This window comes from Athene noctua, chromosome 4 (assembly GCF_965140245.1).
Source record: "Athene noctua chromosome 4, bAthNoc1.hap1.1, whole genome shotgun sequence".
NCBI lineage: Eukaryota > Metazoa > Chordata > Aves > Strigiformes > Strigidae > Athene > Athene noctua.
The window spans coordinates 85,877,202-85,946,801 of record NC_134040.1 but is presented as its reverse complement, the minus strand read 5'-3'; the positions used below and the strand labels follow the sequence as shown (position 1 = coordinate 85,946,801).

The 69,600-nt window shown below is 52.4% G+C and overlaps 3 protein-coding genes and 1 long non-coding RNA gene across 5 annotated transcripts in view; all 4 read right to left on the bottom strand.

Annotated features, from left to right (window-relative positions):
* LOC141959826 (uncharacterized) overlaps positions 1-2,444 on the bottom strand; it is a 3,353-nt gene extending 909 nt beyond the window's left edge. Inside the window, exons 1-3 of the long non-coding RNA XR_012633506.1 lie at positions 2,304-2,444; positions 1,119-1,235; positions 625-775 (exon numbers count right to left, since the gene is read on the bottom strand). This is a non-coding gene — a long non-coding RNA (uncharacterized LOC141959826). The remainder of the gene's footprint in view (positions 1-624; positions 776-1,118; positions 1,236-2,303) is intronic.
* Positions 2,445-21,810: 19,366 nt separating this feature from the next.
* On the bottom strand, positions 21,811-23,257 carry PLAC8 (placenta associated 8). 2 transcript variants are annotated; one of them, XM_074904122.1, is made up of 4 exons: positions 22,912-23,257; positions 22,555-22,679; positions 22,152-22,255; positions 21,811-21,886 (listed from the first exon to the last, which is right to left on the bottom strand). In XM_074904122.1, coding segments are annotated over exons 1-4 (345 nt in total). In that variant the 5' UTR covers positions 23,027-23,257; the 3' UTR covers positions 21,811-21,885. The 2 variants fall into 2 exon arrangements, with proteins under 2 accessions (XP_074760223.1, XP_074760222.1); XM_074904121.1 differs by lacking the exon at positions 21,811-21,886 and having other exon boundaries at positions 22,148-22,255.
* A 15,587-nt stretch (positions 23,258-38,844) lies between these two features.
* On the bottom strand, positions 38,845-51,965 carry COQ2 (coenzyme Q2, polyprenyltransferase). The gene is given in 10 exon segments (XM_074905941.1): positions 38,845-44,052; positions 47,279-47,320; positions 47,322-47,468; positions 47,921-47,977; positions 47,980-48,059; positions 48,887-48,972; positions 49,206-49,327; positions 51,357-51,523; positions 51,766-51,893; positions 51,895-51,965. Coding segments are annotated over 10 exon segments (1,071 nt in total). The 3' UTR covers positions 38,845-43,881.
* Positions 51,966-54,072: 2,107 nt separating this feature from the next.
* HPSE (heparanase) lies at positions 54,073-69,140 on the bottom strand. The gene is made up of 12 exons (XM_074904120.1): positions 68,947-69,140; positions 67,153-67,298; positions 65,995-66,120; positions 65,503-65,676; positions 64,917-65,088; positions 63,799-63,846; positions 61,713-61,806; positions 60,823-60,929; positions 59,757-59,871; positions 57,414-57,532; positions 57,112-57,258; positions 54,073-55,645 (listed from the first exon to the last, which is right to left on the bottom strand). The coding sequence occupies exons 1-12, from the start codon at positions 69,132-69,134 to the stop codon at positions 55,486-55,488; spliced, it is 1,596 nt and encodes a 531-aa protein (XP_074760221.1). The 5' UTR covers positions 69,135-69,140; the 3' UTR covers positions 54,073-55,485.
* Between the last annotated feature and the right edge of the window lie 460 nt (positions 69,141-69,600).

The following is a 69,600-nucleotide window of genomic DNA, read 5'->3' as shown; positions in this document are numbered from 1 at the left end:
TTAAATGGTGAAAAGAGACAGACCGCAGGGCAGAGGGAGGAATTGATAAACAGGGACAGGGCACCCAGCAGAGCATGATGGAGAACAGGGAAAAAAAAATAGCAGCAAGCTACAGGGAAGAGGGAGGAATTAAAGACCAGTGACTGGAAGACAGACAGCGACACATGGAGAGAGAGAAGACAAAAGAGCGATGGGCAACAAGATGGATAGGGAGGAAATGAAAAACAGCAGAAGGGAGTCAGCCAGAGAGAAAGACACTGAGGAAAAAGGCCAGACAGGCTATGAGGGACGGAGGTAGGAATGAAAAACGGGGGACAGGGAGCAGGAAAGAGAGAGATGGAGATCGCAGGGAATAGCAGCGGGTGCAGGAAGAAGAAAGGGGCATCAATAGGAACAGGGAGCTGGACAGAGAGGGATGGAGAAAGGCAACAAGAGCGGCAGGGTACAGGGCAGAGAAAGGGAAGACCTACAAGACGGGGACAGGGAGATGCTCCAAGCAAGACGGAAGATACGGGTGAGCAAAAAAAGTTGAGCAGCACCAGAAAGAGAGGAGTCTAGGAGAAAGACAGGGAGGGACCAGGCCACACAAGAGGGATGAGAGGGGCCCAAGAGCTCGGGACTTACTGCAGTTCTCCGCGCTGCCGTGAGAATTTGACAGGTCAGACTCCTCCTTCTGTTTGCCTTCTCCCTTCCTCTTCTACAGCTCCAGGTGCCTGGCTGTCCTCCACTTAGGAGAAGATGTAGGTGTCTCACAGCTCTTACGAGATGAGGCCTGCTAGACACAGAACCTCATTCAATCACACACTACGTGCAGGAGTAGGACAGAGGAAAGAGCGAGAAACCGAGAAGTGAGGAGCAGAACGGAAGGATCGAGAGAGAAATGGACTGAGGAGTGATGCAAAAGGTACAGAACAAGCAGTCAGAAGTGCAGACAGAAAAAGAAAAGGGAGCAGCAAGACGAGAGAGAAAGTGAGAGAGGAAGGGGGAGCAAGGCAGAAGAAAAGAAAGAAAAGATCTAGAGAAGAAGAAAAAAAAAATCACAGCATGGGAAAGAGAAGGGCGGGAAGGGACTGGGACATACAAGGGGGGCGACAGGGCCCCGAGGGCCCGGGACTCACCGCGGCTCTCGCTCCCGGCACTGCCGGGAGAACTGGACAGGTCAGATGCTTCTTTCTCCTTCCTTCCTCCTGCCCCTCCTCTTCTTCTGAAACTCCACTCGCCCGGCTGACCTCCCCCTAAAAGAATACGCGGGTGTCTCTCGGCTCTTACAAGACGTGGCTTCCGACACACGCAGCCTCGCTCGCTCGCTCGCTCCGCGGCCGTTCCGCGCCTGGGTCCGGCCCGCTGCGGACTGTGCAGAGGGCTCCTCGCTCACCCGGAGAGGCAGGCGCTCTCCCCCTGCAGGGCGAGGCGGCTGCTGCCCACATGCCCTTGACGTTCTCCTTCCTTCCCTTTCTCCGGCCCCTCCAGCTCCAGCCGCGGCGGCTCCCGCCCCGCTGCCCACGGCCGGGAAGGCTCGGCTCCGCCCGTCCCTTCTGGCCCCCGAGCCGTGAGAAGCGCCAGGCCGGGCAGAGACACCCCACGCCAGCCCGAGCTGGGCGCAGCCGGCGGCATCCCCGGGGCAGGAACGGACACGCGCGGCCCCAGCGCGGCCTCGGGAGGGGGCACGGAGGCGGCAGGGACCCTTATTGCCGCGGACCGGCCCGGCCGCAGCCCCAACACTCACCTCCGCCGCGCACGCGCACTCCCGGGAGACGCCGCGGCCGCGCATGCGCACCCCCGGGCCGGGGGGCACACCGCGTCTCGGGGAGCCGCGGGCAGCCCGCGGGAAACCGCCACAAAACCGCGTCTCGGGCCGCGCCGCGGGGCCGCGCCGGTACCGAGGGCTGTGCCGTGCCGCGCGCGCCCGCCAGCGCCGCGGCTGCGGGGAACCGAGAGCGCAGAAACTGCAGCTCCCGGCGTGCCCCGGGGAGCCAACATGGCCGACCGGAAGCCCCCTGCACGTGACTACGGCTCCCGCCGCGCCGCCCGCGCACCCGGAAGCCCGGCCGAGCGCAGCCCCGCGCGGCTCCGGGCAGCGCCGCCGCCGCCCGGCCCCGACGCGGAGCGGCCTCCGCCCCCGGTCCCGCCGCACCTTTCCCCGCAGCCGCCCGGCCCCGCTCCTGCCTCGGCTCGCACCGGCTCCTCCTCCAGCACCGGCCCCGGACAGGGAGGGGGCGCTGCCTGCAGCCTCCCTGCCCGCCCCTGCGGCTCCTCCGGCCCGGCCCACGCTCCCCCCCCCCGGTAACTATAGCGACCAGCACCGTTAATAAACGCCGGAGGTGCCCGTCGCTCCTCCGAGCTCGCGCTCTACGGGCCGCCGGTCCTGCGGTCGCGGGGCCGCCGCCGCGCACGCGCACTCCGGGGGCCGCCCGGCGCAGCCGCACGCCGCAGATCGCCTCTCCCCGCCGGGGGAGCCTTCCCCGGCCAGCGGGAGCAGCCGCTGGGCGAGACCGCTCCGGTGCGCGGGCCGACGGGACCGACGCTGCCAAATCTTATAACCCCCCGGAGAGGGAGGAGCTCCGGCACGGCCGCAGCGCAGGGCAGCGCAGTCTCGCCTTGTGACCCAGAACTCAGCGGGGTGACCGAAGTGTCGGTCAGAGCAGCCTCAGGGCTCTTCGGACGGGTGGAAGGGGGAGGAAAGCCTGTGACAACGCGACACGGGAGCGCAGAGTTGTTTTAAGGACGAAACAGCGTAACTTCGGTCCCTGGGAGACCAGTACAGTAACTATTAAAAGCACACGTATTGTTAGATATTTTTCCTAAACTCACATTTATCCAATTTAGTTTTTCAAATCCTGGTGATAGCAGAAATAGTTTTTTAAAAAAACCCAGATAAATCCAGGAACATTTCTGCCCGCGTTCAGCCGCTCTTCTGGAGCGTACGCTAGGAGCTGGAGAACCCGAGCAAGCTGTCTGATTATATTTACGGCAGCTCTGGCCCCGACAGCTCCCCCGTCCGTCCCCTTGCCAGGAACTAGCGCCGCGGCGGCTACAGCTCAGCCCAAAGCCAAACCGACACCGACCTCGGCTCTGGAAAGCGCCACCTCATCTCCCCCCGTTTTGCTGATTAGGGATATCAGTTCAACTCAGACACCGGAGTGAAAGGAGCAGGCGTATTTTATTAGAAATAACTAAATAACAGAAGAATATGGAAAACACGCAGTCAGGAAAGACGGAATAGTGCACTCACACAGATAGGAAAATACAGGGTAACGCATCAAATCCTGACTGCCTGAGAGAGAGGGAACAGCGATTAAAAAAGATCCCTCAGCACCTGCACCCGTTGCCACCACCCAGACCCGCAGGCAGCCCCGGTTACAGCGAGGGTTTGCAGAGCCTTTCCCGGCAAGTGGGAAACCCTACGCGGTGCGTCCACCCGTAGGTGAGGCCTCCAAAGTCGCTGTGAGCGGGTCCACCCTTCTATACCCCAAAATCGGCAAGCCAGAAGAGCTGGCACCTTGGTTTGGAGCGGAAATATCTGGTTTCAATCTCACATTAGATTCCCCCGGAGCCTGGCCAGGGCTCAGGGGAGAAGCTAAGGGAGCTCCTCTGCTTACCCAGGCAGACTAGGTGCAAGGGCTCACGTCAGGCCACAGGGCCAGACTACGGTCTCCACGACCCGGTTATTTTATCCCCACACAAAGAAAGATAAATGTACATTCAAGAGAGCTACGTCTTCCACACCTCTTTCACTAACGATGACATACTGAGTGAGCAGCTTCGGCTCAGGGCCTGTTGTTCAGGCTTCAATACTTCCACTTTTTACATCGGAATAGGTGGTTGGTTATCACTTAGTAAAATACCTGTTAGCACAATGGTTAACAGTTACAAAATACACAGGACTCGTCTACAAGTCAACTCTGGCTTGGCCCTATTGTCCAAGCCTTAGCGCTTCACCCCGAGAGTCCCCTTGCAAGCAGCCAGGACCAACACACGCCGCAAACATTCCAGCGGCTGCCAAAGGTTAAAATCCCACGCGCAGCGCCACGTGGCAGGCAGCGGTTAAAGCCGAGTTGGGCAGAAAAGGAGCTAAATGGGGAACACGCAGTTGGAGAAAGCATCTGACTGAGCACCCCCGGCACTGAACAGATGGGGAAAGGGTGGGCACAAACGCCCTTTTGGGGCAGGGAAGAGGAACGTGCTCCTCCAGAGGCTGAGATCCAGCCGCTTCCTTCCCCGTACAGGTGCGGAAAGAGAAGCACTCAGAGCAGGGGAATCCACCTCCAAAACCCTGCTCCCGACTGCTCTTCCCCCGGCATCCCACGCAGCCTCAAAGGGCGCTGCGGGTGGCTGCAGAGCCCTCCCGCTCCCCACGGCTGGTGCAGCCACATCCAAGTACAGAAAGGAGTTTTGAGAAAACTTCAGGAAGTTGGGTCATCGTCAGGTGGAATGGGAGCAGGTTCTAAAACTGGAGAACTACCAAGAGCCGAGTACTTGCTCACGAGGCAAAGAAAACATCCCCAAAGGGGCAGGGACGCTTGAGGCGACCACAGCCCAGGTGACAGGGAGATCCCCTGCCCAGGAGGGCTTTCTCTCGCCTCTTTGGCGGACCGCTGCCGCTACTCCTCCCGCTCGCTCTTGCCTCGCAGGTCCTTCTGCACGCGGTGGATGTCTCTCCCTTCTTCTCCACGACCAACTGCTGCAAGAGCAGGAGAATGCCATCAGGTCTGAGAGCGACGACGGTCCTGGGTGAGAGCTGGCCACAGCACCACCTGAACACCGGCCGCCCTCACACAGCCCTATACCCCCGCCCCCCCGAAAAAACCTCACAGATCGGCTTTTCTTACCCAATCGGTGCTCCGGTGCTGCCACACGTGGAGTCGCAGCGGGCGCTGGAGCTGGGCTCGGAGTCGGGCACTCTGGGCAAACGGAGCTGGGCATGCAGAGCGGCGGCCACCGAGGCTGCGCCCCTGCTTACAGGGGGCTCGAGCCGCTGCCGGGACTGCGAAGTGCCCGGGACTGCAGGGCACGGGCCAGGCCCCGACTTACAGGGCAGCCCCGGTCCCAAAGGCCCACGAGGCCCCTCCTCTCCGCTACAGGGGCGCCCTGACCCGCACCCCGCTAACAGGGCCGCCACCCCACAAAAGGCGCCAGCCAAGCACTATCGAGAGTGCTGGGCGCTGTCTGCCCTGAAGGCAGGTGAATCGGCAGCAGCGGCCCTTTCCCAAGAGGTTCTGGGGGCTGGGGAAGCAGAACTTCCCGAGGGGGGTTCCTCATCGCTGGGGAGAAGCTGTCGCGTCACTGCGGAGCAGCTGGTTGCAAGGGGCTGGCGGCTGAGGCCCACCCGTGCTGCCTGTCCCCCTAAATCTCCCCCTGCCCTGCCGTACCCCTGTCCCCTCTCCCTCTATGCTTTAAGCCCCCAGGCCGCTGGGCACCACCAGGTGAGAAAATGGGGCCTGAGGCGGCTCAGGCCGGGGCAGGGGGCAGGAGGGAGGAGGGAGGGCCGGGGGCCAGAGCACGCTGAGGGAAGGTCCCTCAGGCGGCCGGCTTCCCCGTCGTCCAGGCAGAGGAGCTGGCGCCCGACCGCGCCGTCCTTCCAGGCACCAGCTCCCGGAGAAGGAAGAAGGAAGAGGCATCCGTGGCCTGCGGAAGAAACTACGAGGCGAGGGCAAGCGAGAGGAGGAGCGGCACGCTGAAACCGGGGAAAGAGAAAGGGGCTGCGGGCAAAGGGCCCTCCCTGTCACCACGGCTGCTGTGGGACAAGAGCATCCTGGGCGCTTTTGGGAGGGTCTCGAGGACTCTGGGGCAGGTACTTGGCTCAGGGCCGTTCCCTGCGTTTCTAGAGGCTACCGCGGTTCTCGGTGAAGGGGACACAACTGCCGAGCCTTTGCCCTCGAAGGCCGGGGGCCGCAGACGCCCGCTCGCTACCCGCTCCTCCTGCCGAGGGCGGGGGACGGGCACAACCCTGCTTACAGGGCCGTCGGGTCAGAGGGCTCCACGGCTCGTGGCACTCGCCCCGAGTACGGGGCCGGCACGCTGGCAGGTCGCCAGCAGGACAGGCAGCCACCCAGGCCCAGAGAGCGGGCGGGTCACGCGTCGGCCGTGCTACGACCGCGCGGCTTGGCTCCGTCCTTGGAAAGGAGGGGCCAGCCGGGACTCGCCCTCCGCTCGCGGGCTCAGCGGGGACCGACCCCCTGTTGCTGCACAGAGCCCCTCTTTCCCTCCCGGGAAGTTTAAGCTAAGTACGCTGCAGCGATTTCAACAGGGGCCTAAACAAGAAGCTCCTTCACTCGCTCACTCGCACCGACGCGGACACAGGCAGGCACACGGACACGGACAGGGGGAAAGAAAACTTCCCAGGAGAGAGAGCGAGCTCTGTGCAGCCAATGTCTGGGGAGCCGTCCCCTCCCGGGAGCAAGAGAGCAGAGCCTCGGACCTGTCCCCCCGGACGCACGGAGCCCAGAGGGACTCAACGTGCCACGGGCCTTCGCGGGGGACCAAGGGACAAGTGCCGCGACGCGCCCCGACTCCAGGGGGTCACGCTGGCCAGGCCACCAGCAGGCAGAAAGCCGCCAGGGCCGGGGAAACAGCCCTCCCCTGCCTACAGGGCGGGCTTGGGGGCCAGAGAGCACCATTTGCCCCTCGGTGCGGGGACGGTGCCGCTCTCTCCTTACAGGGTCGCCCCTCTCTCCGGGCAGCCAAACCGTCGGGGCAAGGGGGCAAAAGGCCAGAGACCCGAGCCCTGCTTACAGGGAGGTCACCCGGCGCAGCGCCGGCCAGGACACCAAAGGTGCCGGCAACGGTGCCGTGGGGAGGCCCCTTTGCCCTGAGCTCCCGCCTCTCCCCCCAGCCCTCTCTTCAGCCCGCCGCTCCTCCTCTCCCTCGCTCTGGCCTCGCAGCTCCTTCACGATGCCTTGTCTTGCTTCTCGAGGAGCTGGTGCTCGGAAGGAAGGCGCAGCCAGGCGCCAGCTCCCCCACCCGGAGGACAGAGCAGAGGCCCCGGCCCCGCTGCCAGGCCCCCCCCCGCGCCCAAGTTACAGGCCGGCCGGCCTGGCTGCGGCTCACCACCACGGCGCGCTTCAGGAGCTCCGCTTCCCGCCCCGGCCGCAGAGACGGCGCCGCTCACCCCCATTAGAGGGTTGCCACCTGCCCGGCAGCCTGACCACGGGGTGACGTGGCAAAAGGCCGGCAAAAACCCAAAGACCCGAGCCCTGCTTACAGGGGGGTCACCCGGCACAAAGCCGGCCAGGGCACCGAAGGTCCTGGCGACACGCTGGTGCGACCACAGCCCCGGTGACGGGGAGGTCCCTTTGCCCAGAGCGCCCTTCTCCTGCCTCCTCTTGCTGCCCAGACTTCCTCCGCTCTTGGCCTGCAGCGGTACAGGACGGAGACCTCCACGCCGCTCCGCCGCCTGCTGCAAGGGCAGGAGGATGCCGTCAGGTCCGAGAGCGATGCTGGTCCCCGGCGAGAGCTGGCCACAGCACCACCCGAACCCCGGCCGCCCTCCCACCACCCACCCCGCGAAAAAACCTCGCAGATCGGCTTTCCTCACCCAGTCGGTGCTCCAGTGCTTCGTGCAGGGACCGTGACAGGCTCTCGTCTGCAATGGGCTCCTGGCAGCGTCTGGCGGCTCCTGGCAGCGTCCGTCAGGGCCTGGACCCTCCTCAGCCCCTGAGGTGATGGCGGTCCCTCCTCATGCAGCTCCAGTCCCCCCCCATGCGCCCTGACGCAGGTCTGCTGCCCCTCCTAGGCGACGGCACTGGCCCCCCACCCTGCAGCAGCTTTGATCCCCTGCCAAGGTGGCTCCAATCCCTCGGCCCCGAGTCGATCCATTTCTTGCTGAGGCAGCGCCGACTTGCGCTCCCCTTTCCCTCAGACGGCCGCTCCGCCCCTCACAGCGGCGCTTTGCCCAGAGCGCGCTTCTCTTTCTTCCGCTTGCTGCCCAGACTTCCTTCGCTGCTCCTCCTGCTAACCCTTGCCTTGCACGGCCTTCCGCACGCGGTGGATGTCTCTCCCTTCTCCACCACCAAGTGCTGCAAGAGCAGGAGGGTGCCGTCAGGCCTGAGAGGGACGACGGTCCCCGGCGAGAGCCTGACACGGCACCACCCGAACCCTGGCCGCCCTCCCACACCACTATTCCTCTATACCCCCCCCCAAAAAAAAACCTCACAGATCGGCTTTTCTTACCCAATCGGTGCTCCGGTGCTGCCACACGTGGAGTCGCGGCTGGCGCTGGAGCTGGGCTCGGAATCGGGCACTCTGGGCAAATGGAGCTGGGCATGCAAAACGGCGGCCACAGAGGCTGCGCCCCTGCTTACAGGGGGCTCGAGCCGCTGCCGGGACTGCGAAGTGCCCGGGACTGCAGGGCACGGGCCAGGCCCCGAATTACAGGGCAGCCCCGGTCCCAAAGGCCCACGAGGCCCCTCCTCTCCGCTACAGGGGTGCCCTGACCCGCACCCCGCTAACAGGGCCGCCACCCCACACAAGGCGCCAGCCAAGCACTATCGAGAGTGCTGGGCGCTGTCTGCCCTGAAGGCAGGTGAATCGGCAGCAGCGGCCCTTTCCCAAGAGGTTCTGGGGGCTGGGGAAGCAGAACTTCCCGAGGGGGGTTCCTCATCGCTTGGGAGAAGCTGCCGCGTCACTGCGGAGCAGCTGGTTGCAAGGGGCTGGCGGCTGAGGCCCACCCGTGCTGCCTGTCCCCCTAAATCTCCCCCTGCCCTGCCGTACCCCTGTCCCCTCTCCCTCTATGCTTTAAGCCCCCAGGCCGCCAGGCACCACCAGGTGAGAAAATGGGGTCTGAGGCGGCTCAGGCCGGGGCAGGGGGCAGGAGGGAGGAGGGAGGGCCGGGGGCCAGAGCACGCTGAGGGAAGGTCCCTCAGGCGGCCGGCTTCCCCGTCGTCCAGGCAGAGGAGCTGGCGCCCGACCGCGCCGTCCTTCCAGGCACCAGCTCCCGGAGAAGGAAGAAGGAAGAGGCATCCGTGGCCTGCGGAAGAAACTACGAGGCGAGGGCAAGCGAGAGGAGGAGCGGCACGCTGAAACCGGGGAAAGAGAAAGGGGCTGCGGGCAAAGGGCCCTCCCTGTCACCACGGCTGCTGTGGGACAAGAGCGTCCTGGGCAACTCTGGGAGGGTCTCGAGGACTCTGGGGCAGGTACTTGGCTCAGGGCCGTTCCCTGCGTTTCTAGAGGCTACCGCGGTTCTCGGTGAAGGGGACACAACTGCCGAGCCTTTGCCCTCGAAGGCCGGGGGCCGCAGACGCCCGCTTGCTACCCGCTCCTCCTGCCGAGGGCGGGGGACGGGCACAACCCTGCTTACAGGGCCGTCGGGTCAGAGGGCTCCACGGCTCGTGGCACTCGCCCCGAGTACGGGGCTGGCACGCTGGCAGGTCGCCAGCAGGACAGGCAGCCACCCAGGCCCAGAGAGCGGGAGGGTCACGCGGCTTGGCTTTGTCCTTGGAAAGGAGGGGCCAGCCGGGACTCGCCCTCCGCTCGCGGGCTCAGCGGGGACCGACCCCCTGTTGCTGCACAGAGCCCCTCTTTCCCTCCCGGGAAGTTTAAGCTAAGTACGCTGCAGCGATTTCAACAGGGGCCTAAACAAGAAGCTCCTTCACTCGCTCACTCGCACCGACGCGGACACAGGCAGGCACACGGACACGGACAGGGGGAAAGAAAACTTCCCAGGAGAGAGAGCGAGCTCTGTGCAGCCAATGTCTGGGGAGCCGTCCCCTCCCGCGAGCAAGAGAGCAGAGCCTCGGACCTGCCCCCCCGGACGCACGGAGCCCAGAGGGACTCAACGTGCCACGGGGCTTCGCGGGGGACCAAGGGACAAGTGCCGCGACGCGCCCCGACTCCAGGGGGTCACGCTGGCCAGGCCGCCAGCAGGCGGAAAGCCGCCAGGGCTGGGGAAACAGCCCTCCCCTGCCTACAGGGCGGGCTTGGGGGCCAGAGAGCCCCATTTGCCCCTCGGTGCGGGGACGGTGCCGCTCTCTCCTTACAGGGTCGCCCCTCTCTCCGGGCAGCCAAACCGTCGGGGCAAGGGGGCAAAAGGCCAGAGACCCGAGCCCTGCTTACAGGGAGGTCACCCGGCGCAGCGCCGGCCAGGACACCAAAGGTGCCGGCAACGGTGCCGTGGGGAGGCCCCTTTGCCCTGAGCTCCCGCCTCTCCCCCCAGCCCTCTCTTCAGCCCGCCGCTCCTCCTCTCCCTCGCTCTGGCCTCGCAGCTCCTTCACGATGCCTTGTCTTGCTTCTCGAGGAGCTGGTGCTCGGAAGGAAGGCGCAGCCAGGCGCCAGCTCCCCCACCCGGAGGACAGAGCAGAGGCCCCGGCCCTGCTGCCAGGCCCCCCCCGCGCCCAAGTTACAGGCCGGCCGGCCTGGCTGCGGCTCACCACCACGGCGCGCTTTAGGAGCTCCGCTTCCCGCCCCGGCCGCAGAGACGGCGCCGCTCACCCCCCTTAGAGGGTTGCCACCTGCCCGGCAGCCTGACCACGGGGTGACGTGGCAAAAGGCCGGCAAAAACCCAAAGACCCGAGCCCTGCTTACAGGGGGGTCACCCGGCACAAAGCCGGCCAGGGCACCGAAGGTCCTGGCGACACGCTGGTGCGACCACAGCCCCGGTGACAGGGAGGTCCCTTTGCCCAGAGCGCCCTTCTCCTTCCTCCTCTTGCTGCCCAGACTTCCTCCGCGCCTCGTCCCACTCCCTCTTGGCCTGCAGCGGTACAGGACGGAGACCTCCACGCCGCTCCGCCGCCTGCTGCAAGGGCAGGAGGATGCCGTCAGGTCCGAGAGCGATGCTGGTCCCCGGCGAGAGCTGGCCACAGCACCACCCGAACCCTGGCCGCCCTCCCACCACCACCACCACCACCACCATCCCCCCTCCCCGCGAAAAAAACTCACAGATTGGCTTTTCTCACCCAGTCCGTGCTCCAGCACTTCCTGCAGGGATGTCTACGACGGGCGCTTTTCTCCTCCGGGCTCCTGGCCGCGTTCAGCGAGGCTTGGACCCTCCACCGCCCCTGAGGCGATGGCCGTCCCTTCTCAGGCAGCTCCAGTCCCCTCTCACCGGTCCTGAGGAAGCTCCGCTCCCCCACCCCCCGTCGTTGACGACACTCCCCCCCCCAGGTGGTGACACCACCCCACTCCCCCCCACCAGGCGACGACACTGCTCCCCCCCCCCCAACCGCCGAGGCGACGACACTGCTCCCCCCCACCCCCATGCCGAGGCGACGACACTGCCCCCCCCCCCTCCCCCGCCGAGGCGACGACACTGCTCCTCCCCCCCCTCCCCCGCCGAGGCGACGACACTGCTCCTCCCCCCCCTCCCCCGCCGAGGCGACGACACTGCTCCTCCCCCCCCCTCCCCCGCCGAGGCGACGACACTGCTCCTCCCCCCCCCTCCCCCGCCGAGGCGACGACACTGCTCCCCCCCCCCCCGCCGAGGCGACGACACTGCTCTCTCCCCCCCCCCCCCGCGCCGAGGCGACGACACTGCTCTCCCCCCCCCCTCCCCCCCGCCGAGGCGACGACACTGCTCCCCCCCGCCCTCTCCCCCACCGAGGCGACGACACTGCTCCCCCCCCTCGCCGAGGCGACGACACCGACCCCCTCCCCAAGGCGGCTCCCGTCCCGTCCCCCCCCCTGTTCCCAAGTCGATCCGGTACTTCCCCAGGCAGGTTCGACTCCTGCTCGCCCCTTCCCCGGGCAGGTCCCCCTCAGGCGACCGCTCCGCCCCTCACAGCGGCGCTTTGTTCAGAGCGCCCTTCTCTTTCCTCTTGCTGCCCAGACTTCCTCCGCTGCTCCTCCCGCTCGCTCTTGCCTCGCAGGTCCTTCCACACGCAGTGGACATCTCTCCCTTCTCCGCCACCAGCTGCTGCAAGGGCAGTAGTGTGCCGTCAGGTCTGAGAAGGACGCCGGTCCCCGGCGAGAAGTGCCCACAGCACCACCCGAACCCCGGCCGCCCTCCAACCCCCCCTTCCCCCCCGAAAAAAAACTCACAGATCGGCTTTTCTCACCAGAGCCGGTGCTCCAGCACTTCCTGCAGGGACGACCGCGCCGGGCACTCGTCTGCTCCAGGCACCTTGCCGCGCCTGGCGGGTCCAGGACTCTCCTGAGCCCCTCAGACAATGGCGCTCGCCCCCAACAGGCGACTCGGGTCCACCCCCGCCCGCCCCGAGCCGAGCCGAGCCGATGAGGTCCCCGCCGAGGCGGCGCCGATCGCCGAGCAGCCTTTTCCGGGGGCGCCGCTCCCGCTCCTCTCAGGCGGCCGCGCGGCGCCTCACTGCTGCGCGCGCCGTTCCCGCCCTTCGCCTCAGGCGAAAGCTCCGCCCCTCACGTCGGCGCGCGCCGTTCCCGCCCTGGTCCCGCCCCCTCGCCCTCCCCGGCGCGGCGGCCGCACGCCCGCACCCTTCACTTCCTCACTCCGCGGGGCTCGGACCCGCAGGCACCGAGGGCGAACGGGAGAAACCGGTCCCTCCCGTAAAGCAAAACGGTGAAGGGACTCGGCTCCTCACCCTAAGAAAAGCTGCCAAGCTCGGGGTCGGTCCCCATCCATCAACTCGAGTGTCCTCATTGTCCTCTCCGCGTGGGGGGTGTGCCGAAAGCGGAGGGACGCAGGCTGCCGGAGGCAGGCAGGGAGGAGGGAGGCAGGCAGGCAGGCAGGCAGGCAGGGAGGGAGGCAGGGAGGGAGGGAGGCAGGCAGGCAGGGAGGGAGGCAGGGAGGAGGGAGGCAGGCAGGGAGGGAGGCAGGCAGGCAGGGAGGGAGGCAGGCAGGAAGGGAGGCAGGGAGGAGGGAGGCAGGCAGGCAGGGAGGGAGGCAGGCAGGTAGGGAGGGAGGCAGGCAGGGAGGGAGGCAGGCAGGGAGGGAGGCAGGCAGGGAGGGAGGGAGGCTGGCAGGAAGGGAGGCAGGCAGGCAGGGAGGGAGGGAGGCTGGCAGGAAGGGAGGCAGGCAGGGAGGGAGGCAGGCAGGCAGGCAGGGAGGGAGGCAGGCAGGGAGGGAGGGAGGCGGCAGGCAGGGAGGCAGGCAGGCAGGGAGGGAGGCAGGCAGGCAGGGAGGGAGGCAGGCAGGCAGGGAGGCAGGCAGGGAGGGAGGCAGGCAGGGAGGGAGGGAGGCAGGCAGGGAGGGAGGCAGGCAGGCAGGCAGGGAGGGAGGCTGCTGGAGGGAGGGAGAGTTGGGGTAAGTGAAGGGCAGGAAAAAGTAGAGGCCAAAATGTGGTGGAATGAACAAAATGACTGGCAGGCTGCAGGAAAGTGGAGGCCTAGACGCCACAGGGCAAATTTCTGCCAGGAAAGCGGAGATGCCGGAAGGAGGTGCACGCTCTGATGGGCATTAGTGTTTGAAAAGGGCTGGATAGCCAAAAAGGGATGAGAGGCCCTGGTGGAATTAGAGACGGTGAAATCACTTAGAAAAGGAAGGGGGGGGGGGATCTACAGGCATATGTTGGAAGCAAAACAGGATCACAGAGCAAGACAGAGGAAGAGAGGTAATGATGGGTCGAGACTAGAAAGACAGAGAGAAATCACCTGTGGGGGGAAAGGAAGGTGGGAAGGAGGGAGAGCAAGGGACGGTCAAGAAGACAGAGGGATTGAAGGCATGAGAGAGCAAGAAATTGAGAAAGGGAGAGGGATCGGGACAGGCTACAAGCTGAAAGGGAAAGACCCACGGAGCAGAAGGGAAGGGCACGGGAGCTGGGCACGACTTTGTACTAGGAAAGTGAGATGGTGCGGCGGGCGGAGGAAGCAAGCAGCCGATTCGATGTGAATGATAGAGCAAGCTTCAACTTTATTGAAAGAAATCACCCATTATATAAGCACTCTACAATAGTCATGCATACTACTCACAAATCTACTGGATACATGTAAAAAGCTACATTATAATATCCCAGCCCCCTGTGGCATCTCAGACATGTCACAACATCTTCCCTCTTCTGGCCTGCCTCCTTTCCCAAGGTTGTTTTTACCATCAAGGCCATTGTGTACCTCAGTTTCTCTCTTTGTTAACATAACAGTCTGTTGTTTGGCATAACTGTACCCTGGGTTTTTTCCTTTGTTTACCTCAGATGGCTGCAATCAGCTTCTGCAGGGACCCATGGCCTTGCTCTCTGCAAGCCGTTCTCCAACAATTCCCCCTTTTTCTTTTTGTGCAGGCTGCACAAGCATAAATTTACTAATATTTGTCATTATACAACTATATGCTATTTTAATAATTACTACAATCAATAGTACTATTCCTAATCACCGCAATCCTTCTTGTAACAGACCTTGTAGCCATAGGGACAGACCAAAAACAGATTGTAACCATTTGCCTCAAGGATTGACAACCACTTGTGTTTTTTGTAAACGTTGCTTCATCCATTGTAATTGGTTTTGCATTAATTGACTGTGGTCGGATAGATTAAAACAACACATCCCATCAAAATCTTTACATCCATGCCCCTGGGCAAGCAAAAGAAAGTGTATGGCAGCTCGACTCTGTAATACAGCACACCTTAAACTGTCGAAGGTACCTTATCAAGTACAAAGCATCCCACATACTATCGAAGAGCAATCACATGAAAGCAAACAAACTAGGATTGGTTCTATACTACTGTCCACAAGCCTTCACACCCTCTATGGTTGGTCCCGTTATGGTGTTCACACGTAGTTCTTCTGTTAGGCAAACATTTTATTTCCCACAGTCCGGCATCCTTATTTCTTTGCTACTCACGCAGTTTCTCATCCTCTTGGCCTTGCCGGTGTTCTTCCCAACAGCTACAGCCTGATTACAGTGATGCCACTCAGTCTGGATCACTCATAACATGTCCGTTGTTTCCCAGGCATTCCACAAATCCCCCTTTTTGTTTTCGAGTGATCCAGACCCCTTTTATTGTTCAGTCCATCGTTCTCATAAAACACTTCCACACACAGGTTAATATCATTAAAAGGATTACAATGACAATTTAAACTGTTATTCCATGTAAAAACAAAACATTTTTTAACCATCTAATAATTGGTAACCTTTTAGTCAAATCATTATTAAACCCTCTTCCTTCTTCAAGATGTAAATTCATTGTATAAACATCACTACAAAACCTAGTGCTATTCACCGGTACTGCTGAAGGAGTCACATCTTGCCATCTCAGCCAGATTGTCTGATTTTACCAACCATAATGACCAGTACAAATGGCATACCAAACAGGTCTGGGATGGGTCGGCAGCAGTTGCTAAGCCCAGGCAAAATGCCTACTGTCCTGATTGATCTTTCCCTGCCACCTTGGCACAACTCTGCAGTTTCTTATCTATCTTACGAGGCCTGCTCTTCATCAAAGCTTAGCTGTTTGTCAGGAGCTGTGTGAGGCCGATGCCTTCCAGCCCTCCCCTTTCTTTGTTTTGCTGTGGCACCTGCAAGACTTGTTTGAGAGCTGTATCAATTAAGGGTTAGACAAACTTCAAAACACAGCATACTTAGAATAGTTCTAATTAAAAAGAGAAGACTAATTTTACTATCCATATTTAAGGGATATGACTAAATAGTACAAAAATAAACAGTAAGGAAAATACGGTACTAACATTCAGATACGCAATTGCTAGGGAACCCTGGATACAGCGAGAATTTAGAGTGCTCTTCCTCACAAACTGGAAACCCTACGTGATGCGTCCATCCGTAGGTGAGGCATCCAAAGTCGCTGCAAGCAGGTCCAGCCCTTAAAACAACGGGCCAAAATAACCGGCAACTTCCTTTGAGCGGAAACATCTGATTTCATTCTCCTGTTGGGTTCCACCTGGAGCTTGGCCAGTACTCCAGGGGGAAACCCAAGGGAGTTTCTAAATAAGGTTAAACACTTGAGCTCTCAACTCTTAATATTACTAAACAAAGAAAGTGGAATACGTACATTCTTACAGTATCTTATCCTTATTAATAACTATATTTTATCTAAAGTACATCTTGCACAAGTGACTAGTAAGCCTATATATTTCATTAAGGAGTTGCAGTTACTGTTAGCATTTTCTCTTAAAAGAATTGGCAACTGTAGTGTAGTTTGTCCTGTTGCAGTAGCAAACATTACTCAGACCTTCTGCTTAAAACATCAGTCGAAGAGACCGCAGACTGTCCGCACAGGGGCACTCACAGCACCCACAGCTGGATCCTGAGTGCTGGCTGCCTCTCACCCTCAGATGTGGTTGCACACACCTTGCTGGTGACCGTTGGAGACTGAGACCTGTGGAGACACAAGCATAACCTCTTCCCCAGGTTATTAAAAAAAAAATTGTCTTTCCCAGTTACCACTTTCTAAGTCTTTGTTAACACTTCAGCTTTGCTGTGGACTTCTTGTCGATCTGGTATCTGTGATGAAAGACGACACAATACTGGTGACACCTGTAACACAGGGGAGATGTTTAAAAGGTTTGAAGAGATGGAGTCTTTCTGGTATTCAGGGCAAGTTGCAGTGATGTTTTTAGCTGGATGCCTTGATAAAGAAAACTGGTTTTGTGTTGTTCTGGCATTCTGGTGGAAAAAATGCATGCGTTTTACAGCAGAGCAAACGGTTGACCTGGAGCCAAGATCTCTCCCCCCTTTTGTTTTTGCAAAAGCACTTTCAAGGTCAGGTGCGCTCTTTCTACCATGGTTTGCCCTGTGGGGGAATGAAGTATACTTGCGATGGTTGTTAGCTATACGGGGAAGATCTTGTTTTGCTTTCTCTGTAAGTACTTTGGGTGATGTCAGTGAAGGATCTTTTCACAAAATATCAAACAAGCTATGCAGATCATAATGAGTTAGGCCCACGACGGCTGTATCCGATTTATGGTTCCTAACACTTTCAGTAAATCTTTTAAAGTCTTAATAACAGTTTTAAGTTGTTGCAGGACAATACACACAGGTGATTCGGTTTACAAGGTGAGTGTCAGGGTGGGTTTCAGGGTGGGTTGTGCTACAGTGGTGATTAAGACAGATTTGATCCAATCTGAGTTCCTCACTGAGTCATACAGTTACGACCCCAAAATGCAATAGGGGTTTTCCAATATAAATGGATGAATATTTGCTACCCAATTTTCTGGGCCTCTTACATGAATGAGATCCTTGCTTTAAATTGTTACAGCATGACACCAACCCTGAAAAGCATTTGAGGTACCAGGGCTAACAACCAATCTGCTCACAGATATTATGGTCACATCTGCAGCAGTATCTAAAATACATGTCAGCTCGACAGATTTTTTAGCTTTAACGAGAGTACATTTTACCAGAAGTTAACCTTGTGTTACTGTTTTAGTCCAAAAATATTTAAGGGGTACCTGCTGATCCAAATCCTGAGTAATTGCAGCTTCTTTAACAAGCTGAACAATTTTTTACTTTTTTTTGTTACAGAACACAGGGGTACAGACCATAATTTTGATTTTTCTCTTCATAATCAGCATCTACAACCCCTGGTAAAACAAACGACCCCTGTAAGGTTGCAGATGATTTTTTAACAATATTTCCATTAGGCAGATGGTTCAGAGGTGCACTCTCCCCGCAGAGTATGCGCCTAAATTCAAAGCAACAATCAACACAGAATGACTGCCTCCTGCTAGAGGAGGTATTTCACCTGTGACACTGAGAGCACTGAGCCCAAACCAACCGCAGCACCGATGCCCCAGCGGGCGGGCACTAGGACCCTGCAGTTCCTCGCCGGCCGCTTCCCTGGCCGGAGAACTCCGCGGCTGCAGCGGCCGCGGCTCACACACACACACACACACACACACTCACACACACACAGAAAGGAGCTCCTGACACTCATCACTCACAACATAAAATCACAAATATTACAAATACGAAGATTCCATTAAGAACATCTAAAGCCTGTGCTGCATAACCTTGCCGCTTTTGGCGGGGGGGGGGGGGGGTTGCTGAGAGCGCAGTGCCGGGCTCAGCCGCAGGCGGCCGCTCCGCGGGGGGGGGGGGTCGGGGAGGCCCCGGGCCGCCGCCGCCAGCTCCGAACGCTGAGCACGGAGATCCACACGCTCGTTGTTTCAGATAGAATACTGTCCCGGCGTGAATGCCGGTTTTTCTTCTTAAAAGTGTTAGCCAATTTTTATGGGGCCAATCGATATCCCTGAGCCATCGCCTCCAGTACAGCTGTTGTAGTCTGAGGTTTTGCAGCCCGTTCTTATTAATGCTTAAATCTTTAATAACAGAAAAATGCCGTTCTTCACAACGTGGCTGATGACTCGGCTCATAGCTTACAGGAGTAAGAATTTTTCTTGCAATGTCCATATTCCCTTGCGCCAAAGTTCTTTCGACTCACTTTTACGGTTTTTTCGCCTCAGTTTTATCTATGGATCATCCCCAATTAAAGGAGGATACAGACCAGACAGTCCAGATTCTTTTTCAGGATTTACAGCATCAGGGCCTAAAAGATTATCACACCATTCTGCTTCTTCAAACAATAAATTTGGCTCTTTAAAGTGTCCCTTAGCCTTGCCCAGACCAATCAGCGCGGCTAAGTCTTTTAACGGACCTACTCCCCGCTTTTCTAAAAAGCGCTGTAAAAGTTGAATGGCTACCTCTCGTTCCACGTTCCTGCCCGGGCAGCAATTCCTCAAATTCCTCAAATTCCTCAAATTCCTGGTGCAGCTCGACGACCTTCCTCAAAGTCCGATCAAGTAGCCAGACACCAGTGAAGGCTTTTCCTGGGTAATCAATCCCTATTCAGCCTTTTATTCCTCTGGCCTTTCCTGGGTATTATCCCTATGCGGCCTTTAATTCCTCTGGCCTTTCCTGGGTATTATCCCTATGCGGCCAATTCCGGGGGAGCCATCCACGGACACCAAAATCTCCTGAAGCTGGACCAGCTGCCCCGATGTCAGACTTACGAATCCCGACGCTTTAGGAGATGGCACACGTCTACTGCCGTCGGCAGCGACCTTATCGCCTTCCAGCTCCGAAAAATCCGTTCCACCGCTTCCCGGGTTCCGTTAGGTGGAAAAGCAGGGTTCGGGTAACCCTGTTCGGTGCGCCACTTGCGGCGGGCGGAGGAAGCAAGCAGCCGATTCAATGTGAATGATAGAGCAAGCTTCAGCTTTACTGAAAAAAATCACCCCTTATATGAGCACTCTACAATAATCATGCACACTACTCACAAATCTACTGGATACATGTAAAAAGCTACATTATAATGTCCCAGCCCTCTGTGGCATCTCAGACATGTCACAACATCTTCCCTCTTCTGGCCTGCCTCCTTTCCCAAGGTTGTTTTTACCATCAAGGCCATTGTGTACCTCAGTTTCTCTCTTTGTTAACATAACAGTCTGTTGTTTGGCATAACTGTACCCTGGGTTGTTTCCTTTGTTTACCTCAGATGGCTGCAATCAGCTCCTGCAGAGACCCATGGCCTTGCTCTCTGCAAGCCCTTCTCCAACATCTTCCCAATGACTATCTTTCTTCTTCTAAGAGAAAACACAGCATGACAGGGAAAATAATAAAGAAAAGTAGAAATGTGTATATAGACACTATTAAAAAAAGCTGTAGAAATGTCATCTTCACCCCACTTTGCAACTAGCTCACATTCTGAGAATATCAGCTGGGGTTTTTAAAAAGTCCACATCAAAAGTTTTCTTCCTTTGTTTGTTTGTTTGGTTTTTTTTTTAATAAAAATAAAATTAAGACAATACTTTTAGAAAACTTTTCCTTGGGCTATTGCAGAAAGCTATACCATACGGATGCTTTAAAATTTCATCCCTAGTTTTCACAGTTTCTGTAGCTGTAGCTTTACAAGCCCTCACAGGCTTCAAATTGATATGCAGAATAGCTCAGGTTCAGTTTTGCATTCCTTAGAATTTACATCAGTTGAATGCGTTACTAGCAGCATGAATAGCACTAAGTGTGACATGAGGTTAAGTAGCCACAGATTAGAAAATGAAAAAAACCCATCAATCTGGTGCGTTAATAGTTGGGGGTTTTTTTCTTCAGCTCTGTTTTGTTTTTATCACAGTGGCCATAATCATCAAACAGTAATGTTTCTGTTGGTGCAAATGCCCTGCACTGAAATCTTTTGAGAAAAAGCAGACTGATAAAAACTTACTCTTTGGAATCATGAAGTAAAATTCAATTCATTCCTGCTTCATTTAAGAAACTGCACAGTAAAGATGGAAAATGAGTATTGTTATTTACAAAGTTCTTGGTTGAGAACTAGGCCATGTTTTTGCAGGTGCATCATACCGTTCTGTAAACCAAAAAGGCATCGGTTGGGTTTATTTGCCTCGCTTGCAGCGTATTTTACCCTGTGGTCTCTGAACATCAGATTAGAAAGTTACTTTGTTCCAGGAGGAACTCCAGGAGGTAACTCTTGGCCACTGAGATTATTCATCACTCCAAATGGGGTTTTCTTATGATTCACTGTTCTCTGACAAACTGCTGCCTTAATTTCTAGGTCATGGCTGTATACAAGCTCTTCAGCGTTTTCTAAACTCATCACTGCTCAACAAAGGAGAGGAAATAGTGCTCCTTTATCAATGTAGGCACTTGATGTTCTCCTCAAAATAAAACACACAAAACAAAACTGTCTGTCCATACACACATAAGAGAATCACAGAATCCCAGAACCATTTGGTTGGGGAAAGCCCTTGGAGCTCCTCCAGCCCAACCATGACCCTCCCCCTGACCGTTCCCAACTCCCCCAGATCCCTCAGCGCTGGCTCAGCCCGACTCTTCAACTCCTCCAGGGATCCCGGGGACTCCCCCCTGCCCTGGGCAGCCCATTCCAACGCCCAACAGCCCCTTCTGCACAGAAATCCTTCCTCAGAGCCAGCCTGACCCTGCCCTGGGCAGCTTGAGGCCATTCCCTCGGGGCCTGGCGCTGGGGCCTTGGCTCCAGAGACTCATCCCCCCTCTCTGCCCCCTCCTGGCAGGGAGTTGCAGAGGGCCAGGAGGTCTCCCCTCAGCCTCCTCTTCTCCAGACTGAACCCCCCCAGTTCCCCCAGCCGCTCCCCAGCAGACCTGTGCTCCAGACCCTGCCCCAGCTCCGTTGCCCTTCTCTGGCCACGCTCGAGTCATTCAATGGCCTTTTTGGGGTGAGGGGCCCAAAACTGAACCCACTCATCGAGGGGTGGCCTCACCAGTGCCGAGCACAAGGGTGAGATATGGTAACTCCCAGTCTGGATTGCTCTTTGGCATGCAGTCTCACTTACCTGGTTCATACAGAGTCTGTACAGAGAGGGCCTGTTACAGTTTGGTTTGGTCCTTGAAACATAGACTGACTTATCTTGTCTGTTTGGCCCGCAGACTCCCTTACCTTGTCTTTACAAAGTTTATACAATTATACAAAGGGGCTTGTTTTTTGTATACTAAATTGTTTACATTTTTGGTATCAGTATGACAGCCAACACCCACACCCACCACTGTGGGGTCTCACCCCATAGAGGAGCAGCTCCCACATGACAGGTTTGTGCCAAGTGGGACTGCGGTCCCCACAGCACCACCATCAGGCTCCTGCTGCCACCTTCTGTGTCTGGGAGCTGAGGACTGTCCCCGCAGCAACAGGGCTGCATTCAGTGCTCTCGGGCACAAGGTGATGCTGTTGCCCGCTCTGCATGCTGACAGTGTTCATGGAGAATCTGAGCTGTCAGTGGCAGGCTTGGCTTTTGGTTTATTTTATCTTCTCACTGAGCTTTGTGGTCTGGTCTCATCCCAGCGTAGTCTACAAGAGAAAGTTCTTCATCTGATAACCTCAGCATTGCTCTGACCACACAGCACACAAAAGTACAATGCTGTCCTCCGATGCTTCACGACAAACAAAAATCAATAACAACACGCAGGCAGGAAGACAAACTCTGCTGTTTATTGCTGGGGGGGGATCAGCCACAGTCAAGGCGAACCCCCTCGCGGTGCGTTTCCCACCAGCCAGGGCAGTGGCAGCTCCTGCCTGCAGCAGCTCCGTGGGGTGCAGCGAGGCCGCGGCATCTGCAACGGGACGGGAGAGGAGGGTCAGGGAGCAGGGCTGTGCCTCGCCGCCGCCCCGTCTGTGCCCCCCAGTCCTCCCCCCCCAGCCCTGTGCGAGCTTCCCAGAGACATTTTGCTGCGGGACAGGCCACCCTTTCACCTGGCCATTGCTGTTTCAGTACCAGCCACCCTGTTGTCTTACGTCAGGCATTGAGGGAAAGGGAGGCTCTGGGGACCCGCTCAGCTCTGCGCGGCAGCGAGTTATAAACCAGCACACCCAGTTTACCAGAATATGCCCAGCTCCTTCCTCCGGTTGATGTCTCTCTTCAGCTGGCAGAGCGCACACATGGGGCAGCACGCAGCGGAGATAAAGTCACCCAGAATGGAGCCCTGCCAAGCGTGGGATGTTGTATGAATAACCCCTTCCCACATCAACTTTTAAGTCTTCCTCTTTTTCATTGTCAACACCCCTGGGCAGCTCACCCCTGGGCCCCCGGCACATTGCTGCTCATGCCCAGCGAGGACTGGGACGAGGCGGCATGCGGCAGGATCGCCTCTGCCTCACAGCAGGGACGCAAATGCGTCCCTGGCAACTCCCTGCCGCTGTTCTTCCCCTCAGGCACTCCTTTCTCCTTCCCTGACCCAAACCTCAGCACCCAGCAGAGCAAGCCCTGGCCTTGGTCACTGACCGGGATGTTGTATCTGGTGCGGTAGAGCGTCCTCATGGCCACGCTGGGGCCGCACAGGCAGAACTCATCCATGTCCCGGGCCACTTGGCACCCCAGGCAGCTGAAGCAGAAGGCTCCAAAAATACCTGTGGGACAGCAAGAGGCGCGCTTGGCTGAGGGGTGCAAAGAAAGAAGGAAGTGGGGAACGTCGGCTGGGGACACGGAGCTGTGGCTCTTGACCTCAGATGAGAGCTGCTCCCCCACTGGTACCCACAAGCGTGGGGTTTGCAGCAGGGGCGGTGCAGCAGCAGGAACGGGGGAAACAGCAGAAACGCAGTGTGAGCCAGCACCAGCAACAAATGGTTCGTATGTACTCACACACGCCCAAGTCGGAGCAGCAGTCCAGCAGCCCTGTCTGCCACTCGCCTGCCCGGGGCGCAGCCGAAAACTGGGGCTGTACTGTGACCACATGGTGAGAGGCCATTGCCAGCATGGGGTCGGGTCCCTCCAGGCAGTTTGTGGTCTGGAAGGAAAAGCCATCAGAAAAAGATGCTGCAGGTGTTTCTGAAGTGGGTGTCCTGCTCAGGCTGCTGCACTCGATGACAGAAAGGGCAGTGCAGGTCCCTGAGGGCTCCCCACTGCCAGGACACTGCCATCCCCACCACAAAGTGGGTGGCACAGCTCTGCCAGGAGCTGCTGCTGTCCTTCACAGCAAAGCCCTCCCCAAAACCAGCACCCCACCAACGGCAGCAGCACCTCATCCCCCCGCCTATGCGAATAAAAGGCCTCTGTAAAAACAGGGGTCCTTCTGCTTCAGAGCCTCAGGGCTCCAGCACTCCAGCCTGCCTTTTACCCCCAGTTCATCTTTCAACATTATCTGCTTAAAATGGTAATTTTTTTTTAACTTTGCAGTGTCCCAAAGCTACTACAGCTCAGTCCTAGCTTTCTCACCTCTCAGTAGTCACCTTTATCTTTGCTTTGCTCCCTGAGCATCTTAGCCTTTTTGCCTCCCTCTCTCCCTCTTCTTCACTTGCTTTCTTAGCACACTTGAAGGCAGTGGGTTTTCCTTGGCCCTTTCCATCACCCGAAGCCCAGTCACCAGTTCTCATTTCCCCTCCACTTGCCTGTCTGTGCCAGTGCCTCGTCCTCATCCTCCTCTTCCTCTGTTCCCTGGGGCCACCATGGCTCCTGGCGCCCTGCTCCTGCCCATCCTTCCCCAGCAAGGGGCTGCAGCCTCCGAGAGCAGCAGAGTTCCCACTCCACAGCACCAAATCCTCAAACTTACCTGACCCTTGTAACAATCCCACCTCCATCTGTGGCGCTTTCCCTCCCCACTGCCCCCTGCAAGGCATGGTGCCACTCTCTGCTATTCTCACTTCAGCTTTAATTAATAAAAAAATTGAAATAAAATAGAGGATGCTCCCATAAGAAGTCCCATAGAGACACGCTCCCTGCCCCGTGCCCGAGCTCGGTGCTGCTCTGTTAAGCAGCATGGAGACGAGATGCAAAGGTTCCCATGCTCTAACAGCTACGAGGGCTCCCTCCCACCCCCAGCCCACTGCACAGATCCTCAGCAAAGAAGCCATGAGTGGGAAAGCAGACTGAGCTCCAGGCACCATCACGGCGGGCTGTGTCTCCTTTGCTTGGGAAGGGTCCCAGGGCAGTTCCCTGGGAAGGTCCTCTCCAGCCCCTGCGTCCCCACACGGCCCATGGGCATTTCCACGATGGGTGTTAGGGGTGTCGAACAGAGCACCTTCAAACAGTTCGTGTCCCGCTTGCCCCTGCCCGGCTTCGTCACGTTTGTCCTGATGGGGTGATGGCTGGGGTGTCCCCTGAGCAGCCCTCTCCTCCTAGCCCTTGTGTGACAAGGGAGCACCTGAGTTTTGGGACGCTGGGAGGAGCAAATAGAAGAACAGGGGAAGCATTCACGTTTTGAAGCATGGGATTAATCTCTGTAAAATCTGTTAAAACACTATAAAGTGGCCAGGATTGTTTTCACATCAGAATTACACATATGCACAGAACTTAACAAGACTACAGGGGAATAAATATGCTATGCCCAGCACTCAGATGGTGCCATCAAGCCCATTACCCGCTTCTGACACCAGAGAGAGACAGGCCATGGCGTTGCATTTGGGTTGACTGTTGTCACCAGACGGCAAAGGGGTCGGTGGCTTTGCCAGCAGCTCCTGCAGCTCCCGTTTACACACTGGCCTGGACACAACTCTGCTGTCAGACACAGCCTGTTGCTCTATGGCTGGCCCTTGTCCCCTGGCAGTACACGGAGAAGCAAAGGGATGCTGAATTACATCACAAGAGGGAAGAAAGCTTGTAAGAATTCTCTGCGTGATTTGCTCATGACTTCTGGCAGCTTTCTGCTGGCACAGAAGCATGGCTGGGCTGACCCTATCTGCGACACCAGTATCTGTTCCCATTGGTGACAAGTGGCCTTGAAGGACAAACTGGGACCTGGTGGGATTGCTTCAGTCATACTGGCCCCCACCAAGAGTTTAAAAACAAGGATATTTTCCTGCTGCTACTGAACAGGGCTGTTGAGTAGTAAAAACGCTGCTGTGCCCTCCCTGGGGAAAGTCACCTGGCTGTTGGCAGGGACCCCACCACCCATGGGTGCAGCAGGGGCCATGGCGCCCATTGTCCCTCGCTGGACATCTCCTGCCCCTGCCCTTGCCCTGGCTGGCTGTCACTTCTTGTTCATGCACGAGGTCCCAGGTAGTTCCTGCCACCTCTGCAGCCAAAGTAACACCTCCTGGCACGCCAAAACAACAGCCCCAGACCTGTCACAGGACAATTTATGACAAAGCAGGGGCCAGGAGGGGCAGGGGAGGGGACAGACCACGGGCAGGCCATGCAGTGGGGACACCAGGCAGGGACAGGGACTCCCAGCAGCAGGCAGGACAGCAGGGACCACAGGCAGACACATACATGGGAGCAGCAGAAGGTTTAGGCGCAAAATAGGTGCTTCCCCCACCGCCAGATAACAAGATTAACAGCACCACATCGTGAAAATGCAGCCGGGCGGTGCCCATGGCCACACGGAAACCGGGTCCTTGGCAGGCAGGGCTGATCGTGGACTTTCCCTGCCCCTCCCCAGGTGTGAGCACACCTTGTCCCTGCTTGGAGGGAGGCTGCAGCGAGGAGCTGGCAGCAGCTCAGAGAAGGTTCCACCACACCTTCATCCTCTAAGAGGTGGCCTAGGCCCAGCACGCGCAACACATCACCCCCAATGCCCCCAAATCTATAGCTCCGTGGCACCACCAGTGGTGTTGGAACAGCTGACGGGAACAAAACGGATCCTGAGCTGCACACAGCCAAACTTCACAGATAACCAAGGTCATAAAGCAGCGTTTTGCTACATATAGGCACAGGTGTGTGTGCACAAACAAACTATACAATGCAAAGGCTGCTGTCCTTTAACACTGCTGCCCATGCTGTTGAGGAGCCTGTCAGCAGCACCCACCACCTTCTGGTTCAGCTCTGAAGTAGCTTTCCCAGGTAGAAAACCTCACCTCTGTTTCCACCTGATACAGAGAAATGTCTGCTTTCCTTGTAAATTATTTGCTTATAAAAACATATGATGATTTCTGAACATTGCCTAAGAATCCTGCCTTATCCAGATAGTTTGGGGATTGGCTATGATAAGAAAATAGCAGGTAGCCCTGGGCTATGAATTAATAAGACAACTCACTGGTAGCAGACTCAAAGCCCTTAATGGGCACCTATTCAAAGCCCTCAACAGGGACTTGGAGATGCTCTCTAGGGAAGATGATCTCGCCAATTTAGGAGGAGGACACCTGGACTTTTCTTCACAAGTCATGCCCTGGAAAGAGCAGACACTGTGAAGAAGACCACGTCCTTCTGCCCTTGACCACCAAAGACCCTCACCCTATTTCTACTACGTGTGCTCAAGACTATGAAATTGAGTTCCAAGAAATAATTACAATAATCACACATATCCCCCAAACTAAATGTAATAACCCAGCCTTTCCTAATGAATATGTATGCTTTGGTGTAATAAATATTTGACTACTGGCCAGAGACGGTGTGCAAGCTTTGTGGAGAAATCCCCTTGCACCCTGGCCAGAATAGATGAACCTGCTTTAGAACTCTTTCCGAGTTGTATAGTTTGTTTCTGCGCATCAACCCCTTCCCCCTCCCCAGCGACACCACATCCACAGAGCAGTTTCGTAGTTCTATACCACAGCTCTTGCCCGAGTAAAGCTAAGCCGTACGTACCCGCCGAGCCGCCCTTCTCCCTGGAGACGTGTGTCCTTTTTCCTCGTTCCTTTATATGCTCTGGGTGCTCCCTAGCAAACGACCTCTGCTCCCTCGGGCCAACAGACCAGGTGCCGGCTTAGGTGCTTCTTTGTGCAATTGCAGCTTTTGTCACTGCAAGCTCATTGCTGCTTCTGGCGGGCTCCTGCCACCAACCCCCCGCTTTTGCCCAGCCCAGCACCCCACAGGCCCAGGCTCGATGGGACACACGGCTTTCAGCAGCAGCTTTCAGAGAAGGGCGGTTTGCGGTCCGGCTCCTGCGCTGCCTTAAGCTGTATGTCCCGGGAGGTGCAGCGCCTTTCCTTCTTTAAGCCTGAGCACGGAATCACAGAATCAACCGGGTCAGAAAAGCCCTTGCAGCTCCTCCAGCCCAAGCATGACCCTCCCCCTGACCGTTCCCAACTCCCCCAGATCCCTCAGCGCTGGCTCAGCCCGACTCTTCAACCCCTCCAGGGATCCCGGGGACTCCCCCCTGCCCTGGGCAGCCCATTCCAACACCCAACAGCCCCTTCTGCACAGAAATCCTTCCTCAGAGCCAGCCTGACCCTGCCCTGGGCAGCTTGAGGCCATTCCCTCGGGGCCTGGCGCTGGGGCCTTGGCTCCAGAGACTCATCCCCCCTCTCTGCCCCCTCCTGGCAGGGAGTTGCAGAGGGCCAGGAGGTCTCCCCTCAGCCTCCTCTTCTCCAGACTGAACCCCCCCAGTGCCCCCAGCCGCTCCCCAGCAGACCTGTGCTCCAGACCCTGCCCCAGCTCCGTTGCCCTTCTCTGGCCACGCTCGAGTCATTCAATGGCCTTTTTGGGGTGAGGGGCCCAAAACTGAACCCAGTCATCGAGGGGCGGCCTCACCAGTGCTGAACACAGGGCTCAGATCCCTTCCCTGTTCCAAGCAAAGTAGCTTTTCCAAATTTTACAACTTGAATGAGCGACACTTACTCCTCCTATGTGTTCCACATCCCTTCTAAAAGCGAGCAAATAACAAAATACTAGTGAAAATTTTCCTCTGTAGTGGGCACAGGGAAATCTCAGCTGCACCAGGGGCTGCTGGTGTGGATGGAATGGGAGAAGGATGGGTGCTCTCAGGCAGTGCAAGAGAGACACACACAGAGGAAGCGAACTTCTGCTGTTTATTCATGGTATTACTCAGGGAAGGGGGAACCAACCATTACCAAGGCGAACCCCCTCGCGGTGCGTTTCCCACCAGCCAGGGCAGCGGCGGCTCCTGCCCGCGGCAGCTCCGCGGGGCGCAGCGAGGCCGCGGCATCTGCAACAGTACGGGAGAGGAGGGTCAGGGAGCAGGGCTGTGCCTCGCCGCCCCTTCTGTGCCCCCCAGTCCTTCCCCCCCAGCCCTGCGCGAGCTTCCCAGAGACATTTTGCTGCAGGACAGGTCATTCTTGTCACCTGTTCATGGCCGTTTCCCCACTGCAGCCACCCTGCATCTTAAGTCAGGCATCAGCAGGACAGACTCCGCGAAGCTGGTCGGCTGCGGGAGGCAGCGACTTTATAGAGCCCAGCTCACCAGAATATGCCCAGCTCCTTCCTCCGCTTGATGTCTCTCTTCAGCTGGCAAACGGAGCACATGAGGCACCACGTGGTGGTACAGAAGTCAGAGCAAATGGATCCCTGTTAGGAAGAAATTTGTTAGGGATGTAGGCTATCCAAAAGCCATGTTTTGGCCAAGAAGAGGTTAATCACATTTCGGGTAGCAAGCCCTCTGTTTCCTCGCTGGCTGCAGCATCCTGTTAAGAAGCAGGGCTGGCGAACCCCCCCAACAGTGGGAAGGCACGAAGGAGTCCTTCCTGCAGGCTGCAGACTTACCTTCCAGCTTCTGTGGTTAAGACTGGGGGAAAAACATGCAGAGAAAAAGAGAATTTGGGCAAACTGGACTTGGGCCACTATGGTTTGCGTTGGGGACAGCACAAACCCCCGGTAGGAAGAAACCATTTCACATATGCACACCTTTCTCCTGCTTCTGATTACGGATGTTTATCTGGGCAACTGACAATCTGTTCTTTAGTCTGACCACGATTATCTCAGATCCTTCCCATTTTTCAAAGATTGGGGGTGGCATGGGGAAGCAGCAGCTGAAGTTCTGCTAGCCGCTGTGGTCAGTGGCAGCTGAATGCAGGACACGTGTCCCCTGTAAAGGATACTGGGAGGGAGCTGTGATCAATTAATGCACATTGTTGGACCCCAGCGCAAGGACCAGCATGGCCGAGGGCGTCCCAACCCCTGTCCCATGCTCCTGGCATCATGCAGGATACAAAAGTGAAAGAAAAGGGCGAGCGGGGAGTGCTGCTGCCCCATGCTCATCCCTGATGTGCAGAGAGGGACCTCGGGTGCACCTTGCCTTTCAGCCTCGCAGCACGCTGAGGGGGCAGGTTAACCACTGACCGGGATGTTGTATCTGGTGCGGTAGAGCGTCCTCATGGCCACGCTGGTCCCACACAGGCAGCACTCATTCATGTCCCCGGCCACTTGGCAGGCGAGGCAGGGGAAGCAGAACGCCCCACAGCAGCCTGGCAGGGGGAGAAGCACAGCGGCGGGTGAGGCTCTGCCTGCCCGCCCAGCACCGCGGGCATTGGGGCAGGAGCAGGAGAGGACCAAGCTCTACATCTGCAGCTATCACACCACCGACCCAAGCGGCAGGGGCGAGGGCGTGGGACGCTGCTGAGGGCTGGGGCTGCAGGAGGCACTCACAGACACCGCAGTCGCTGCAGCAGTCCATCAGTCCTGTCTGCCACATGTTCCTAGAGGCACCGGCCACGTTGCCCTGCGGCTGGACTGTCACAACGGTTGTGACGGCCATTTCTGGTTGCTCTTCTGAAAGAGACAGCAGGGCAAGGGGATGGTCGGGGGAAGAACTGCAGTCAGACTGATCCCCCAGCCAAGCTGGTTGCCATTGCTCTTCAGCAGGAGGCAGTCTTTCACCCAGCTCCCTCGATGCCACTGGAGGTGACAAAGCCTAACCATATCTTACCTGCATTTGTGTCGTTCCAAGGTTTTTTCACTTTCTGCCATTTTATCCAGCCTTCAAAATAGCATCAGACCACTAATGTTCCCCACTCCACCCCAGAAAGCTGGTGCTTAGACCCAGTTCACCCATTTCCCTTGTGCCAAGCAGGGCTGGGCAGTGAACCTAGGCTAAAACCAGTGACTCGGGCATTTTGGTTGTTGAACTCGGCATATTTGACACAAAAGTTGCTTTGGCACACGTACAAAGCATGCGGGAAGCAGCTATGCTCTCGCATTTCTTCATAATGAAGCCAGGCTCCACGCAGGAGAGATACCGCAGAAAACTAGTATCTCCGGTTTCTTGTGACAGAGAGCCAGAAAGGCAGAAACTCAATCCTGTGTCCAAAGTCCAAACCCAAGTCCTTGCCTCCCTGCAGTTAAAAGAGCAAGTAAACCTTAAGAACCAGTAAGCCTCAGGTCTAATAAAACCAAAAGTCTCTGTTCTTATTCTCCCAGAAATAGGAAGAGTAATTGTGTGTATTTGTCTAGGGAGAATTTTTATGTATAAGACTGCACCAAAACAGTTAAAAGAGCAAGTAAACCTTAAGAACCAGTAAGCCTCAGGTCTAATAAAACCAAAAATCTGTGTTCCTATTCTCCCAGAAATAGGAAGAGTAATTTTATTTATTTGTCTAGGGAGAATTTTTGTGTAAAAGACAGCACCAAAACACTCTCAGATAAAAATTAAAAGCAAGTTTTGCCTCAAGACCAGGTTATTCTAGCTGGCCAGGTTATTCTAGTTATGCACAAAGAGAAGAAAGGGGAAGAAGAAGAAAAACAAACAAAAAACCCCACCACCCCACAAGATAAACTGCTTGCTGAGTTGAGACTTTTTGCTACAAATTGGGTTGGTTTTCTTTTTTCTTTTTAGAAAATTTTTAGAAATAGCAGCTTGGCAATGGCAGTGCCATGCTGCCGAGCAGGCAGGCTGCTCCCCATCCAGTTTCTGAGCTCAGAAGAGTAACTGAACTGAAGTGGGCTATGCTGGGCACGGGGAGTGGGGGCATCCTCCCTCGACATCCTTTGGAACAAGGATGGCTCCTCCAGAATTCCCACTCCTGGCAGCACTGGGCAGCCTGCAGACCCAGTGGGAATGCAGCCAGAGGCAGTGTCAGGGAAGTGTCCAGAGGGAAACTGTGAGCCTGCACTGCCTCTCCCCACCCACAGCAGATTTACCACTGATTGGTAAATCTCACTACTTTCTCCACTTTTACAAACGCACAGTATTCTGCATACGAGTGTTCAATCACGTATTATTCTCTCAGCTGCAGACGTTCATGAAGAGATTGCAACGTTAAGCTGCTCTTGCCACCAAGAGCACACACCATTGAAAAGGACAGCAAATGCTCAGGGAGACCCGGCAGCAACAGAGCAAAGCAACGACGCCCAAGTTTCTGGCAGGACAACAGCTACATCCAGCACATCCTCAGAGCCTGTCAGAGAACACATGCCACGAAGCATCCTTGCTAAGAGGAATTTGGGCTTGAGCACCCATGCAGGCAAAAAGAGAGCCCGATTTCAACAGAGAGCCAAGTCCCAGCCAGAGTCCTTTAACGCAGCGATACAATTCTGGTAGCAGGAGAAAACAGCAAAGAAATAACCTCACCATAATCCAGATTTTGTGCAAAGGTTTTTAAAAAGCACACACACCCCGCACCCCCGCCTAAGTAGGATTTGCCATATATTTTGCTTTAAATTATGTGCTGGGCAGGAAAATTTTTTTTTTAAAAATTAATCCCTTTACTTCTGCACTATTATCCTGCTCTCCCAGGCTAACAAGGTTTTACTATTTTCAGGCTTTAAGAGAACCAACCTTGTGGTGAGCAGCCTCTGTCAGCGCAGCCTTCCTTGCCAGTGGGACCCTGCACAGCGTGGCTCTGGGGAAGACGAAACTAAACTTTGGAGGCTCTTACTGGCACAATTGTGGGAGGTAACTGGAGGGGGAAGTCAGGAGCTGTGCGTTCTCACAATGACTACAGGATTAACACACATGCAGAGCACAATATTTCCCCCCCCCCCCCTCCCAGAATGAAATCAGAGATTGCTATTCATCTTTTTAACAAATGGTTGCATGGATATTGGCTTATTCACTTAACTGTGAGTGCATGTGTTTGTTTGGGGGAGAAGCTTTGAATAATGTGCATCCCTTGGGATGGATGTTTTTGCAACATTTTTCCCCCAGAGAAAAAGCATACTTCTTGGATTTCAGACCAGACTAAATGAAGAGCACCTCAGGGTGCTCCACTCCGAGCTTTTTCCCTCTCCTCAAGGAAAATGGCTTTGGGTTAAGGGGTTGCGCAGACCTGCTTGCTTTCACAACCAGGCTTGGGCAACGGTGGCTGGGCAGCCTGGAGGCTAAAGGGGGCTATGACACGGGCTCCTGGGTGGCCCAAATGTCCCTGTGGTGCCCGGAACAACCCCTGCCCCAGCCCGCTGATGGGGGCAAAACAGGACACTCAAAGGCAGCAACAGGTAAACCCGTCTGCATCAGGGGGTGGCTCCCTGAGGACCAGCACCCTGTGCCACGACACTGTGATGAGGGAAGCCCGAGCTGTCCCCCTCCACTTTCATCCAGCCCCAGATAAGGGGGCAGCAGGACCAAGGGTACTTTTACTTCTCTCTTCCATGTGCAACGAGCGTGCTCCTCCTCCTTCTTAGGCATGCATTTGGGTTTTCATTTCTGAATTAGTAAATACAACCCACGTGGAGACTTTCTATAAAAATTAGGCTGATTCCCTAAGTGCTTGTTGCAAGCCACGTAGCCCAGCTGTAGCAAAATTAACTGAGTCCTTACTGCACATGCATCCATTTCTCTCTGTGCGATACTAATATTCACTATTTCTTCACTAACATGCCACAAACATTTAACCACTCATGCCCTGCGGGAGTCACTAACCGTTTTGGATGCACCTCCTTGTTTCATAGAGAATCTGTGACACCAGGACAGCAGTTTTTGTTTCCCAGCATGATCCACAGAGTTTACAGAGAGCACAGAATGGGTCTGAGCATCACAAGCTCAAAGCATCCCCTGTGAAGTGCCAACGGCGCGCTCCCCTTCTCCCTCACCATTTTCAAGAACTGGGAAAGGAAAAGTTCTGGTTAAACTGCAACCCACCAGATTTGTTGACAGGTCAGGATTTATGGTGCATTAAGTGGAGCCTTTTACCAATAGTGCTGCTGAGATAACTGTGAGCCCTGCCCTGAAATGCTTCCCCTGGACTTCCAACAGCTCCGAAGTTTAACTGCAGTTGTCCCTGCTTTAGAATCGGGCTGCCTTGCTGACCCCTGCCTGGATCATACACAGTTTTGGTTTAGTTGTTTTTTTTTTTTTTTCAAAAACATTACAAGAGGCTGTGGGAACTCAAGTGTGCAAAAAACTGTAGCTCAGCTTTCTAGTAGAGGATACCTGACATCCTGCTGGCAGGGTGGGCTGGGATCATGCAAAATGCCAGTTAGCCTGGGAGTCTGCTGGGGAGGGAAGGAAATGGGAAGCTGAAATGCACCAACATTAAAAGAAAAGCCCATCAGCAGCATTTCAAGGATTTTAACGGTCTGTCCACTATTCAGAGCTGGGGTGACACTGCTGGAGCAACTGGGCCCTGCAAGTGCTTTTCTTCCCCAGAAAAGCAGCGCGCTTCTACGTGCAGTCCTGCTGTACTGAAGCCCTTTGTCACCCTGAGCAAACACCACCATCAACACCTACCTCAGCTAATCAGGTGCCCCTTACCCAGCCTTTCAATCAGGCAAAAAACCCTGCAAAAATCTCACCCAGAGAAATCAAAACACAAACTCTTGAAACTCGCAGCAAGAGCATCACCCTCACCCAGCGCCAGCCCGGAGCACCCCTTGCCTCCGGTTGCAGGTGATACAGAGAAATGATGACTCGTTTTGAGATTTATTTACTTATAGAAAACTGCTCAGCAACTTATTTACTTACTTATAGCAAGTTACAGTATTACTTATTTTTTAACATTGCTAAGAATCCTGCTTGCCCAGACTGTTCTGTGGAATTTTGCCCAGGACTACTGTGTCCATCAAAACAAAGCAGTTCACTGTGAAAATCTACCAAGGACTACAATGTTCAGCAAAATATTATGGTTTTGTCCTTGAGGAACAGGTGGCTCTAACTAGTTGGAGTGTTGGTAATGAGTAAAGATAGCCATATAGGAATGGTAGAAGTTCTATTGGTTCTCTTAGATAAGATAGAAAGTAAACTGTCTGAAAAACACTCTTGTTATGCAAGAAACTGGCCAAGAGAATCTGCGCATGCTCCGGGGAAAAAAAAGAAGGTGAAAAAGACTACAAGCCTTCCTCCCAAAGCCCCCCCCCCCCCCCCCGGAGACGCCCCCCAGGAGGCAATGGGCAGGTGCAAAGATGACACAAACTGCTGACTCAGCCTTTCTAACTAACCCAGCCCCACTCCCGCACATGGATGTTTGTGTGATGTAACCCAATGAATATGGATATCCACACTCTGTCAGTTTTGGGTAAAATGTACCGTCGGGGTGCAAGCTTTGTGGAGAGATCCCCTTGCACCCCAGCACCGGAGTAAACATCCCTGCTGTGTGACTCTATCCGAGTTGTAGTCTTTTTTCCACGAATCACAGGCGCTGTGGTTTCTGGCCAGAGCTCACCACAGTGACTGGCTGGGACTCTGCCAGTGGCTGGTGGCCACAGGCCCCTTGACAGGCAGCTTCTGCAGGTGGGTGAAGTGGCACTGTGGGAAGAGAGGCAGCTGGCTGCCAAGCACATCTCTCAGCCACGGCATGACCATGAGAGCAGAACATCTCCATAGCGAGGAAAAATGGAAACGTGCTCAGGAAAGCACATCTGTAATGCCTTCTCCCATGTGGTGAGAATAAGATATAATTTCCAATCAGACAATGGAAAAACTTAACAGAAATTAATATTGAAACGAAGAAATTGACTCAACAGTGAAGTTTTTTCCTGTTCATCAGGAATTCTTCATTAGCAGCGCTGGGGATTCTCCACCAGCCGGGCTCCCCCGCACTAGCAAGGGACACCACTTCACACACACACAAATCATCCATCTTCCTTAGATTCCCTGCAGAGGGGCTCTCAGGATAAGGAGTTCCCGGAATTCATCTACATAGTCCCAGTAAGGCTGAGGCCATCCTCCACAGATGGTATCTCAGTGTCCTTTTGTTCAAGTTCCCCTTATCTTGGTTTGCCCAAGTGCCCACTGAGGGCTCTGACAAAGAGGGAGTGTTTTACTTTTGTCCAGACAAAGAGGCCTGGGGAAAACAGCTGAGGAGTCACTGGGAAACAAACACAAGGAAAACTTCCATGTATCACAGTTTAATCTTAATCAGAAATTCGTTGGTTTGAGCCCTTTCAATATTCACCAATTTAACGTGTGTTACAGTAAATGCAATTTTGATAAAGATTCGGGAATGCAGATTAAAAAAATACTCCCTGAACACATTTTTTCTTTCTTTGCAAAGAATAAAGTATAAACGATGCAGCCTACCACTGCGTTTTACAGAAAAGTGGCAACCAGGAACTAGTTTACTCCATTTTACGCCAACGCCATCCACATGCAAACATTGTCACCTGTTCTCGGACCCTCTGAAACAACTCCATCATGCAGCTTAAAACTCTGCCACAGATGAGCACAGCCACCTTCCCCAGTACGCTGCCTTACGCTCCTCCTTACACAAACCCTGGTGCCGTGAGTGGCGAGAATTGGGTTTGATTAGAGAGGGTCTGCTGTAAGCCCACGGGTGTGCAGGCTGGGGGGGGGAGGCTGCCTGCCCGAGAAGGGTGTCTGAGGGGCCTCTCTCCAGCGCTCTGGTTTCACCAACCCTTTCAAGAGACAGACTGGCAACCTCAGGGTTTCAATGGGGTTTCAGACATGGAAAAGGGCTTATGCATCTGAAACTTATTGGGTTTTTCCAGATGTCTCAGCTGGTTCAATGGAAGAGCACCTCTCCCCCAAACCTCTCCTCCTTCCCACAACTTGGAATCCCAGAACCATCCAGGTTGGAAAAGCCCTTGGAGCTCCTCCAGCGCAACCATGACCCTCCCCCTGACCGTTCCCAACTCCCCCAGATCCCTCAGCGCTGGCTCAGTCCGACTCTTCAACCCCTCCAGGGATCCCGGGGACTCCCCCCTGCCCTGGGCAGCCCATTCCAACGCCCAACAGCCCCTTCTGCACAGAAATCCTTCCTCAGAGCCAGCCTGACCCTGCCCTGGGCAGCTTGAGGCCATTCCCTCGGGGCCTGGCGCTGGGGCCTTGGCTCCAGAGACTCATCCCCCCTCTCTGCCCCCTCCTGGCAGGGAGTTGCAGAGGGCCAGGAGGTCTCCCCTCAGCCTCCTCTTCTCCAGACTGAACCCCCCTAGTTCCCTCAGCCGCTCCCCATAAGATGGCTCAGGCAAAAGGAAAATCCCTGCGATATAAAAGCCAGAGGAGAAAGGAGCTGAGCAAGTGCTAAGGGAAATTTTCACAGCACTTGGAAATACAGCCAAGGGTCAGGTTCACACCTCACCAAAACCAGAGCGACTGCAGTTGGCACAAGGCAGGACCCGTTCCCTTCCCACGCCTGCGCGTCCCTTGTCCCTTCCGTGCCAGGGGCACCTTGGGCAGGGGAGCAGGTCCACTCAGCTGGCTGACTGGAGAGAAATCAGCGCTGGGGTTGTGGCCGGGGGGCCCATGTCACCCAGGCAAGCTGGGCAAGATGCCCAAACCCCTTGTGCAGCAGACACCCAAATACGAGCCCCAGCACACAGTGGGGAGCTCACGGCTGGGGCCAAGAGCATCACCTGCTCTGCAGCGGCTCATAGCCAGGACACGTCACCAAAGGAAAGCAGGAGGAGACGTGGTTCCGCATCCATTTTTAGTTGCACGCTACCTTGGGCAAAGGTTTGTCACAAGATGCTTCACGCAGCCTGGCTGAGCTTCTGCTTCCTGCGCTCGTTGTCTGTCACTTCTCACCATCTCCTCAGCGGTGCCACTTCCTCCAGGTTACTCAGATTTACAGGACAACTGGAACTTCATCCCAGGAGCTCAAGAGCTAAAAAACAACTGAAGTAAAAATCAGCAAGTCAAATCAACTCGCTTGTAACAGACTGGTCCAATTTGTCAATTTTGTAGTTTGCTACTTCATTAATCCCCTAAATCACAAATTCCCTGACTTCCACCTGCGCACAAGCTGAAGAGGGTGCCAGTGCAGGTCCTCCTGTCCCCATCCCTGTCCCCACGTGGTGGTGGCAGGCAGGAGAACCTCCGCAGTCTGGCTGCTCTTGGGCCAGCTCCAGGGGCTGACCTGTGCCCTCCTACAGCTTGTACGTGTGCTCGGTGCCATTTCCACAGCCTCCGGGGCCGGTGCAGCCCCCCCGGCCATGCTGCCACGTCAGGGCCAGCCAACACCGTGCTATTGTCTTGGCTACACACACAGTGAACTGGGACCATGTGGCACCTTCTGGGTTTTTATAGTGTCCCCAAAACTGCTGCCTGGCAGTGAGGTGGGATGATCAGGTGCTCCGTAACCGTACCAGGAACTCCTGCTTCTGGGAACAGTATCTCTAGCTCCTGCAGCCCAGATCGTAGCCCACTCCGGAAGGCACCAGAATTACCTGGCAAGAATTATGGCCAAAATGAAAAATTACTGTCCCAAAGTCTTGCAGACCTATAAACAGTGACCCTAAGTGACACCGTTTGAGCTCTCTGGGATTGCAGCGGGCTGTGACCTAGTATCTCCCCTTGAGCTGGGACACCTCTCAGAGCAGATTTCACAAGGATTTTGTGAAGACTTCCCACATCATCCACTGTCAGATGGCAACGAAGGAAAACTGTTCAAAGATTGTCCGCTGACAAAAATTGACAAAGGAAAACAGCGAGTAATTCACTGTAAAAGGTAAGGAAAAATATTATGCTGATTTGTCAGGGAATACCTGATTATGGATCCTACATAATTCACTAAAATTAGATTTCATGAGGTTTCAAAGACCATCTGGCACTAATAATTTACCATCATAGGTTAACTGAATATTTGTGTGTGTGTGCATTCAATTTAGGAAACTTTATGGTCTTGATTATGACAAATTTTATTAAATCGCCCTTATAATCAGCTGCTGATTAAGTGTTGTTAAAAATCATTCAACCTAACCTTGTGGTTTACCATAAGAAGTGTTCATAAATCTTAAACTGCTGCTACCTCAAAATTATGTAGGATCCATAATCAGGAATTCCCTGACAAATCAGCATAATATTTTCCTTACCTTTTACGTGCATTCCATTAGACATAAACCGCCGAACAAGTCTGGGACTAACCTGTATCTAGCTGCACCTAGATTCCGCTCTGAGGAGGAGTTTAGAAAGCAAAGGGGTCCAGTCTGACCCTTGTAACTCAACAGGAGGGTCTCCCTTTTTACATCCTCAGTCTCTGTATCAATCACGTTGAACCAATTCTAACTTGAATTGTTCACAACAGAACTTGAGATGCGACAAGTACTTTTTACATGTATTGAGGTTACTTAGCAGAGTAAGCTGCACTGTTGATTAAAATGGGCCTTTATGACGTAGTAACAAAGGTGCTTTTTAAAATAGATGGGAGAAGGCAATCTTTCTCCAAGCAGGCCAGCTGTGGAGAGCACCCTTGCCAGCTAAAGACCCAACAAGTGATGAACCTGCGGGTGTCAGAGCCCCACCTGGCGCTGACCAACAGCATCTTTATCACCTGTCAGCTGGGAGAGGAGGTCTGCCCTGAATACTGGACCTTCACCCCCGCCAGGAGCAACCTCAGCAGCTTCTCAGACAACCTTGGCTTTCTGCCCTGGGCCTTGCTCCCACGCAGGAAGGAGACAGGAGAGCTCCCAGCCCCCCTGTCTGACAGACACGCTCAGCGCAACACCTTTTCCAGTGGCCTGACAGATCTTTCATTCATTGCACTATGGCAGCCACAGCGTGGTGACGTGCCCGTGGAAGAAGGGCAGGGGAAAAAAGCATCATGCCAACACTAAGCAAATAAACTCTGTAAGGTCCCTTCCAGCCAATGCTTAAATAAAGCACAACAGTAATGCAGGTACTGCCAAAAAAACCTCATCACAGCGTACATAAATGTCTGCACTTTGTTTCTGCCTCAAGTATTTTCATTTCAAGTATTTCCTGAAAAAGTGGTTGGTAACGTGACAGCATTTTGGGGAAAACAAGCTCTGATGAAGCTGGAAAATCTGTCTGATAAATACTTGGTCGTGCTACAGCATGACAGCCAACACCAAATGCACGCAGCTCTTCCTACTAAGCAACCCCTTCGCACTGTTGAAGTTTCTCCTTGCAGCAGTCCCCTCATGCTATGCCCGCGTTGCTGCCTGCAGGGTTAACTTTCAGAAAAAATTATCTCCCTCCAATACACTTTTAATTCAGAGCTGAACAATACTTTGATGCCAATCCGGGGAAAAAAGCAAGGTACTGTGGAATGGGCATACAATTTCTTCCCTCTGCCCTCGCGCCGCAGCTTGTTACAGGCTTGGTTCTGTTCTTTATGCAGTTGGAGCAACATACTTTATATCAGATATTTCTCCCTGTTACGCTACCTGTCACAGCCAAGGAGCTTTGCAATTTGGAAGAATCGTGTTCTGCTGGTGTAAATATTCAGGGGTGGGGTTTGTTTGGTTGTTTCGTTGGCTTTTTTTTCATTAGGGCTGGAATTTCTGCTCACTCTTCCAGCAATTAAAGCTGTACTTTTAAAAGTTTTGAATGTGGCATTTGAACACTGTTTTTTGTTATTGGTTTTGGTTTGTTTTTTTAATTGTATTGGGCCTCTTCCTGCTTGGGTCAGACAAAACCACAGCTGCCTGTACACAGTGTGTACAGCTGCCTGGCTGTGGGTCAGGGGATGGAAAAGAGAAGTGCTGTAAAACTAGGGGTTTTGCAATTTCTTTGGTAATTCTGGTACTGTGTCTGGCACAAAGCGTTACAATTTGCTTCGGCCTTTTGCCTCTGACACAACCTCCAGGGAGGCACTGCAGGAGACCCACCTGTCCAGCATGCCAGGGGCCTTCAGCTAGCACCAAGGCTTCACATTATCCACGGCGGCTAACATCCACGTTTTTTCTTGTCAGCTTTGTTTTGAAGCTTGAACAGATCTTCGCTCCTGGTAGTTGCACTGCGAGGCTTTTTGAAATAAATTAATGGCCCTTTCCCTGCTTTTGCCAAAAGGAGTAAACAAAGAAGCACCCACAAATCCATTCTCCTGCTCCTGTTTAGCACAGCAGGTGCGTTCGCAGAGTCTGCCCTGGGGAGCGGCGAGGGGCTGCCCTCCTCCTCGGCCAGCTTCTCCTCAGTGACTCTAGCTCGCAGGACACTCCAGTCTTTCCACACGCTGACACACCTTTTGGCCTTTGAGTCGAGCTCCCCTTTTTGCAAGCAGTGGCCGGTGCCAGGCCTGGCCTGCCGAGCTGGTGATGGTGTGTGACCAGCCCGCCCTTCCAGCGTGCACGCTGGCTGTGCCAACACCACAGGTCCTCAGCCAGGTGCCTCCAGCCACCCTTCCCTCAAATTAAGAGGGAGGGATAGAGGAACCTGACCCCCTGGCATTAAGAACGCCGTATTTACCAAGAAATACACCAACAGCAAAATACAATTCGACTTCAGATGAGCCTACGGCGAGTCCCTCCCCTTGGCAAAGGTGTGAAAGCTCCCGTGTGCCGCTGTCTTAAGCAGGCTTCTGACTCAGAAGCCCAACCCCACCACGTAGGGCTGCCAACACCTTGGCAACCCCTGCCCGTATCCCCACAGGCACTCCTACTACTCACGGCTACCCCTGGACAAAGAGCTGGTGTCTCCCCGACACACCTTTCTGCAGAGCGCAATGGGGGCACCCAAAGGCAAGCGTTTGGGTTGGGTACTGAGACCTCTGTTTCACTGAGCAACTGCCAACCTTTCCTTGTGCCTTTGCAATGCACATCTGACCTTCCTGCTGCCTCCACCAGCATTTGTTATCTCAAGGTTCTGGGGAAAAGGAAGGGCGGGAGAAACTTCCAGAGGACACTGTTTATTTGTGCAAAAGCACACCAGCTAATAATGAAGCTGCTGCTTAGAGATAAGTCTACTTGGTACTGTTTTGTTTTGGGTTTTTTTTAAACAGACTGTATCTAAATACAGCAGAAAGCATCTTTGTGAAGATTTGGAGTAGAACAGCTTGGGAATGGAAAGAGAAGATAGGCACATCAACCTGCCAGCAGATGCAAGCAGGGTTTTAGCCAGGAAGTAGTTCAGCCTTTGTCCCTTTTGCAATTAAAAACTTCTTATTTCTGTGTATTAATCATAATATGCTCATGCAAATATCACTCCCAGTATCACAGCTTAAAACCTAAACGTTTCTTCAGTTGTCAGGCAACGAACCTAAAATACAGCTACGGCTTATTTTTGTGAAACACATTTTGAGACTAATTTGGAAAACCCCCACAGAAAATATGCAATGATTTTCAAGTTTAGGACATGAGGACTGTTCTGAAACCTGAATTTTCACTCTATTTAGCTGCACCCTCTTCCTCCTCTCCTTACAAGACAAACACTTGTGACAAGGTATCCTCAGACCAAGGACACCAGTAGGTTCAGAGGCACTGCAAAATGTGAGCTCTTCCCAAGTTTAAACTACTTAAACACACTTTAATACGTTAAGAACAGACGAGTAACTTTTGCCACAATCCCTCTAAGCTAATACTACAAGTACTAAGAAACCGATTCATAATAATTACATCACCAGATTTTTTTATTACTATTAAATGCCTCATAACCAAAGTTCACACAAAGCTGGATCCATCCAATTCTCCCTCTACAAAATGCAACTTTGTCACACAATTGCTCAGAAATTTCTTATTCTTCATTTCTAAACTGCTTCTCTTCGACTTAAGACTTCCTCCGCCCCAAAGTTGTAAAACCCAGTTTAAGAACAATTTCTGCGTAAGGACCAAGGAGGCACTAAAAGCAGTTACACTTCCTAATTTTTTAATGTATTTCCATCTTATGTGCAGCCAGGCTGAAAAAAAAAATCTACTTTTTCTTATTTGCTCAAAACATATTTGACATTGCTTGTTTAAATAGTAAAAGAAAACACAACTTTGCAAGGTGTATGTTAAAAAGACATGTTCAGAACACACAGAAGCCTGTTCCAGCCCCAAAAAGGAACTTCTGTGACCAAAGCCATTGACTGATTGCATGATTTTTCGTTCCCCTGCACCAGGAATTTCTTTGCCCGTTTTAACTGTCATCAGTAATGCAACTCTACAGTTAGCAAACCCTGAACACGTGGCTCTGGACTGCAACGTCCCTCAGACATATCAGTTCAAAAAAACCTTAAAATAGGATACCTGTCTTCAGAGCTGGAGCAGTAGGCAGCCTTATTTTTGGTGTGACTGCACCCACAGTTGTGCCCCACCACCTTGAGAACAGAGCAGACATCAGGGAGGGTCGCTGGAACACCACAGTGAATGTGGCAAACATGGTGTGTGGTCATTAACAAAGTGTGTGTGCTCGTTAATGGGAGATGCAGCTGAGATACCATAAAACCTGTCTATCCTGAATATGTCTTTATCCTTCTTTGTGCTGGGGCAAGGCCATGGAGCCAGCTGTCTGGCCTTGGGCCCTGATGTGTGACCTTGCTCATAAATCAATTACAGAAACAGAGAAACTCCCTGAGCTTCCTCCTTGAGCCCTGGCCAGGCTCTGGGGGAGTCTCCTGTGAGAGTGGACCCAGGTATTTCCGCTCCCAGGGAAGGTGCCAGCTCTTCTGCCTTGCTGATGTTTGGTCCCTGAGGCCGGACCCGCTGACAGGGACTCTGGAGGCCTCAGCCAGGGGTGGAGGCACCGCGCAGGGTTTCCCCCTCGCCGGGAACGGCTCTGCAAACCCTCGCTGCACCCGGGGCTGCCCGGCGCCGGCGGGGCTGGGGGGGGGGACGGGTGCCAGTGCTGAGGGATCTTTCTTCGTCCCTCTCCTCTCTCTCTGGTAGTGATGGTTTGATGCATTACCCTCTATTGCCCTGTTTGCTTGCTTTAAGTGCATTATTCTGCCTTTTCTTACTGCATGTTTTCTGTATTACTCTGCCACATTATTTAGTCACCCCCAGTAAAATCCACCTGCTCTCTTCCCTCTCGTGTCCGAGTTCCACGGGTATTCTAAATCAGCAAAACAACTTGAAAACACAAATGTTTTGTAGCAATGTAATCACGAGCCTGCAGTTGTTACTTATGTTTATAGGCATCCTCCTATAAACAAAATTCTTCCTGTAAGGCTACAAATAAAACCAGTAGGCATTAAGTAGAAACGAGCAGAATTAAAAAATAAAAATTAGGATGGCTTTACATGATGAATTCATAGCTCAGGGTCAACACCAGTCACACACACTTGGTGATAACCCTGGGCTGCTGGTTTTGTTTTAAGTGAGTAGTCTGTGTTCAAACCATTCTTGATAAACAAGCTCCACTCCCTCTGTGCAGGCAACTTTGCCTGTTCTTTTCATGTGAAAAGGAACCACTGCCAGCAACCACAGCAAGATGTGCTTTTAAGTACCTCTCTGTTGACTTCTTATTCTGGACCTCACACACTCACAGAGTCCTGACTGCTTCTAGACATCTCAGGATAAACGTTGTTACTGCAATGATTCCACGCAACAAGCTCCAACTCAAATGGAAAACTATTCATGCAATCAAATCAGAAGAGCAAACATGTACAGCCACATTTTATTCACCTCCTGAAATCACTTTGCATTTTTCCACGTGCTGTCGCTAAGAGACATCTGTTTCGTATAAAAACTTGGCCTCACAGTCCTAAGAGCATGATAGAAGTTTGCTTTTACTGCACAGAAGCAGCAGAGCAGCCTCACTTGAAGATTCTCTGGAGGTTAAAGTCATTTAAGGAAAATAAAAACTTACATTGTAGGATAATCTCATTTGCCTGTTTTTAGAAACAAGAAGGTTTTCGCCAGTTTTTATAAATAAACAGTGTAAAGCTGCTATAGTTATGTTAAAAGTATTTTCCTTCTTACAGAACTTAATATTAGTTGGACTAAAAATATCAGCATTTACAGTATTTTTAACAACTTGTTTTCTAAAGGCTCTTCTACATTTTTAGAGTTTTTTCGCTTCCACAGATTTCCAAGCACAATCCCTGTGAAGAGCAGAACTCCTACAGCACGATTTGAGGCAAATGTCTTCCAACAGTCTTCAGGTCTGTCTATGCCCAAAGTGTAAATCTGAAAAAGCACAGTGTAACGTTCTAGCATTATTCTTCTACAGACGCGTAAATATGTGACACATCACAGACACAAAGAGGTCTGTAACTTCAAAAACTGAACCTCAAATTCTGAAGTCTACCCTTACGTCCACAACAAACAGGAGTGCTCTGTGCTTACAAAGGATTTTTGCATAACTGGCACCTAGGTGTACTTGACAGATTTATTCAACATACATCAGAAAAGTCGAGGATCACATATGAACACGATTCCCAGACCCTCTCAACGGAGGGCTGTATAAACAGCCTGGATACTGGTGTGTCTGGTATTTTAAAATATAAGAACATTTGACCATATAAATAAGGCTTTTTGAGATTTTCCTCAGTAGGTAGCCATCTAATTCTTAAGTGGGAACTTTAAATAAAAAGAAATAAACCTTCAAATCTCTGCTGCAAGGTGTTGCTCCCTGTTTCAGTAAAGACAAGGCACTGGAGAGCCAGCAGTGAACCAGGCTAACTTGGACGCACGGGAAGGTGCCCAGCCCTGCCTAAGTCACACAGGGCTGGTTTAGTCCAGTCGCTCTTAGCCAGGTCCGTTCGCCTCTCTTGCAAAAAACCAGAAACACTACACCTGCAACAACAGCGAGAAGCAAGGCTTGCCCAGCTTGGCAGCTGTCTGCTGTGAGTCACAGCTAAAGGTGGAAAAAAACCCACACAGTGCAGCAAGAGCAAAGTTACTGAAAAACATTCCTGGAAACAAAACGTGATGCACAAGTCCTGAGAGGGATGACAAGAGGAAATGTTAGGCAAAACAAGGGAAAGGGTTAATAAAGTTCCCCCCCCCCAAAAACCTTGCAATTCAGCCTCTGAAGTCATCAAAATAAGAATGTATCCAACTAAAGGAAGTGAAACCTTCCCTGAGAAACCTGTTTCTCTGCCATTTGCAGTGGTACAGGAGGTGCCAGGGCTGGGTTCTGATCAAATAATCTGAAACATTGTCCACAAGCTTCTACAACACAATGTTACACACACCCTTGAAAACCTGTCAGTCCCTCAAGCACAGGGAACCAAACCCACCGACCTGACAAACAAAACCCAACAGCAGCTGAGCCACCAGATACACTTCAGGAATGCAAAGCAAATAAAAGGTGTTATTTTTCTGCCAGTGAACTTCTTCAGTGGGATAGAAATTTGACATCTTCATGACCCAAATTCCTCTGTCTCAGGCACAAATGCAGTGAATTAAGGAAAACCTACTCCTCATGCAGCTTACTCAGCTTTCTAAACTCTGTGAAGCACAAGTTCAGAAATCTGGAACAAGAAGTATGTGGCTGTTTAGGGAGAACATTAAAATAACCACTCCAAAAGAAGCTATTCTGTGGTACACAGAAAAATGCCTCTCTTATGGCTTTGGCAATCCACACAACTGTTGTGCACTCTTCACTTACATTCAGTATCTCTGCATTCTCACTTATAAAAATCCTCCCTGCGGGAAAGTAATTTCCATTTGTGCCAAAACTACAGCGTAAGGCCCCTCTGACAATTCAAACTGTAAATGATTACACAGCGGAATGCAGTATCCTTTCCCTCACAGATTTCCAAGCACATTTGCTATGAAGAGCAGCAGCTGACAAGCATCAGACTACATCACCCCATGAATTCTCTTACTCAGAGGTCTATTTAATGCCCATCACCTGCGTGAGCTACTCCCATTAAAGTGCAACATAAGTCTAACCTGCTTCAAAAGGTTTAATGATAACCACAGACTTCTCAGACTGTCAACACTTCTACTACATGCAATGCCCAGACCCCTTTTGCTCTCACTCACCTATCAAGACCAGCAATTAATTTTCACAGAGACTTACTTGTCACTACGAGGCTGGGCAATACAGTTGTTAGGATTCAGAAATAACAGGGTAAGAAGATCCTACCTGCTTCCTTTACTGACAAAGCCGATTTCTTTATTTGTTATTCATTAAAATTTCAAAACTAATACAACTTCCAATACCGAACTGGATTGCTCTCTGCTATAAAAAGAGCTGCGAATTAAAACTGTCAATGATCAAAAAATTATAATATTAATACCTACTGCTGCTGCCTTGAGCAACAAGTAGAAAGAAATGTTCTGTTACACTTTTTAAGGTCACCCTGATATGATTGGTCCATGTTTGCTCAGCACGTATCAAACCGTTAGAACAAGCAGACACTGGGCTCAGAAAACCTGGAGTTTTGCAGCCAGAATCTGCCAGAAACATCCAACCATAGAGAGGAAAAACAAGTGTGTAGGTTAAACCACACTGTGCATGCTCCAGAGGAGCGTTCAACTAAAGCACACCCCTGAAGACCATTGAAGACCCCCACAAAAGACCCCCAGAGACTCAAAGCACATGCATAATTAGGATGTGACTGTTACTATTTGTTCCAGGAAAAAGACTGAATAACTATTCCAGGAAATCTGATGTATACATAAATTGTTCTGCAATATAAACTCTGCACAACTTGCAGCAGGCATGTGGGGTGGCACGACCTCCCGTGCATCCGGTGCTCTAATAAAGAACGCCTGCCTTCTGGAACTTCAAACCAAGGCTTAGAGGGTTCTGTTCCGACCAAACTCATGGTAACACTACAGACAGCAGTGAACAAGCCACAGAAAATTTTCTTATATTGTCAGATTCCAGACTGAAGCTCCAGACCACAGCGCAGAATTGGTCAGATGTGAAAGTAACCATCACTGAGAGACAGAACATGCTCCTATAGCTACTGTACAACATGTTATATTAAAAAAAAAAAAAAAGCCTGCATGTGTCCTTGATACCATAGACCATATAATATTTTGAAGTAAGTGAGTGATCATAACATACACCACTTGTTGTATGAGGGCATATGTGCCCGACGTAGCAAGAGCTGCACCACAACAGTAAAAAGGGCACAATCTTGCAGGATACTGAGGTGGATCCAGCTGCTACTGGAAGCAAGAAGAAAACCGTTCCCTTGAGATCACAGCTTAACACAAGGCAGTTCTGTTGGTTCAGAACAGACTGCAAACAAGTGTTCTAGTGTCTGTGGACTGCCAGAGGCCTCCTCAAACAAACCGTCTGCAAAAGGTACTTAAGCAAGCTTATTGTCAGAAGATTTCAGTTCCCTTTACAGGAATTTTTTTTGGTTTTTTTAGGTAGGTGGTGAACTGATGGGGGTTGAAAAGCACCCTGATTTCTTATCGAGAACTTCCACATGGGAAAAGTATAAACCTGGTGTGCTAGGTGAGCCCCTACGGCAGCCACGGCCAAGTAGGTACGGGAGCGTTTGGTCACAATTCCCTCCTGCCACGCACAAACCCAGGAGCATTGCAAGGCTGAAGCCACCGAGCCACTGCTTCGGATCCTCCTTGAACTGTAACGCTGTCGACTTCACACCGATAACCATGTTGTCCCTCTTGTCCTAGGATGAAAGGACAAATTAGCAACAAACCCACAATCCAACTGTCACTTCATAAGGAAAATAAGAAAGGGCCTTGCTTAAGTTTCCAGTGCTTCTTATTAGGAACCCAGTTTAAGTGCATTGGTAAGTCCCTACATTAAAATTTAAATCAGAAGGTTGGTCCTTAGAGGTGCTTTGGCAGCCAAGAGCTAATACCAGTGCCAAAGCTATCGACACAATGCAAGTGTCAATAACTGTCACACAAAGTACATGACACTTCCAGCTTTCTACTCAATACGTAAAACATTGTCAAATAACAATAAAAGGTGCAGGGGCTGGGGTTTCTTTGGTGCTGCTTTAGCTGAGCTGAGAGTGAAGAACTACAACCTGTTAGTACTGCCGTTTGACAACAAAGTTGTCAGTTAAACACAAAAAGGTACACGGATACCTAAAATTTCCCACTCTTACACCACCTGATGTGCGTAAATGGTATCATATACCAGTGTCCACATTACTCCAGCAAAGTATTATACACGGGCAAACACACAGACCACTCACATGAACCTCTGATGGCAGACCAGCCGAGAAGGGTTCCCCAATTAAATGTAAGTCCTAAAAAGAGAGGGAAAAAAAGTAAGAGTTATAAGGTTGACAGGAGCGACCTATACTACACATATAGAATTAAATATTATTTGTTCGAGTTTGTATCACAGCAGCAGATTTCTGTACAATACTAGCATCACTATTTTTCTACCACTTATTATCAGGCAGGTAATAAATAAAAGTAATTTGACATTAAATACTCTGGACATACAAGGAGAAACACGTACAGCCATGCATTTTTCCCCAGTTTAAATCTGCACAGAACTATTCCAGTGTGCTCAAACAGTGGGTCTAAAGTTAACATGCTGAGATGCCAGTAGAACAAAAGAGGTCAGTATGACTGCAAAAGACTGCACCACAGCAAGCCATGGTACTTCAAGGCTGAAAATTACCCTTTCAGTTGAAAAAACTGAAGGCAGCCGGAATATGAAAGCCAAGATACAAAGATACATTTCAGGATAGGAGTTATTTTAGAGGCTGAAGACTGAAATGCAGGACAAATGTATGTTTAAGAAAGGTTTTGAGATAACCCCAAAACTGAAGTTGATTCTCAAATCACAGGTATTTACTTCCTCCCTCCCTGTCTCCATCCCCTCACTCCATCAAAATAAGGAAATTATTTTTAACAAAAAAACCCAAACCACACCCAAACATCAACTCTTATGTGTGTTATAAATTGTTTAAGAAACTTCTGGCACAGCAGAACTTTGTCTACATGGTATTATTATTTCAATATAGTTACAAGAAATTGGATTGCTTACGTTCAATTACCGATTTGTAAAACACCCCAGAAACTACTACATCTGAGGAAAAAAATAGTAACATTTCCAGCTCACCCAAAACTAACTGTGGCCAATAGGTTATTCTTTTCATCAGAGGGTAGGTGATCACAAGAGACAAAGAGGCTGCTCCCGGAACGATACTGTAAAAAGTAGCAAGAGGTTTATTGTTTGCCAGTCTAAAGATCGTAAGATAATAATGCAGCGTTACAGGAGCTGCACATAGCCCTGAACTCATTCTTTTACTTTCAAATACCATTCTGTGGCTAATAACCTCTTCCTTCCACACCCAATACCTTTTCTGCTGAGACTAACTATACTTAACTCTAGACCTGAAATCAAATTTTAAAAAAACAAAAAAGAAGGTATACATCACCTATAGTAATTCAGACAGAGAAGCACACAAAGCGCCAAGCTAAGCTGTCCCCCAAGAAAAACAAAGGACTGAAAAGTGGAGATCTCCCCAGCTGCCAGGGGCCTACTTGCTGTCCTCACAACCTAAAAACAGAAAGAATAATATTAATACTAAATCAAATATAACATATTCCAACGTGTATTAAAGCTAAAAGTCACACCATTGGCATATAAGCGGAAAAATAAACAGAAACAGGTCACAGAACGTACAAGGCAGGAGTTCCTTCAACAATACAAACCTAGCATATCATCACGGACACAAGCTGCATTTCTAAGCAGCAGCCCTTTCTGTAGCCTTTAAAAACTACAACAGAAATAAAGTGCCACTTGTGTGCAGCCAGGCTGATTAGAAACACTGTAGACATCTCGTATGTGAATCTTACGACCTTAGGGGAAAAAAAAAAAAATAAATAAAATCAGACTTAAAAAATTGTGAGCCAACTGAATTTTGGGCAACACTTCTGTGCTTAAACACTTTAAAGTGAATACCATATAAAATACTGTGAAGATGAAGGGCTCCTCGAGCACTGTTAATAACCACTGCTAGTACACATCTATATTACCCATAACCATTGTTAATAACCATGGAAGCACAATTAATTTAATCCTAGTTGGGATGCAGTGGAGTTTAGAAACTCTGGAACAAGAAATCATGCAAGGCAGACTGAAGAAAGAAACAAACGTCAGAAAAAAAGTCTGAAAGAACTGTTACACATGGTCGTTTACTTGCCAAAGGTGACCATTGCAAAAAGAAAAAAGTTTTTCATGTTGATAAAAATGGTGTAAAATCTATTTGAAGAGGTTCAAGCTTTTTACAGAATACTGTGTATATATAAAGTGTTCTGCATATGCTGTAATAATGTGAATTTACATAAACTCTTTTAGTTTGGTGTGTCTCCACCCCCAATCAGGTTATGTTTAATGTCAAATACTGCTTTTGCCGTTTTAACACGCATTTAACATGACCAATTTCACCGCTCATCATAACCAAACATGAGACGTTTCATTTAAAGAAAGGGAAAAAAAAGATTTACCAAATAGTCAGTAACATAAAATCTAAAGCCCCAAACCACCATCAGCACCACTAGCCAGCATCCTGCTATTATGGGCCCAGGCTCCAGCACACTTGGTTCGAAAATACCCTTTTAAGGGAGGTAAGAAAGAGCTGCAATGGAAATTTTTAAAACTTTACATCTCACCACGTCATGTTAGTGTAAAATTGAATTCATTAAATTGAAAATTCCATCTTACTAATCACACAGACCACCCTGTCAAACACTTTTGATAGATGTAGTTGTTAATAACATCTGAATCCTAAACTATCCAAAGCTGCCACAAAGCCTGTACTGATTTGTTGCCTTCCCAACAGCACAACAAGTGCTGTGAGAAGAACTTCACGTACCAGACTGGCCCAATATCCTCTCTCTCTCCGGAGTCAAAACCCAAAACCAGAGGAACAATACAGAAACAGAAAACAGGAAAAGCAAACAGTGACGCATCACCAGGAGACTCCCCTGCAAGCCTGCACCTGTGCACATTTCAACATCTGACCCTGGGCACTGCCTTTTGCTTACTTCCCTCTTCTGAACAAAAGGGAGATGAAGAATACAACATAATAGAAGAGGATTAGCTCAGGGTTGGGCACAATACTCTTCACAGCCATTCTCATGAAAAAATTAACAATGCTTAAGGAAACCCTGCTCCTGAAAATCAGCAAAGAAAAAAAAAAAGGTTCTTGGGTGGATTGTAACTAGCAAGTGCAACCAAAAAAGGGTTATTTTGTTCTGCTGTGCAAAACAAAGTTGAAATATAAACTTGTTCAAGTACTACCCCCAGCTGACATCACCACATATTTTATCTTACACAGAGGGAAGTACTCTAGAAGACTTATTAAAGTTCTAGACAGAGAAGTGTTATACAAAATGAAATGATTTCTCCTGTGCTAGGAGGAAACGTAGACAAATTCACTGCATGCAGCTCTGATAGAAACACGGAGGGATTTCTGAACCTGGAGCAATCGCTGCTGCTGTTGGAGATGAGCGGGCATGTATTTGGTTAATTCAGCAGCAATTCACGTCGCTAGGTCTTGGCAAGCCCACGGGGGTTTCTCTACCTTTTTGTCATGGTCACGGTCCCACATGTCATTGACGGTGCAGCCGGCCCCGTGCAGGAGCACCGCTCCGATGCCGAACAGGGACAGCGTGTGCCAGTCGGGGAGGCAGGCCGGCTCGGCCGCCGAGGCGACGCTCCAGCAGCACGGCAGGCACAGCAGCCGCGTCCCTGGGGAGAGGCAAAACCCGCGCGTGGGGTGAGGCGGTCAGCGGGGCCGGGCGGCAGCTCGCTGCGGAGGGACGGCGCTGCCGCGCTGGTAGACACACGCTTATCCGGCAGAGGCGTCTCCCGCCGGCACAGGGACACCCCCCCCCCCCCCCGCACCCTCAGAGGTGGCTGCAGCCCCACGCGTGGCCGTGGCCGCCCCGTCGCCTCCGTTACCGCGTCAACATGGCGGCCGCGCCGCTCACCGGCGGGCTGGCGCAGCCGCATCAGGCACAGGTACGGCCACAGCGGGGCCGGCGCGGCACGCAATACCTCGGCCGCCGACAGGCTGAGCGGCCGCGTAGGGTTCGGCGGCGCGAAAGGGCGGCGGAGCAGCGGCGAGGGGCAGGCGGAAGGCGCGAAAGCCGGGGCCGGTCCGACAGACCCGCGCTATGAGCGCCGCCATCTTGCCGGCGCGCTTCCGGCGGGGCGGCGTCACGTGATGGCCTCACGTGGGAGGGGGGCGCATGCGCAGCGCTGCCGTGGGGCCGGAGCCGGCTCCGGGTCCCCCCGCGGAGCCGCTTCCCTCAGGTGCGGGCGCTGCCCCTCGGCCCCGCGCCGGCAGCACAACCGCTGCTTCGGCCCGAGTGCCTTCAGCCTCCCGCGCCATCTGCTGGAGGCCGCCCGGTCTCTGTGTGGCCTCACAGGGGCTCACGCCCCAGCATGTGCCTCATCTCCCAAACCTCTCAGGCTGTAGTGAATAAACACTTCCGATATATGGCCCCTGGACCTCCGTCCTCATCCCCAGAACCCCAGAACCATCCGGGTCGGAAAAGCCCTTGGAGCTCCTCCAGCCCCACCATGACCCTCCCCCTGACCGTTCCCAACTCCCCCAGATCCCTCAGCGCTGGCTCAGCCCGACTCTTCAACCCCTCCAGGGACGGGGATTGCACTTTTTAATTTCCAAAAACGTTGACTACCAGGAGGAAGTGAAAAACCAGTGTGACAGAGAAGTGACTTTCACATTCATCTGCTCACTGGTCTCACGAGCAGTATTCCACAGCAGTAAAACGATTCACACAGGACCATAAAAGAAACAGTAGTTCAGCTCCGATGAAGTGTAACTACTATTTTTTTTTTTTTTTTGTGGCTTTAGCTCTGTTCCACACCGATGAGGTCAGTCATCGTGGGCTTTATTCGGGTACAGACGAGTTCCCCGGGCATGTTTGAAGAGGACAGCGAGCAAGTCCCAGCAACATGTGCCCACGGCCTCTCCGCCGGCGGCGTCCGCAGGAACTCCAGCACTCTGATTTTCACTGGCTGGGTGCTCCTCTGCAGACACACTGGCCGGGTTTTGGGTTGGTTGGTTTTTTTTAAATGTGTGATGTGGTGAGCAAACTCTGGACCATCCACAGACAATTTTTAAGGAGATCATGAAAGCAAAGCAGAAAAGCAAAACTACTGTCACTAGATTTATATTCATTATAAGGCGGCCTGGCCCCTCTTTAAAAAAAAAAAAAAAAAAATCTAGGGAAGAGCACATTTCAGACTGAAAAACTACCAAAAGCTATTAAGGTTCCACTGTGTTGTTTGACTCAGCTGAATTGATGGTCACGTTGCCCCTGATTTTAAGGAGGTGATTAGTTTCCTTATTTTCACATACATGAAAAAAATTATTCCCTAACAAAGGTCTCATGATACAATTTACTCCACCTTCCCGGAACTGATTTACAGTAAATACAAGGTGAGTAAGCCAAGCTCCAGAATCAAAAATGCAAAAGTAAATTGGAACTTGTACAAGATATAATCGTTGTTCCTGGTCTCAGATAAATAAGTGTGTGTATATACATATATATATACACGTTAAAGGTCAAGTGCCCAAGGTTTACAGCATTCATAGAGAAAAAAACTAGCCCGCCCTTGAGATAAGGTGCCTGCTGGGCAAGTGTTGCAGCTGCGGGAGGGTCCTGCAAGGGTGGTATGTGCCTCTTGCCTCTGGTTCTGACCCAACCCGTCTTGGTATGCTGGGATCCAGCATCTTGTTTCCTACTTTTTATTTACTTGGGTACTCTTGTTGGGTATCGTAACAAGCGCAGATGATGTACCACCAAAAGAAATACAGGGTATCAGTATGCCAAAAAGGAACCTTTAAAAAAAAAGGGAAGATTGCCACAAATATGGTATAAATCACTTTAATTAAAATCTTCAAATACAAAAGTCACAAGCATTGGAATAAACAAAACTGTTAGAAAAGTTCTGAAAAGAAGCTACCAGGCAAACAATAACTTTGATGACTTAGTTGTAACTTATATTATTAGAGCAATAATATATATTAACTTTATGTTGACTGTATGTAAGTCTTTACACTCTGTTTTACCCTCTTTTTTTTTTTTACTGAACTTGGACAATGTAAAAAAACTCACCCTTCCTTACTCTCATTTCTGATCTGTATTGCCCCCTGATATATAACCCTTTGCAGAACGCATCTGTGCTGTGAATGCAGACACTCCCTTGGCACAATGAACTTCAGTGTAACCTTTTCAATGTGCAGTTTTTCAAAAGCACCTCTGTTTTTAAAGCCTTCTTATTAAAAAAGGTCCCCTCCTCCCCCGCCCTGTGTAGCTGTTAGCATCCTTTTAAAGCTTAAAAAGGGAAATAGAGTCACGTGGGGTTTTTTTTTTCCCTGCTATGTTTAAAATATCGTGAGGTGTTTGCAGTGGCATGGCTTATATATCTTCAGGAAAAGTTAATGCAAATGAACGTGTGGGAGACAACAGGTATTCTCTCAGGCGTTTTTCTACCCAGCAGACTGGCAACCTGTGTGCCAGAGGAAGGTGCCCAGCAGCACACAGAACCGCAGCAGGGTGTGTGTGGGGAAGGCACAGCCAGGGAGAAAAGCCAGCGCAGATTTCTGGCCCAACATGAGCGTTTCCCCAGCAGAAGGGATGTCAGCCTGCCTGGGCAGGTTTGTCCCCAGGAAGTCTAAGGCCACTGATGTCCTTCTGATGGTCAAGGGGTGGGTGGTTTGCTCAGGGGACAAGAGAGCCTGTTTCCAGTTTCCTCGAGGACAAGAGACCCCTGAGCGAGTGCGAGGGCTGAGGTAGCCCACCCTGCAGGAACAGCCTGCATCTGGTGTGTCAAAAACTCGCCTTTGGAAAGCACGTGGCCACAGCTCCATCTTGTGACTGAACTCTCCCAGCTTAGGAAAAACGGGCGGCGTTGCCCCAAATCCCATGGAGGAGCTGGTTTCTCAGCAAGGCATGTTCTCCTGCAGGCACCCCGACCTCGCTCTGCTTTGCGTGTCCCCGCTTTCCACCCCGAGATGCCCTCAGCAACCACAACTCCTCCCTGGGCTTCCCCCCGTGGTGCAGGCAAAAATCACAGTCCTACAGCTAAAAGAAAAACCCTGCTTGTTCTTTCTTAAGGCAGGCTTTTGGGGAAACAGCCCTGAGAAAATGAGGAGAGGGGAGGCTGCGGTTACCAGCTGGACCAAGAGCAGGCCCCTGCTGGGCTTGCTCTACCTGGGTAATTCTCCCCCCAGAGCTTAACGAGCGAGGGCTGGTGGGGAAGGGCACTGTGTGGCACGGCCCTGCATGAAGCCGGGGGAAAGGCAACCTGCCACAGGGGCCGGGGAGTGCAGGGAGGGCAGTGGAGCAGCGATGGCCCCCCCGGCCCTGGCTGCACCCGCTGAGGGGACCTTGTCCTGTCCTGGAGGGCAGAGGGGAGCCTGTCCCGTGGGGGACTTCTTTTTGGTCTTATGCAAGCATGTAAAAAACATGGGGGTTGGAACTAGATGATCTTTAAGGTCCCTTCCAACCCGAACCCACCTCTGATTCTGTGTCTTCCCTAGCCCACAGGTTGTGCCAGCACTGCCACATTTGCATCCCTCACCAGAACTGAATCTCACGGTAGAAATGTTCATTTCTAGGATTAAACTTCCCTGCTAGCCAAGTGCTTTAAATTTATCCTCTGTGTCTGTTAACCACTTAAATGCAGGCAATAGCTTTGGCATTTCTGATAACATAAAAGCCATAAGAGAAGGCTGGAAGGCCGAGTACACTGCCGGGCCCGAGGGGTTTTTCGATAAGCTCTGGCAGGGTTTTCTCATCCACCATCCGTAGCACACGGCCGTTCAGCTCAATAGACCTGGAGAGGTACAGTGAGACTGCCTGGGCAGCTGTGCTCTGTTTGCCACCGAGCACAAACAGCTCTAGACCCAAGTGTAAACATAAACCCAGCCCAAAGCCAAATTAAGCTTCCCAAGAGGGTTTAGGTGTGTGCACACACACAGCATCTGCTGTGCTCCCTCTGCAAGGACTCCTCAGAGTCATGGCACAGGCAAGTTGAACAGGACATGTTTCTTACTCATCTACTGAGGTTAACAGCACAACAGGCTTTGAAAAGGACAAATGTTAATTGGTTTTGCTCCTGAAAATATTACGATGTCTTCTATGCCCACAGAGCAGATCCTTCCTGTGCCGAGGCATTCGTGGTGACAACCACGGAAACCATAGAGAGCCTGAACAGTGCTGTAAGCCAGGCGCTTGGGAAAGCGAGAGAACTATGCTTGCGCCAAGAAAAAGGACTAGCAGCTGGTGCAGAGCCCTGAAGCCTGCTAGGAAAAAGCTCCCCCATTAACAAGTGTCCTCATACCTTAGCAAGCTTTCAGCAGCCTGATTTTAGGAGACCTGATTGAACAGAAGTCAGACCCTTACCGAACACCCCCACCCCGCCCCTGATACAGAAAAATCATTACTTGTTTGGAGATTTATTACTTATAGAAAACTGCTCAGCAACTTATTTACTTACTTATAGCAAGTTACAGTATTACTTATAGTATTTTTTAACATTGCTAAGAATCCTGCTTGCCCAGACTGTTCTGTGGAATTTTGCCCAGGACTACTGTGTCCATCAAAACAAAGCAGTTCACTGTGAAAATCTACCAAGGACTACAATGTTCAGCAAAATATTATGGTTTTGTCCTTGAGGAACAGGTGGCTCTAACTAGTTGGAGTGTTGGTAATGAGTAAAGATAGCCATATAGGAATGGTAGAAGTTCTATTGGTTCTCTTAGATAAGATAGAAAGTAAACTGTCTGAAAAACACTCTTGTTATGCAAGAAATTGGCCAAGAGAATCTGCGCATGCTTGGGGAAAAAAAGGTGAAAAAGACTACGAGCCTTCCTCCCAAAGCACACCCCCCCCCCCCCCCTCCCCGAGACGCCCCCCAGGAGGCAATGGGCAGGTGCAAAGATGACACAAACTGCTGACTCAGCCTTTCTAACTAACCCAGCCCCACTCCCGCACATGGATGTTTGTGTGATGTAACCCAATGAATACGGATATCCACACTCTGTCAGTTTTTGGTAAAATGTACCGTCGGGGTGCAAGCTTTGTGGAGAGATCCCCTTGCACCCCAGCACCGGAGTAAACATCCCTGCTGTGTGACTCTATCCGAGTTGTATTGTCTTTTTCTGCGAATGACCCCAGCTGACTGAATACAATCCCCACATCCCAAACACCACCTTGAAGACTGAACAAGGTGAAGTTCTAGAGGCCACCTAACTCTACTCAGAATCCTTTCTACAGAGACAGGAGGGATTGCACACTTACCTGGAAAGTATATTCTCTTTGCCATGAGGCAGCAAGAGGTACTGATCCACGTGCTTGCTTGATAAGTAAATTGGTAACTGCAAATGCTGGGTGACATTGTAGAGGTTTAAGGCAAACAGGGTCACGTCCCCTTCTCTGTACTTTGGGCTGCAAGGCAAGACAAGATGATGGTGGGCATCAGGAGAGAAAGACATGTCACAGAAACAAATGTGAGTCCTTGTGACAACCCAAATTGCTTTTGTTGGCCCAGGGGTGGCCTTTGGGTCAGTTTCTGGGATATTTTGCCCTTTCTGGAGGCTTACTGGAGGGTATTGGTGCAGTGGAGGTAGATGCGGAGCTTCCTCTTGTCAGCTCCTGCCAGATCGACCTGCAGCACCTTGGTACCCACCAGCTTCTTGTAGAGCAGCGAGAGCCAGTAGTCCTGGGAGGCACAAAAACACACATAAGCACTTGTGTACCTGACAGGTATTCCACACAGTCTGTTCACTTTGCTGGTAGATTCTGTTTTTTTCTTTCCTTACATTATTTTGGTTTACCACGTTTCTTACCATATCTATCTAGATCTCCACAAACACCATAGCTAAAGAGAAAAAACCCTGCCTCCAGGCTGCAGAACAGCTTTGTTTACAAGGTAAACATTTTCCCCTTCCTATGCAAATCTCAGAGCTCTTTCTGGGCCCGAGGAGTGTTTGCATTCTGGAAACTCCCTTGTACAGGGTACAGGGCACCTCAGGGCTGAACCCCCGGGGGTGAGCGGCCCTTCCTACAGGAAAGCCCAGGTGCAACGCGGGGAAGAAGCCTCCGATGTCTTTAATGCCTTTGAAAGGGCTCAAACCAACGAATTTCTGATTAAGATTAAACTGTGATACATGGAAGTTTTCCTTGTGTTTGTTTCCCAGTGACTCCTCAGCTGTTTTCCCCAGGCCTCTTTGTCTGGACAAAAGTAAAACACTCCCTCTTTGTCAGAGCCCTCAGTGGGCACTTGGGCAAACCAAGATAAGGGGAACTTGAACAAAAGGACACTGAGATACCATCTGTGGAGGATGGCCTCAGCCTTACTGGGACTATGTAGATGAATTCCGGGAACTCCTTATCCTGAGAGCCCCTCTGCAGGGAATCTAAGGAAGATGGATGATTTGTGTGTGTGTGAAGTGGTGTCCCTTGCTAGTGCGGGGGAGCCCGGCTGGTGGAGAATCCCCAGCGCTGCTAATGAAGAATTCCTGCTTGACAGTTCTATTGGATTCTGACTGTTGAGTGAATTTCTTTGTTTCACCTTTCACTAACATCTGGCATTTGAACAGGTTTCAGGATTAATTTCTGAATGCCATTCAAGAGTAAATCCTCTGACATGATGCCTTAGGGCGATGCCTGAGAGCAGGTGATGCTCAGTGCAGACTCATTTTTTCCTGCTTTTTCCTGTATCTTGACTGCTGCTGTTCCTTTATGAAGTTCCATGACTGTACCCAAGAGAGTGCATGGTCTGTGCAGATGTGTTCTGGGACTAGGAGGCTGCAGGCAGGCTGCATTTTCCCTCCCCAAGGGGATGATGTGCTCCAGCTGGCAGGTGCTGAAAGCTGTTTCCTATTTATCTGTCTGTCTTTGATGTTTTCCTAGAAGAAAAACTGTGGCGTTTTTCTCCTGACTCACCACAAGCGGAGGGAAGGGACTTTTCCCCTCAGCCTGCATGCTCAGCCCCTCTGCAAGGAGGCTTCCGTGCTTCTTCATCTCCATGCTAACTAAAACTGATGGACCGGGGTTTGGATTTCCCTGCCTCTAAAGCTTTATTTTCTTGATTAGCATCCGTACTGCCTGTAGGCGAAGAACAAAGCACATCCTTTCAGTCCAAATGAAATCTATTTTGAATGAAGGAATAAATAGCTCAAAGCAACAAGGCTGACAACGAAGCCCCCAGCAAAGGGACCAGCTGAACAGGCAGGACAGAAAAACCCCATATGGTGTGTTTCCTCTCAGATGGTGTCTGTGAGCCTGTGAAAATCACAACTTAGAAGCAGAAAAATGAGGGGAAGGCTAAAAAGAAAGATTCCCTCTCATCCCAAGGTAAGTGCTCCTAGCACACAGAAACATGCTGTACCTGCCAGAATAAGGTATAGTTCAAATAATCATGTTTCATCATAGCAGAATGTTATTTCTTAATCCTAAATGCGTATTTTCATTTAGTTATCCTTCAGCCACTACTGAAAGCTAAAAATGCTCAGGACCTAGGAAATGCTTGAGTCTTGACCTCCCGCTGGTTTGGTTTTCACTTGGGATGTAATTTATTCTAATACTGCCTATCCCTTCTGCTTAAAAGCTACACATCACACAGCTGAGGAACACTCAAACCAAAACACTCCATCCAGAAAAGCCTTGTGAACTCCAGAAGCGTCTACACACAAACCAGAGCACCACGTCCCAGAAAGCAGTCTCTGCTGTGCTGCAGACTGCAGCTGCAGGAAATATCTTCGATCTATCTATATGTAACACACGAACTCCTACTGAAACATGAGAAAGGTGCAAGGATAACTGCAACTATCCTACAAAATCTGTCTCTCTCTTGTGTGGTTGGAAGAGCTGGGTTGTATCTCCACAGCCAGCGCTGAAGTTTGCGCAGCGTTCAGACGGCGTTAGCGGGGTCTCACACGTACCAGCAAAGGCTCAAAGTTGGCATCCACCAGGTGATAGGTCCCTGCCCCGAAGAAAACCTGTCTCATCACCACATCAATCCCCTGCCTGGCTGAAAGCCCTAGTTTGTCCAACCACCTGCCAAAAAAACAAAACAAAACAAAACAAAGCAAACAAGATGCAGGTGAAATTGCTGACCTCAGCAGTACACCACTGCTCCCCTCCAACCAGCTCAGGAAGTAGGAAAGCAAGAATTAGTGCATGATGCCGACTGCCTTAAAAACCACACAACCAATTTCAGTTCGAGTCTTGCATCGATTACCTTAAAAAAAAATAATTTCAGACCACCTCCGGAGGTCTGAGCTGGTGGGAACAGTTGCTCCACTCCCCTGTTTGCAGGCGGTGGAAGCCAAGAGGGTCAGCAATTGCTCCTCAACTGGCCAAGAGTCTGCAGGCTGAGAGAAATCATAACAGCAGCAAGGCTGCCTCTTGTTACCAGGCTCTGACTTGCTGACCCACCAGGCCCCGATGAAAAAGATCATCCTGCCTTACAGGAGGGCAAAAAAATCGCCCCATTGCAACCATGTTTCTGGTTAATTTTCAAAGTGTGAACCGCACGTTCCCATGCAATTTTATCTTCCTGAACCTACCAACTGATGAAAGTGCTAAGAAAAGCCTCAATTCTTCCATTTCAACAAAATGCTACAACTGGAGTCCTTAGAGAAAACTATTTTCATGGCCAAATTTCCCTTTGGTTAGTTACTCCCCAGTGGCCAAGGAAATGGACACCCATCTCGTGAATGACTTTCCGTCCTCCCCAAAGGACAGGGTCAGCACTGCAGATTCAAGGGCAGAAATAGAACTTCCTCACGCTTCTCAACCCCCATTTCCCATCGGCATCTGCTCGTACCTGGGCCTACTCTGAACCCTGGGCACGGGGAGCAGTGGGAAGGTTACGATCCTCAACCCACCCAGTCACCCGAGCTCCCCAGGAAGCCTGAGGAGGATGTTCCTCCCATGGGGAACGTACACAACCCCCTTCAGCTGGAAAAACATGCCATTTCCTCACGGCTGTGACACGGTACTCACATAAAGCCAGCAACGTAAGTGTTGGACAGCCTGGGAGCTCCCCCTCCATAGGCAGAGCTGGTCTCTCCCAGCCAGACCTTCTTGTCGGGCACGGTCCCACCAACAATCTGGCCAGTGTGGTGTAGGGAGGAAGAGAAAGAGCGAGCAGTTAAGTTTTTTGGACAATGAAACAATGGGCAATCAAAATCTTGCTCTTGAGCCAAATGCCTATGTATGACATTTGCATTTAAGGGATTACATCAGCTGAGGTGGGCTGTCACAGAAATTTCTATCAAAAGGACTAGAAGCAGATTTACTTCCTCCTCTGTCCAAAAATCACACCTATGTTCCACATAGAACGAGACACACATCACTAAAAGCAAGGTCCTGTAAGTGTCCTCATGCTGAGTAGTGGTGTACTCCGAGTGGTACTGTTCTCAGAATCTCACAGTACAAAGAAATCAGGGTGGGGTGTATGACCATAAATTACATCCCTGAGTAATGGCTACATTGACAAACGAGAGAGTGGGAGGTTTGTGATGTATCTGGCACCATGCTTGCTACATGGCAGATTGTTGGAGCTTATTTATTAGTAGTATTGTTAATTTATATATATTTTTTAAACTTACAATGACAGCAGCACCCAAGCTTTGAGGATCCCCGTTGACTGCTAGTGCGAATTTGCACTTCATTCAGGATTCTCTGCTAACCCCTGTGAGAGACTGAAATGTCGTACAACTGCAGCCACCCCTCTTCACTTTTTTAATAATAAAAACCTGTTTTGGGTATACGGCATTTGACTTCATTTGTGTCTTAATCTCACGCTTGGGATCATAGAAACCTCCCCCGACACTGGATCAGGACAACCCCCTGAAAACTGAACACGGGAATTACTGAACAGGACAAGGCACCTCCAGAACTTCGTGTATAGCCGTGGCAAAGGTATCCAACACTTCAGGGCTCAAGAAATCCTCCCTTGTTGCACTTCGTCCATTCACATAGTAACTGCAAATGGAAAAAAAAACCCACACGGCCAAAATTAAGGAAAAATACCACCACCGGTACAAAACACCACCAAAAGTACTCAGTTGCTTGACATATTTATCCACAGCACTATTTTTCTGTCCGTTTGTTTTTTTTTTTCTTTTTTTGTTCTCTGAATGTGTAGGGGTGTTGTTTGTATTTAAGGGACTATCAGGTGTAGCTACCTCGATGGAGGCAGGATATCACAGAAATTTTGATCAACAGAAGCTGGGGGGGGGCGGGCGTTGCATCTACTTGTTTTTGCATCACTGAGGAAGAGACGGCTTCTGTCAATCTTCTCTTGGTGAGGAGTCTGACACTTCTATGTGACCACTTGCTTTACTGTATCAAGTTACACATTAAAGATGTCAGATCCCAACTTCTGTCCCTCTGTGGGAGTATTCTGTCCCTCTGGAGGGGAAAAAGACAGAGGACTCCCCATGGGATGAAGGATGCTCTCCACCATGAGCGAAGTCTGGGTTGTCCAAATAAAGAATGGGAAATTGAGCTCCCTGTGAGGTGGGGTGGGTTTTTTTGTGTTTCATCACACTATCGTTCAGTTACTAACAGAAGTAGCTGAAGTCTTCCAGCCACAAGAGGAAGCTAAAACCTGATAATCCTAAATTAGTAAAGAAAATAACACATGCCCATTTAAAGCAAAGGCAGCCACAGGACAAGAACAGCCCAGGAAGAGGGGAGGACATGTTTTATGCCTTGCTTAGCAGCTCAAAACACATAGATAAGTCATATAGGTATACATATAGATAGAAAATATAAGCATGAGCATCTTTTCTCACTGTTACCTGGCTGCTGCGTGTCACCACACTGCACTGGACTCCAGAAAGAAACCCCCCTTTGCCTGGAAATCCCCTTCCAAACATGTGGAGTTGAAGGCAGGTGCCCTGGGGCCTGCCTGAGCAGTTTAAAGCTGCGTCTCTTCACCACAGCAGGGAAGCAAAGGGCTGGGGGCTGTCTGTACTGTGGGTGGGATCTGAGGGCCAGTTACCCACAGACTGACTTGGGGAACAAAGGAAAGGGAGCAGGAGGAGCCAGCACTGCTTTATGGGTGAGGGTCAGCCGGACCTGCGGGGCTTTTCATTTATATCAGACACAAACAGGGGGGAAAGGCAGCATGTAATGCATCAGCTGATAACGCGCTTTTTTTTTTTTTTTTTTTACAAGGAGTTGGCTGCATTCACCAGCAGGCTGACTCCCTGAATTTGCTTTTTAGGGAGCAAAAGTCAAGCAGACTCAGCCTTTCTGATGCCAAGGGGAGAGCCAATGTCAGGGGTACAGACTCTGTTTCAAAGCCCAGTCGCCCACGGGTTGTTTAAAACCCGACGTTGAAAACCTTCTGCTCTTGCAGAAGTTCAGCAGAGGCATCTCTGCAAGTAAGTCTGAGCTACCTTCTTTCCTTTTATACGACACCCCCTTCTTCCCTTGGGAAAGTGCCTTTTATGTGCAAGTAACTCGGAGCTTTGAGAGAACCAGGGCCGCTGCTCATGTCTCACAAACTTCTGGTCCATGTTGAAACACCATGTATGCAAAAAGGCTCAACTGTCACAGAAACTCTCCTGGGGTGGGGGAGGAACAGCTGTGACCTACCCCCTCACGCTCCGCTGAGAAATAAAGCTGCCGTGCCATCTTTTTTCTCCGCATCCCACTTCCGTTTTTCTCAGCATGCATATTTAGCAAGCAAATGACCGTTCTGCACACACGGCATTCCCCACTGCTGTGCCTGTGTTACAACATCCCCCCGCTGCTTTTGAGCCACTTTGCAGACCTTCTGCACTTCTCTAATGCACCCCCTCAACACATCTCTTATCCTGAGCAGAGAAGTTTGCAGAGAGGCACCTGAGGAACGGCTGCAAGGGGGCATTTCACCCCCTCCCTCCCACTGAGATGTTCAAATGGACATTTTGTAAAGACAACGGGCGATAAGCAGAGTGACAGGGTATGTGGTGTGGTACTTACTGGTGCCACGTGACAGAGTCAATCACCTTCCCTCCGGATTTCAGGAAGCTGCAAGCAGAGGGGATCAGTGGAGAGCCGGGGTTAGTGGGTACTGGTGAGGGGTGACCCCCACGAGCGAGCTGCAGCACACAGCCCTCCCCCTCTTCCCTGGCTGGAGGCAGTGATGGAGAGCTGCTCTGGGGCCACACCTGCGGTGGCTGTCACAGAATCACAGAACCATCTCGTCTGGAAAAGCCCTTGGAGCTCCTCCAGCCCAACCATGACCCTCCCCCTGACCGTTCCCAACTCCCCCAGATCCCTCAGCGCTGGCTCAGCCCGACTCTTCAACCCCTCCAGGGATCCCGGGGACTCCCCCCTGCCCTGGGCAGCCCATTCCAACGCCCAACAGCCCCTTCTGCACAGAAATCCTTCCTCAGAGCCAGCCTGACCCTGCCCTGGGCAGCTTGAGGCCATTCCCTCGGGGCCTGGCGCTGGGGCCTTGGCTCCAGAGACTCATCCCCCCTCTCTGCCCCCTCCTGGCAGGGAGTTGCAGAGGGCCAGGAGGTCTCCCCTCAGCCTCCTCTTCTCCAGACTGAACCCCCCCAGTTCCCCCAGCCGCTCCCCAGCAGACCTGTGCTCCAGACCCTGCCCCAGCTCCGTTGCCCTTCTCTGGCCACGCTCCAGTCATTCAATGGCCTTAAACAGGCTTTGGGCAGCCTGGCTGCCTCAGTGGGTTGTCAGAAGGATGAATCAATGTGTAACAAGCAGAGATTTCTAAGGTGAAAGGCCTGTTAATGCAGCGCCAGAGCCAGTGCTCCACTGAAAGGTGTGCAGGTCACCGGAGTACAGTTTCAGCTGGCTGAGTTTTAAGCCTTGAGCTCATGCATGCAGCTAAGATTTCAGTCATCCCCAGTCAAGGAAAAAAAAATAAATTTCATGTTTCTAATTTAAGGAAAAATGCAGTAAACTAGTTCTCAAATAGACTGGATGTATCCATTTGTACATCCTTACTGTTGATTTGGAGCAGAAAATCCTTAAAATCCTGCCTGGATTCCTCCTTATGCCCCCTGTATCTGGGTTCAGACATGACACCGCTACCGAGGCCAGCCCCCCCAGGGGGTGCTGCCCCCCACCCCTACCTTCTCAGCAGCCTCTGTGTGTGCTTACGGGGCTGCCCAACGTCGGGACCGTAGAGCTTCGCATGCCGGTAGAGGCGATAGTTACTCAGAAGTTGGCGTAAGTGAATAAAATCTTGCCCCAGCTGGAAGCCATCAATGTAGACGCCAGATTTCTTCCTGAAGCTGTTGGGCTCTGGGGAAGATGCGCGTGCATCAGCACCCTGCTCTAGTGTCAGGGCATAAAATAAGGGCAGCTTCTACCATGTGGGAAGCACCAGCCCGCTGTGGCCTCCCGTGACCCGGCGTGGTGTGGGCCAGGTGCTAGAAGGTGATTGAGGCTGAGACTGCAGCACTCTGCCCCGAGCAGCGCGCTGAGGTGACACCCTGCGCCGCTCAGCTCACCTCAGGGCAGCAAAATCCCCTCCGTTTGCTCCTTCATCAGCCTTCTGTGACATCCCTCCTTGCCAAGGAAGGGCTTAACGCTTCCCAAGCAAACATCACCTTGCTTTTGCGGGCCGTCACCCAAAGCATCGCCAGCCCTTTCTTTCCCTGTGGCAGCGGCGTCGCAGGTGCTCTGGCCTGGCCCACAAGAAGGCTCCACACTCACCGTTCCCGAGCTCCCAGGAGATGTTGTACCTCCGCCAGGCGCAGTAGTCCAGCAGCGCCCGGGCGTTGGAGCTGTCCCACTGCAAGCCACCTGTCCGCAGCAAGGCGTTGAGCCCGAAGATCAGGTGAAACCCCGAGCAGTTTGCAAAGCTGTAGAGAATATCCAGGGTGTTTTCTGTAGGAGAGTAGTTCTGTAGTCAGCCTGGTGCTGTGGGCAGGCCAAGCTCTCCCAGCCAGTCAAAACAGCCTAGACCTTTCCACCCACCATCCTGCAAGGCACTGAGATCCTCCCAGCTCCGGCAGCAGCTGAGTACTATTATATACGAGCTGGCAGATGGCAGAAAAAGATTTCCCAGAAACATTTCACCCCCTTAGAATACTATTCATTTCCAGTGGTTTCAGCTCCTAACAGCCTACAGTGCTTTCATCGTGGGGCAGAGGTTTGCAGCCCCCTGATCATAAACCCTAGCAGAAAACCCCGTTAACATCTTACTTGTAATGGTGGCGTTCTTGTGCTTTTTCCAGTCATGCTCTGCAAGAATCAGCTTCTCCTGGCTGGGCCACTGGGCTAGCAGTAGCTTCTCAACAGCAGCGAACGCAGGCCTCGAGCCACAAGTGTCTGCAGGGCAGAAGAAGGATGAGAGCCGTCAAGTCCTCATCTCCATGGCCAGGGTGGACCCCTCGGGCAGCCGCACAGCTGCTTGGTGCCAGGCTGAGAGCCAGCCTCTGAAACAGCCCCCTACTTTCACAGTGTTAAACCACACAGAAGGAGGACTGCCTTGATGCATAAATATGTATTATATGGCACAAGACGCCTTTTTTTTTTTTCCCCCCCAAGCTCATGCTTTTTCTTGGCATGCAATCGAGGAACAAGCCACAGCCAAAAGAGGAAGGTGTGAGCCAGAGTCAGTTACCCAGAGAGGAGGCACAGCAAAGTGGTATGGGGGGGGGGGAGAGGGGGAAAGTACCATGACTGTAAATCTGAACATCACCAGTTGTACAGGGCTGCAGGGTTGCACAGGGACCACAGGAATAGATGGGAAATTTTTCATCTGAAATGCTTTCAGCAAGGTCTATGAGCTTTTGCTAAGTTTAAAGAGGAAACAGGCTTCAGTGCAGAAGGAAACCTCCCGCAGCAGGGCCAAGCTCGAGCAGCTGGTGCTGGCCCAGTGGGTTTGCGCTTGCCCTGTCAAAGCGACAGGAGGGCAAGGCTGTGCCCCAAGCCTAGCTCTGCCTTTGGCCAAGATAGAGAAAATGGACACTCTGTTCTCATCAGATTATTTCTTCCATCCGTTACTCAATTTTCGCAGTGAAACCACAATTTTTAAGCTGACCTTGACCGCCTTCCAGGTGGCAGGGGGGTCCCAAGGCTGCTGCGGGGAGCGTAGGGCAGCCAAGGCAGGGTCCCAGCAGATGCCAGGGTGGACAGGAGTTTCCCTGTGTCCCTCCTCATTTTCCCATGGCTGGCACAGCTCATCCCACAGACCATGCTGAAGGCTCACAGGTCTCCTCTCCATGGAGGAGAGCAATGCTGACCCCACGGAGGACCCCCAGCACTGCTGCTGTGCCCTTGCAGCATCCCCAGCCTGCATCAAATCTACCTCCTAAACCCAGGATGGTTCTGAGTTTAACATGTTGATGCCTGTTTTACCTTGCCGGGCCTGGAGTTCCCAGAGGATTTCTTCTTCCAGAGTTGAATCCTTGTTGGGATCAAAGATGAGAAAATCTGTCTGGGTGCCACCAAACCTCAGGAAGCCTGGGGACAGGGCCGTCGCCAGGGCACGCAGTTTGGGATTGCTGGGGAAGGGATGTCAAGAAACAGAAGAAACACTACATTTGTGCAGACCGTGGCTTCAGCGTAGAGGTTAAACACGGCATGTGCTCAGAGGGATGTGGTGCAGCAGGTAACCTGAGGCTACCCAAGTCGCCTCAGGGCACTCCTGACCCCTCGCTGGACCTGTGTCCCCATACAGACACCGTGCCACACAGATGCTGCTGCTGGCCAAGTGAGCCAGGAGCATGCTGGCCAGGCAGCAAGGGGAAGACATCCCACACGGAACATGGAGTCCAATCCCTGGGGGCAAAGCAAGGCAATACTTCAAAACACACTTTTTTTTTTTTTTGGTCCTAAGCATCCTTCTCCGCTAGATTTTTTGGGTTTGTTTATACAGAACTAACACACCAGCCCCGTGAGGAGGCAGGTGTAAAAACTTATTTGACACCATCAGTCCCAGTTTCCATCAACAACAGCCAAAGCCAGCGCTTTTCTAGCCAAGAGGAATTAAGTCTCCACGCTGAGACAAACCTTAGCTCTAGTGTAAGCTCTGCCTCTGCGACTTGGGTGTGGGACGTGCTGCCCCGACCCCTGGCCTCTGCTGGGGGAATCACGAGGCCCCGGGGGACATGAGCCCACAGGCACCATCTGCTCCGTGGTGGCACGAAGCAGATCAGAGGCCACCAAGTGCTCCCCGCTCCTCCAGCTGGCCCTGGACTGAACCCCGAGGGGTGCGGTTGGGGCTGCAGGTTGGAGACTTGAGCACTTCCCAGTAAAGCTGGTGTCGCCTTTTTCCCCCACCTTGCTGAGGAGGGAACAATGAAAGCGGTGTGAGGGGGGAAATTAAAACTGGAAAACGGGAGCAGACAGATTGAAAGGAAAGAATTAAAGTAGCTTCCAAAAAAAGGTAGAATCAAAGGGAATAGAGTACAAAAAAACAGATCAAAAGCAGGCGAAAAAAAGGCAAGCGAGAGCTCAGAGCCAAACAGGCAGGGAACACCATCACTTGGCAATCCAGAGCCGCTCGGTGTTACCCGAGAGAGGAAACAGGCTCCATATGAAGGGCCTCTCAGTTCAGCTTTGATGGTGACGGACCCTCCTCAGCGTTTATTTGACTTCACGCTGACAGTGCCCCGGCAAATGCTGCAAAGCTGCCCGAGGACTCTGCTGGCTTCTCCCTCGCAGCCCCCAGCCCTGCCACATGTAACCTCTCCGCTCGGCGGTTTCCTTCTCCTTTTTTTTTTTTTTTTTTTTTTTTTTTGTGCTCGCAGAGCAGCTCCTCTCCCGAGTTTATCCCTGTGGGTTTCCAGCGAAGTCACACCCACCCCCCCCGAGCTGCGCCTTCCCCCCATACACGCTCCTTCCCCGAGCACCCACGGGCGGAGACTCCTCGCCGCCCCGGGAGGATGAAATCGGTGAATCCCGAAGCAGAGGGGCTCCAGCAGCCTCCCCCAGGCCCAGCTCCAGCCATTGGGGTGTCCCCGATGCCCCCCAGACCTGCCCCTGCCCCTCCCCGGATTGCCCGGGCTCCGTTCTCCGGGGCTGCGGAGCTCTCTGCCTCCCGGGCATCGCTTCCCCCCGGCTCCGGGGGGGCTCCTTCGCCGCCCCTCACCCCCCCCCCCCCCTCGCCCTTTTTTCCTTTGCCCAAAACGGGGAGAGGATGCGGCTCACCTGAGCAAGGCGACATAGCGCGGGTCCCGGGCTAGGCTGGCGTCTAGGGTGAGGGAGAGGAAAGCCGGGCTTACCTCCCCCCGGGGGCTGCCCTGCAGCTCCAGCCTCAGCACGGCCGCCCGCCGCCCCTCCGCCAGCAGCACCAGCCCTACCACCACCATCAGCATCATCCTCAGCATCATCACCATCACCCTCCTCCTCCTCCGCTCCGCCGGCGGCACCACCCCGCGGGGGGCGGGCCCGGCCGGGGGGTGCAGCCCTCCCTCCGCTCCCCGCCGCCAAGAAGGACGAAGGACGGGGCGGGGGTGTGTTGTGAGCAGCCGGCCCCGGGTCCCTCCTTCCCCTCGGAAAGGGCCTTCGGGCCGCAGCAGCCTCCTTGAGGCGCAGCCCCGCTCGTCCAGCCCCCCCCGCCTCCGACAGCCCCAACTCTTACAAAATGAACCCGGGTTTCACGCCGGTTCATCGCCTGCTCCTGCTTGCCCGCGGGCAACTGCGTCTGGAAACCAGGGGCTGGAAAATCATGGGGACTGTGGCTCCGCCCGACAGCGGGAAACTGAGTCACAGCGGCCCCGGGAGAGGCGCTTGGGGCTGACACCCCCGTCCCCGCGCGGCCGGCAGGGTGGTTCTTCACTGCAGCCAACGCGCAGCTTGGAA

Coding starts and splice junctions, on each gene's coding strand:
- PLAC8 (XM_074904121.1), bottom strand. CDS start 23,026: ATGCTGGCAATGGCCTCTCACCATGTGGTCACAGTACAGCCCCAGTTT. Junction 22,680..22,911: donor CTGCTCCGACTTGGGCGTGT/GTGAGTACATAC, acceptor GCTGTCCCACAG/GTATTTTTGGAGCCTTCTGC. Junction 22,256..22,554: donor GCACCAGATACAACATCCCG/GTCAGTGACCAA, acceptor CACGCTTGGCAG/GGCTCCATTCTGGGTGACTT.
- HPSE (XM_074904120.1), bottom strand. CDS start 69,134: ATGGTGATGATGCTGAGGATGATGCTGATGGTGGTGGTAGGGCTGGTG. Junction 61,807..63,798: donor GACTCTGTCACGTGGCACCA/GTAAGTACCACA, acceptor TTCCATTTGCAG/TTACTATGTGAATGGACGAA. Junction 59,872..60,822: donor ACTTACGTTGCTGGCTTTAT/GTGAGTACCGTG, acceptor TTTTTTTGGCAG/GTGGTTGGACAAACTAGGGC.